At 36.3% G+C, this 70,665-nt stretch overlaps 1 protein-coding gene across 1 annotated transcript; it reads left to right on the top strand.

Annotated features, from left to right (window-relative positions):
• Positions 1-22,790: 22,790 nt before the first annotated feature.
• On the top strand, positions 22,791-70,379 carry LOC150097203 (GPI alpha-1,4-mannosyltransferase I, stabilizing subunit-like). Its single transcript, XM_090407482.1, has 5 exons — positions 22,791-23,034; positions 23,835-23,979; positions 33,498-33,723; positions 53,846-53,928; positions 69,954-70,379. Exons 1-5 carry the CDS (start codon positions 22,874-22,876, stop codon positions 70,107-70,109), a joined length of 771 nt encoding a protein of 256 aa, XP_090263608.1. The 5' UTR covers positions 22,791-22,873; the 3' UTR covers positions 70,110-70,379.
• Positions 70,380-70,665: the final 286 nt, after the last annotated feature.

Raw genomic sequence — 70,665 nt, 5'->3', positions numbered from 1 at the left:
TAAGAATATATAATACAAATTAACACTAGCTAAACACAAGTATTAGGCTAAGATCCTATATGGGAATTGTGATCATACTGCCATAACAGTTTCTATATAAACAAACATATATAGTCCTAGAACTAGTTGACCCTTTATCTAACCCCTTACTGGTCTGATCACACTATAATTCTGTACTTTCTAGGACATATATAATCAGTTATTCTAATTTTCTTACTAAGACTATATGGATTAAAGTTATCCTTTCGCTGAGCTAATACACACTTTTGACCTTTAAAACTCTCTTAAATGAAATACAATGTTCAGGCATAAATCTCTAGGCACATGAATACTTATTAATTAATAGTAACAAGCTTATTCTCATTCTAAAGTCCTAGTATAATTTTCATTAATCCCTTCAGCTGTTCTGGTATTGAACAATGATTACAGTTACATATGATTTGAATTAACACGAGATTCTTACAGTACCTTATTACTTGGGTCTTCTACACTGGTTTCTACCCTTTTCCGATTGTACCTTCCTAGAATGAACTCTATTATAATTTATCACTCCTAAGTTCCTTTCACATTAAGATGGGTTTTCACGATCTTTACTTTACATGCTTCAATCAAGGACATACATAGGATTATCAATTCTATTGCTGTAAAAATCACCACGTGGGCACTGACTTCTGTGTAGATTTCTTTACCTTGTTACTATCACTGGATAATGAAACACACTGACATTATCTTCTTTCCTTTAACTAAACGGCGTCCTCATTTCTTACAATAGGAACATGGAATCGAAATCCCGCACACTTTGCTTCCTTTGTTTTCTTTGTGTCCGATGGAGAAAACTCTTAACCCGTCACTCAGGAAATCCGTGTGAGACCTATACGAAGACTTGTGAAGAAATCTGAGAAAAAAAAAGCCTTGTGGGGGGGGGGGTCCTAACCCTTTTATACGATGACCCTAGTGGCACCTTCAATTTCTTTTCTTCCACCCTTTACTGGAGTCGATTTCACTGACCAATTAGAGTGGCATTTTTCTGCCAAAACATCCTGTGGTTCATGTGCACGCGACTGACGTGACGAAGTCTCAATTCAGGAATTATGCCCTTGAGCTTTGGTTTTTTTTGTTTAAGCTAACCTCTATGTCATCTATACTAAATTAATCCCCTTTCCAAAATTTTCTAAGAATTAACTTGAATCTGTAATCTCTTATTTCAAATGTAAAACTAGCCTCTCACATACAAAATCCTATGACTAATCTTCTTTGCTTTACTTAACCTTATTTTATCATATCACAACTGTAATAATTTCCCCTCCCCCCCCCTTTTTTTTTTTTTAACAAACAATTTCAGCTATATTTTTTACTTGGATGCAAGCATATTTTTCTTTCTTTTAATTTTATGTATTCGTTACTTCCAAAGGCTCTTAACGATATCTGCTTAGGAATTGCTTACTTAGTTATTTATACAGGGTTTTTATTTCTTCTCCTGTTACATCATGATAACTGAAATTTTCACATTCTTAAGTTATCAGGGTGTAACACTATACTATATTGATTATGTTTTTGCTGTTTGGAATAACTCATGAACAACTACAGAGGTTTCCATAAATTAAGAAACAAAGAGAAAAAATCAATAACTAAAAAACTATGATGTGTGATATAATATATGAAAGAAACACCCACAAAAATTATAAATAATTTAATTCAATAACAAATGGGTGCATGGAAACAATGGTCAAAATGAGATTGTCATCGTGCATCAATAAGGAATGTGGTCAACCCTCACAGCAGTAAGTGCTTACAATGATGTTTCATACTGTTTATAATGGTATCCAGGAACTTAGTTGGTAATAACAACAACCATTGCTCCTGCAAAGCTCTGCTAAATCTCTCAAGGTTTGGGGAAAAGGTTGATACAATACATCTACCTAAAGCATGTCAGATATGCTCAATAGGATTAAGGTCAAGAGATGACCTGACTGACCAGTCCGTACATGCAATAGTCTCTTCTTGAAGATATTGGTTCATGAGCTTCACTTGATGAGAATGAGCATTATTGTCCTGTATGATTAGTGTCTCCCCTATCTCAGCCTCATATGGGCAAATACAGGGTACCCTTGTTTCTATAAGTTGCAGCATTCAAGGTTCTGCTAGGAAGCACATACAGGTCAGTGCATCTACCCAATAAGATTCCTCCCTAAACCATCACACTACCTCCACCATAAGTGTCCATTTCACAGATATTAAAGGGATGATAATATATCCATGGTTCTCTCCAGATCAGAGCATGTCCATTATTACTTTATAGAGCAAATCTGAATTCGTCTGTAAACAGTACCAAGCCCCATTGGTATTGGGTCCAGTTGATGTGGAGCCTAGCCCATTTGAAGTGTTCTCTCCTGTGGTGTGGGGATAGTTGCATGCAGACTACCAGTCACCTAGCATAGCATACAGACAACCTTCATGAAGCCTTCTGTGCACAATGGAAACAGATACTAATGTTCCTGTAGTCAATTCAAGGTCAGATAATAGCTGATTCAGGGTAGCACTTCTGTTTCAGCAAGGTGATAATCAGAGATATCTATCACCCACTGTGGTTGTAGCCCACGGCCATCCTTCACTCTATCTTCAGGATGCTGTTTGTGACTGGAGTTGATTCCACGGAACAACTTGTGCAACCATCTAGCTGCCTCTAGTCTTATGCCTACGAGACATGAGTTAAATGTCTTGCAGCTATCCAAGAATTTTTATAATGAAAGGTTTTGTTCTCACTCCAGACATGAAATGGAAAACTACTGTAAAATACTGCTTTTATGCTGTAGCTCATTTGCATATATTTCACTCATTTGTATGATAACCAGACTGTTTCATTTTTTACATAATGTACTTGATGACTTCCATATATTTTTTTTTCTTGTGAGTTATTGCAATTTTTCTCTTTGTTCCTTAATTTATGGTAACCAGGGTGAAAGTCTCCTTACAAAAAAAGTGGTAATCTTCTTTAGACAAATTAACTATGGAACTTGAATCAAGTGGGCTATATCTTTCCTAGATGCATATAAAAAGAGAATTGGATGGTTCCTTGTCGACATGTTTTTTTTTTTTGCAAAACTTTCCTTCTCTGTTTCATATGTCCATCACACTTCTACTCACTGTCCCTTGTAGAAATATAGTATTATTAAATGTCTTCTTTCAAAAGCTGATATTATCTGTTACTGATCTGAATTGCTTTGAAAAGAAATTTTTAAAATGAAAAACAGCCATTCTCAATGCTTACAACAACCTCAAAACAATAGAGAAGATTATTAACTGTTTTTCACCAGCCTCTATCAGAAGTGATAACTCACATAGAATCACTATCCCATATATTAAAGCTCTTTTAGAATACGTTTCTCATATCTTGAAGAATTTGATATTTTTACAAATTGCAAGCCTGTTCAATCATCTCTACAATACCTGAGTGTATTCAGTCCCATGTAACTGCTAGATATTCCACTTTAGACAAATACACATATCAGTTTATTTCTATGCATATTTCTGAACATTGGTCCTACATTCTTCTTCTTCTCTTCTGCTCATGGCAGATTGAGTTCCTCAAAGGCGAATTTTTGCCATTTTTTTCTGTCCTGCCTGTTTACGAAGTTCTATTATGGAGTTTAAGTGGATGCTTTCTTTAATGTTGTCAATCCATTTCTTTCTTGGTCTTCCTTTACTGGGCTGTCCTTCAATTCTGCCATTTAATAAAATGTTTGGTAGTCTTTCTGGGGTCATTCTTAAAACATGTCCAAATCAGCTTAGTTGGCTCTTTTTTAGTGCTAATTATTGTTTCTTTAAAGTTAAGTTCTACTCTGACTTTTTCATTTGTTTTTCTTTCTGTCCAGTTTGTTCTATTGATTTTTCTTAGGCATTTCATTTCAAAAGTATTGGGTTTATCTATTTCTTTTTTTCTTAAGATCTAACATTCTGCGCCATAGAGTACTGTGGGAATTATCATTGTTTTATATATCTTTAATATGAGTTCTTTGCTTAATTTTTTATTGTTCCATATTTTTTGTAGTCTGCCCATTGTTATCCATCCATTATTGGTCTGTGTTTTATGGTTTCGAAATAGTCTAGATCTTCAGTGATCATTGACCCTAGGTAATTGAATTGCTTTACTTGTTTCATATTTTCATTTGGATTGCTTCCCTTTTTCTTCTTATTATCATTAGTTTTTTTACTAAAATTGATTTTCATATCATATTTGTTACTTGTTTGATGCAGCTTGGTCAGGATATTTTCTAATTTTTCTTGGCTGTCTGTAGTGATAACTATGTCATCAGCATACTTTAAATGTGTTGTATTTCTTCCATTTACAGTTATGCCTTCACACACTTGTAGCCCTTTGTTTACTACTTCTTTAAGATACAGATTGAATAAAAATGGTGACAACGAGCAGGAAGCCTTGCATAACTTCTTTTTTAATTGCTATTTGATCTGTTTCTATGTTTTCGTATTTCACTACTGCTTGTGTTTCTGAATAGTAATTCTTGATATAATTTAATAGCTATTTGTCGAACTCTCTGTTTTCTAGAATTTTAATGAGTTTGCTTCTGTTTATTGAGTCAAAAGCTTGTTTGAAGTCAATAAAACAGCAGTGGAGTTCTTTATTTTTGTCTTTCATAAGATCTGCTAATCTGTTTAATATGAAAATTGCATCTTGTGCTTCTCCTATTTCTAAATCCCATTTGCTCTTCTTCCATCTCTTCTTCATAGGAATGTTTAACTCTGTTTTCAAGAATACTGATGAATATTTTATAGCAGTGACTTGGAATGGTGATAGGTCTATAGATAGTGCAGGATCTGATATCTTCTGATATCTCCTTTTTTGTGGATGGGTATGATCTGGCCTGTTCTCAATTCTGTTGGTAAATGTGCTTTCTCCCCCTTTTTACAGAAATTCTTTTTGAATTTTCTCTATGCCTCTTTATCATTTTCATTTGTTTGATTGCCCTAATGTATTTATTCATTTAGGATGCCTTTTGTGTCAAAAGACATCCTAAATGCCTTCTGGATTGAAGGCATGTTTAATGTTTCTTTAAAATGATTAGTCCATATTTCTTTTATTGTTTCACTGCTACTTGTGGTTCCATCTCTTTTGCAATATTGAAACTGAGTTGGGTGAGTATGTTCTAGTTATCTCTTTAACTATTTCATAAGTGGTCTTGGAGTCATGTTTTTTGTATGCTTCACTCATTCCTGCTTTTTCTTCTAAATATGTGATTTTTGCTAATCTGCATTTTTTTTTGTCTATTTTTTTTTTTTCAGATTTTTGTATAATATTCTATTTTCTTCATTATCTTCTTTTGAGAGGTTAGTTTTTTGGATATTCTTTTTCTCTCTCCCATAAGTCCAAAATCTCTGGTGTAAGGCAATCTTTATTTACTCTTGTATGGTAGCCCAGGTTTTTGTTGCTGTTTCTTTAATATTTTCTTTACCTTTTTTTAAGACTCTGAGACTGTATCTAAAGCAAAATTATTTAATTTTTCTTTCAATGTTCTCTGATAGATCTCTTGAAGCTGTCATTGAGTTTTGAGATGTCTATCATCTTTTGTTTTTGGTAGTTTATTCTCCTTCTTTTGAAACAGATTTTTAGTTTGCTTGATAGTAGTTCATGGTCTGTATCCATGTCAATCTTTTTTTTAATGTTTTGACATGAGAGGAAGAACTGTATAGATGATTATATGGTCTATACAGTTTTTGATTTCATCATTTGATGTCCAGGTATTTGTGTTGTGGACTGTGGTAGAATAAGGTATTAACAGTTGATTTATTAGGAGCGGACTTAATTAAAAAAATTAATCGCGTCCTCTCCTCTCTCATCTCTCCATGACGAAATTTTCTTATTACTTATGCTTATCGTCAGAGTACTGACATCTTTGCATTAAAATCTCCCATAATAATCAGAATATCTCTGGTACTTATTCGCCTGATTTCTTCTTGCAGTTGTTCAAGAAGTTGACTATATTCCTCTTCATGTGATTGGTCTGGGGCATAAACTTGTATTATATATATATATTCTCGGTTTCTTTTGCTTTGAATCTTACTGAGATGATTTGAGAGTATATTGGTCTTACATCAATTATTGAGTTTAGAAGTATTTTTTAATGATTAGTGCTACACCTTCTCTGTGATGGTTATCTTTCTTCCTTAGTAAAATATGCTTGCATTTTTTTATGTCCCTTGCCTGTGCAATGGATCTCTGCAACTCCTGCTATTTTCCATTTAGACAGTTCAAGTTCTCTCTCTGTTGGTTTTAATTTGCCAGGTTTGTACAGTGTTCTGACATTGAGGGTTGAAATATTATATATGCAGTTTGCATTCCACATGGAGCCTAACTCAAGCCTACTCTATTTGGGCTTGAGTTAGGCTCGTCGGCTTTCCTGTACACGATAGAACTATTTCTGCTATTTTCTCACCGATTCATCTTTAAGGATTTTAGGCAATTAATGCAGCTGGCTTGCCATTCCTCTGCTACATACCTATTGGTCTGCAGGAGGTATTCCATTTCGAACCACCCATTTCTGGGAGGAATTCACCGATCGACCACCTGAGGGTGCGCTCTCTAGGAACTTTGTAACTATGATAGATTTTGCATGCAAAATCCATCATTTAAAAAACAAAAACAGAAATTATTGTTGAAATCAATACAGTTTAATATGTTTTTTTTTTTTTTTTTTTTTTAAATTTCAAAAGTAATACACTGATGATCAGTAGTGCACTCAGGATTTAATCTTGGGAGGAGGGGGGGGCAGAGTTCACTAGGCAATTTGAGAATACACACTACGCATCGCATATGACCTATGTCTAAGTATCTGCAATGATCGCTAATTCATAAGTAGTATAGAAATAGAAGACATGACACAACATAAATTTAAAAAAATGAAGTTTAATTAGGAAAAGATTTTTGGAAAATTTTCTAGTGTTTTTTTCCTTTTTTTTTGGGGGGGGGGGGGCTTGGGCCCCCCTCCCTGGGTGCACCACTGCTGATGATGATTCACAATACGTGAATTGAAATATCTATTTCAGTTCACATATTGTGCAGTCTCTGTTAAAACGCTTCTTGGAAGGAAAAGAATGCCTAATTTTTAAGAGGCTTAAGAAGCTATTGGCATAATGCTACCAATTTTTTTTTTTTTTTTTTGTGTGTGTGGGTTTACCCCCTGTTCCTCGACCACCCCTTAGAACTTGTTGAGCTCTCCTAATGAGGAATTAAGTATTATATCGTATGATTGTAGCCTGTGTGTTCACCTGGGCTGGTTTGCCTGCCTGCAGGATGAAAATCCCCAGATAAACTGGGAGAAAAAAAACCTGCTGCCCACGCCGAAGACCGGTTAACTTGGCTATGGCTGAGAAAGATCCTTAAGCTCGTCACGTCATCGACAGGAATTGAACCTGGGCACTCCTTCCCCAGACATATGGTTGCGAAGCGCATAGCCACTAGGCTAACCATGCGGACAATGTTACCAGTAATAAAGTTACATGTAAACAGTCTTAATTAAATTAATCAACTGTGTTTATGTTTAACTTTATTATTAATAACATCACACCATAGCTTATTCAGCCTCTTAAAAATTAGGCATTCTTTTCCACACAAGAAGCATTTTACATCCATCCAGCTACTAACCCTATGTAAATCCCTGATCCACCCATTCTCAGAATTGTTCACTTGTTTGGGACGGTGCACCTGAAACCTCCCAAAAAATTCTTGAGGCTGTTCAAAGGAGAAGAATTCAGTTATGGTGACCCTTCATTCACAGATTCACTTTAACCTCTATGTCATAAATGCATTATTTCAGCTCTGTGTCTCTTCTGCAGGTACTTCCATGGCCACTGCTCCAGTGAATGCAAACATCGTTTACATTCATTAGCTCTGAGTACAGTTGGGCTGTATAAGCAGTAGCTACTTGTTAATTCTAAGTCTCATCAAAATCTAAAGTTATGTATTTGTATGTTCCGATAAATCTACATGTTTTTTTTTTGTGTGCAAATAGTTTTTTCTGCAATGGGATTGCTTTGTGTGATATGTGTTGTTTTGTGTATCACTTTACCAATGGTGGCACGTGGCTTGAAAGCGTGGGGGTGCAGCAACTTTCAAAATAAACGTACACACTGTGTGTATACGTGTTTGGATAAAATATCAAAATTATGGTAAAAATTAAACATGAAAAAATATTGTTTATTATCGATAAAATTATACAGTTTGGTATAATTCAAAATTACTTAAAAATAAAATATATTCTTGTTTTGTTTCATGAAAAAATATTGTTCATTATCGATAAAATTATACAGTTTAGTATAATTCAAAATTACTTAAAAATAAAATCCATTATCATAACCCCAATAATGTTCTAAAATGAAAACTATAACAAATGTTATGTCTTTAATTGTAATGTCCAAATATTTAAAGAGACGAAGTAAACACGATAAGCACTACGAACACTCTACTATTGGCGCAAACTGCATATAAACAACGGTGGAACTGCGCGACGGACAGTGCCGCATTACGCTAATAGCTCTCACGCGTAGCAATATAACGCTGTGGTAAACAGAGTGGTGCTAGCGTCCTTCGCCCTCCTAAGTGCTACAAGATGGATTTGTATAGGATTGTTGATGATAAAATTAAATATTACAAGCAAATATAAATAAATTAATAAATATATTTATATACCGAGAAAAACTGGGGGTGCTGCAGCTCCGCAGTGCCTATGCACGAGTGGCCCCTTCACTTGACGAAGTGGAAAAAACATCTTTTTTCCCCCTTCTCACTGCCTGGATAATTTGATTATTATCATGCTTGGAAATTCATAACTTACCACCTGTACTTCTGGTGCCACTGTTTTTGGCTAATATAATATAATAGTAAAACTGCTTTTTGCATAATATCCTCAGTGGACAATTGCCGCATTTATTTGCAGTACCTCGCATTTCAAACAGAGTTTCAGGCATTCATTTGGAATTTGGTTTAGTTTTATGCATTTGAAACACCTGGTGTGATACAGTTTAAAGTAATCTGGACGCGCCTAGCAACAACACGATCATAAGTGGCTTGCTGACGCCACAATAGCCATGAAACTGAAGTCTGACATTCACCAAGTTAGGGGATAGCATGGCTTAACCATTTTAATGATCAACTGAATACCCATCATGTACATTTAGTGCAAATTTCATCTCACCATTCCTTGATGTTTATGGAGAAAATTGTGTCACATTGGCCTAATCCTGTCGATAAATGATCATCTGTCATTATTGATGGGTAATTTCTTTCAGTTCAAATGGAATTTTACTGAATGCTTTAAAATTTTGTTATTTCTTTTTTTTTTTTCCCCAAAATCACTCCAGCGGTAGTTTTTTGCTTTTAGACTTTTGTGATTGCAAACACTAAAGCATGCTTGCTTTAGTGTTTGAACGAGAAACGAATTGTGGAAGGAGAAAACTCGAATTAAAGAGATGAGAAAGAAATCCCACGGCAGAAAATACCAATGTAAGCTACAGCATTTGGTATTAGTAAATCCTACTAATACCAAATGCTGTATATCTGGAGTTGTGGTGGTTTCTATACTACAGGAACAAATTATTGTCATGCTTGATAACAAAATTTCGGATATAATGTTTATTTACTTTTATGTTTATAAACTATATTCTCCTAGTGTGTGTGTGTGTGTGTGTGTGTGTGTGTGTATATCAGTCGCGCATCCAGGGGGGAGGCAAAGGGGCCATGACTCCCCAAAGTAAAAGGAAAAAAACACTTGAAAAAATTCCAAAAATCTTTTCCTAATTAAAATTCTTTTTTTTTTTTATTTATGTTGTGTCGTGTCTTCTATTTCTATACTACTTACGAATTAGCGATCATTGCAGATGCTCAGTCATAGGTCGTATTACTGAGCATCTGCATACACACACACACACACATAAATATATTGGTGAAAACTAGAATACAGAAATTGGTTGATAGCAGCAGTATTCTCTGTTATCAGCATGGGTTTGTTAAAGGGACATCATGTTTTACTAATGTACTACAACAAGGTGACAAATACCTTGGACAGGGAGATGCATATACAGTGGTGTATTTAACAAAAGCTTTTCACAGACTGCCACACGACAAGCTGTTAAATAAACTGAAATAAATTTCTAAAAATCATCGTTCGTTTTTTTTTAATTTATTGCTTTTAAGGCATAAATAGAAATGTTCATTTTGCATCTGACATCGTTTCTGTATTACAGAAACAAATTATTGTCATGCGTAGTAAAAAAATTCGAATATAATATTTATTTTTACGTTTATAAACTATATTCTCCTTGTGTGTGTGTGTGTGTGTGTGTGTGTGTGTGTGTGTGTGTACACACACACACGCACAAGGAGTAAATAGGATTGAAAAATTTGAAAGATTTGATTTGTGAGGGGAAAACCGGAGTAATCCCAAAGGAAAACCTCACGACCAAGAGTGAGACCATCTAACTCAGAACCGAGCAGATTATGCTTATCTTTTATCTTCTGTGGCTAGATGGATATCAGTCCCGTGGACTTTACTCCCAACATCGCTCTGAAATTCTCTGTTTAATGGAGAAATTTTTGAGCACTTGGCTCGCCCTTATTAGGGCTGTGTTGAAAGGTTTCAATCTGTGATCAGGGCCGCCTTTGGGCGTTTATGTTTCCATCTGTCTTTTTCATCATAATTGGATGACTCACGAATGAGTAGGTTGGGATGGAGTGATGCTTGAGTAAAGTACTTGGTTGCTATCTGGAGGAGAAATGTAGGTATGTCTTGCATGTTTCCATCTTGATGGAGAATGGTGTTTCTTACAAACCATGGGGCATCAAAGATCATTCGGAGGCATTTGGTTTGGATTAATTGCAGTAGTTTGATGTTGCTAGGAGAGGTGTGACTCCACGCCGGGGAACCATAAGACAGTATAGGTCTGATGATTGTTTTGTATATTCTTAATTTGTTTTCTGGACTGACTTTGCTTCTGCGGTTGAGTAGAGGATAGAGCTGAGCTATTGTTGAATTTGCTTTATTGCAAGCATGAGAGATGTGGGAGTTGAAACTGAGACGGTTATCTAGTATGATTCCTAGGTATTTTACTTCTGTTTGCCATGGGATAACCGTGTTGAACATCGTGATTGCTCCATGATGGTCTGCTTTCTTCCTTGTAAATAGTATGGCCGTACTTTTATCTGCATTAACATCTATTCTCCATAATCGAAACCATTTTTCAAGATTTTTAGCTGCAGTCTGTAATCTTTGGGTGGCCAGGTATGGTTTGAGCGATCTGGTGAGAATTGCCATGTCGTCCGCATAAAATGCCATGATGGTTGATGTCGTACTTGGGACATCAGAGATAAAAATGTTAAAGAGTAGTGGTGATAATAGGGAGCCTTGTGGGACACCTGCTGTGATTCTTCTTGTAGTTGATCTGAGTCCACGAAGTTTCACTTGAAATTTTCGGTCTTTTAGGTAAGAGTCTATGATTTGAATGAGGTTTAGTGAGTATTTTGCAGTAATTAGTTTGTGGATGAGGCCTTTGTGCCACACTTTATCGAAGGCCTTTGCCACATCTAGGAAGATTGCACCTGTATGCTGTCTCCAGTTGTATCCAATAGTGATGTATTCTATGAGTCTGTGGATTTGTTGGGTTGTACTATGTCCAGTTTTAAATCCAAATTGTTCTTTTGGGATTACACCTAGATTCTCTGTTTCAGTTTGGAGGCGTTTAAGAATTACTTTTTCTGCTATTTTCCCCAGGCTCGACAGGAGGCTGATAGGTCTGTAATTCTGGGGGAACTGGGGCGCCTTCCCTGGTTTGTGTATAAGGATTACATCTGTTTGCTTCCATCGAGTGGGAAAATAATTGAGTCTTAGCATAGCATTAATGATTGCCACAAGATGCATTACTGTTTTATGAGGAAGTACTTTAATAATTTTGTTTGAAATCTGATCAGGACCTGGTGCTTTTCTGTTATTGAGGTTCTTGATAATTTGGTGTATTTCATTTGGTGTAGTGTAGTTTGAGTTGTCACGGGTGGCGGGACGACGAAGTGCATAGCGTACTTGCTTGTGAATTTTTTCAACGAAGCGCAAGTCCGCATGAGTATAGTTTGGTTGAAATTGCAGCTCCAATGAGTCTGCAAAAGCTTCAGCTTTTTCATCGTCTCGGTAGACTATACCTTTTTCTCCATGTATTGGTTTTATGTTGAGGTGATCGCTGCGAAGGGCTTTAGTCATCTTCCATAGCGAGTTATCTTCAATGCTTAATGGTTTTCTCTCCCATTGCTGATTTTTATGGTCTTTGATTGCATATCGGACTAGGTTTATTGCTCTGTTAAGCTCTTTTTTATCCTGGGGTGATAGTGTTGAATGGTACCGTCGCCTAATTTTGTTTTTACTTCGGATAAGTTTTAGGATCTCTTCAGGGAGCAGGTTAGTTTGGGTTGGAACGGTGACGGTGGAGGCTGTTGTAAGGCCAGATTGGATTGTTCTCTCTAGTTTATTGATCGCTATGTCTATTTCTTTGGGTGAGGAGATAGTTGGAACAGGGCCTGTGGTGTTACTGAGAATTAAGTTGAGCTTCTTGAGGTTTATGTAGGATTGTTCGGGGATGGTTACTGCTTCTCCGCCAAGGCTAAGCAGAACTGGATTGTGGTCGGAGCTAAGATCATTAATAACTTGCAACTTGAAATGATATGGGGTGTTTCTGAAAATGGCGATATCTAGCACATCAGGCCTGCCCATTGGTCCATAGTGAGTTGGTTCGACAGGACCTGCTATGGTGATGTTTCTTGACATAGCAAATTTGTGTAGGCTCTTCCCGTTGTTGTTGGTGTTTCTACTATTCCATGCAGGGTGTTTTGCGTTTAGATCTCCTGCCACTATTGTTGCTTCGTTTGTGTCAAGGAGTTGGGAGAGGTCTGAGGCTAGAAGTGATTTGCCTGGAGGGTTGTAGACTGAATATAGTTTTAAACTGCCTGTGTTTTTTGTTTGTATTTCAATTCTTGTTTCTTCCAGGTTTATGGTTGCTGATTTCTTGATCTCATTGTATCTAATGCTATTTTTAACAAATATAGCAGTTCCGCCCCCTCTGGCATTAAGTCTATCTGATCTTAGTAGTGTGTAGTACTTTATTTTGGGGTTGTCACAAGGTCTAAGGTGCGTCTCATTGACCAGAAGGATGTCTATCTTGTATCTTTCAGTAAATTCTTTTAGTTCTAGGAGGTTGTTTTTTAGCCCGTTAGCATTCCAATAAGCAATCTGTAGTGAATTATTTAAATTGACCATGTTATCCATTAATCATAGAGAAGATGACTTGTGTGCTTTTGAGGAATTTATTGGTGTCAGCCTGACTGGGATTTGTTTTGCTAAAGGTTGTCAACATCTCTCCTAGTGTGGCAGCTAGGATTGTTGCAGTGGCTTGGTTGCAAGATGCCGGTTTATTATTAGTATAGACGGCAGAAGCATATGACTTTTCAGGAGTAACAACCCGCGTTTTGCTTTCTGGTGTAATTCTCTTCTGATTGGGCATGGGTAGAACCTCTCTAGTTTTCTGCAGGTTGAGTGGATAAATTGAGCATCCCTTGTAATTTGCTGGGTGTGGGCCGCCACAGTTTGCACACTTAGCAGGTGTGGTTCGTGGATTGACGCAAGTGTGCGAAGGGTGGTTGTTGCCGCATTTGACACATTTGAATTCTGCTTTGCATAGCTTTTGTGCATGTCCATACTTTTGGCAGCGATGGCATTGACCAGCTGAAGCCTTTCCTCTGAGAGGCTCAATCTTGATGACCAAACTGCAAACTACTTTATGATCGTAAATCTCTTTATGCTCTTTACTGATCTCAACCAGGACCAGAGGCATAGGGCGCTTGTCCGATCGGTACATCCGTGAAATTTTAATCGGCTCTAGGCCTTGTGATTTCAGATCAGTAGCTATTTCTTCGGCTGGAATGGTCTCAGCCAGTCCTCTAATTACTACTTTTAAGTTCTTTTCGCTTTTAAGCTGAAATGTGTGATAAAGAGCATTGAGATCATCCAGCAATCTGGTGAGTTGGCGGTAGTCCGAAATACCTTCAGGTTGAATTCGGATTCCTTCATCTGTGCTCTTTGCTGATGTAAATTTGATGTTTACGTTCTTCATCTTGGTTGTTATTAGTGACCATTTTTCTTTGGTTCTCAAGATTATAGGTGGGATCCTCTCTTTAGGTTGTGTCCTGGATTCGGTCTCTACACTTACGACAGGTTGTGCTGTTAACTCCATTGGAGTTGTTTTTTCCAGGGATTGAAGGACTATTTCAGGCTCTGCCGCTGGTGAATCCTTCTTACGTTTTTTCCTGCTGACAACCTGATAATCTAATGAGTTATCTGAGTCCACTAGGGTCTGATCATTAATCGGTGACATGATCTCTCTAATGTTATCTTGAGAAGTGCAGGGGAGAGGGTCAGGGGATTGGCAGTCCTCTGTTTCTACCTCCTCAACCTGGTGGATTGCCACCTTACCTGGCCATTTCCTTTGTAGCAGGCCTCCTACATGTTTAAAGATAGCCAATAGCTGTTTAAAGTCAAGCGCGTCATATGGAGACTCCATAGTTGAGAGAATCTAACAGTTTCCCAGGTAATCCTGTAGACTGAGAGTCTACTAGCAAATCCCGTAGACACACTAAGGTGTCTACCAGCAATAAGATGTGGCGATATAAAATACAACAATGGCGATACTAGCGGCAGTAGGCCTAGCGTATCGCCCTTGTAAATTCAATGGACTTACCTCGGTAAACCAGTGTTGAAAATAAAGTGTCTGTTTATGGCAGCAAGTAATTAACTGATATTATTAATGTATATGAGCATAAATCTCTAAAAACATATCAGTCAAATTCACAATTCACCATCAAAAATACACGGTACAAAACACTAACACGCGAGACGCCATCTTTTTTTTCACTCCTCTCATTATGCTTATCAACACTTGAACGGAATTAAATACACGTCTTCCTACTCAGCGGTTCAGCAATGCACTAGCAAATGAACCAACCGTGGCCCCGTCAATCAACGTAAAGATGATTGGTGCTACCCATTGGCTAATTCTATCTAAACAGCTATATTTGTAATCATCTAATGTCACATTAAAAAAATCACACCTCTCACTAAAACGATTTAAATTATATTCCGTATATTTCTTTCATTCTCTCTTTAATAATATTAAATGCCTAACTTAAAACAGGAGCCTATGTAGCTCAGTGGATGCGGCGTTTACACTCCACCGCGCTTGGCCGCACGAAGGAAGACTTGGTTTCGAGTCTAGTCGGCGACTAGAGGAAATTTTTCTAAGCGTTTTTCGACCGGTTCCCGAGTTAGTCGATTTCTGGCACGGATAAGCGGGTTTTCCTCCCGGAAACTCGGGTTTTTCGTCCTGTAAACTCAAGAAAATCGACCGTAGAACCCACATTATTTCAGACATTAAATATATTGTGTTAGGGTTAGGGACCACGAGATGGCGGCACATTTGAGCCGTCTCTCTTCACTGTGTACCGCTTAATTAGTGATAGCCTTGGGCCATCTACCTCTGATTGGGTACCAGTGGAGATTGAACTGCCCATTCAGTCTCCAAAAGTTAGATAGGGCTTAATGGCCTCGCCTACTCCCGCATACGGGAATAAAGAGGCCTTAGCTGGTTTTTTTTTCCTAGCTAAAACAACTACAACTATGAAAACAATCTCCGCGTAATCCTTAAGGAGGATTATCTTCAGCCTTTCTTTGTGGTAAACATAAAGGCGGAAGTTGCTTGACGAAATCATTTCTTATGGATTGGGTGAAGTTTCAACATGCAGTGGCCTTAGTTGTCGGATTGTGAACCGCATGCATGGAATGCTTTGATTCTAAATCCGACAACTGTCTCACTTAAGTAAAACTCGCCTTGTCCATGAGAAGAGTACCTAAAGGGAAAAAAGAAGTCGTTAGTGGACCGGATACTGAGACGGAATTACCCTCACGGAAAGACACCAACACAAACGGACGGTGCACCGTTTCCTCCTCCTCCTCACGGACAATCGGCTGCCGCACTCGTGTCTCCACTCCATCGCCAATATCCAGGTGAAGTTTACAAATGTCCACAATATTTACATAAAACCCACCCACCAACCCTTTCCCTCCACCCACCCTTGCACTACGTGCTATAAACGAGCTTTTACTCGATGGACACATCATGCTTCAACTACGCAGTACACTGGGTAGGAATTGTGTTTCGTACCTCCAGCCGCCTGACGGTCAGAATTAACTACAGCAGTGTGCCGCTCAGTTAAAGAGTCTAACACATCCCTCTCTCATTTATGTAAAACCTATTGCTAACACATTCATTGAAATCAGCCTCCTTCTTCCATTCAGAATAAGAGGACTTGAGGACTTCTTCCATTCAAAATAAGAGGATTCTTCTTCTTCCATTCGGATTAAGAGGACACATTTTTCAACTGATCCGGAACAGGTCGCGTGTGCGGCATTTATTCGCTGTGGGCCCATTGTGACTTCAATAATCAGAAACTGCAATAAGTGAAATATACAAAAAAGTAGTTTACTGTTTCAACAATGAACGTTAAATGAATTGCAGTAAATCACAGTTACATAACTGAGAGAGCTAACAAAAATAGGCAAAATTAGAAGTTTGCTGAAATGAAAGTGGCATTCCATTTTTTAAAAACAGTAAGGGAAGGTAAAAGGAATAAATAGAAAGCGAATGTAATTCCCACTTAAGATTGCGTCAATTAAATTAGTTTGTTAGATGACTTTGCAGATCATTCAATTTACGACGCATGTGATTGGCTGGAATGTCTGTACATACCGACCCGAACTATATGCATTGTCCTGTGTGTCGTTTTTGAAACTTTTTTTCTTTTCACCTTCCTGAAAATAAGCATTCTTCATAAATCTCTCTCAGACTATAATAAATTTAGTTTAATCCTTTATCCAAGTGTAAGCAAACAAAGTTTGCATGCCTAAAGTAGCCAATCCAACTTCGTTTATATATTCTGATATATAGAGACCACATTCTTTTAAAGAAGGTTGCATTTCATTTTCTATTGTGCTTATTCCAATAGCTTATATCCTTGGTGAGGTATGTTGACCTGATTAACCGAGTGGATAGCGTATCCGCTTTCCAGCCAAAAGGCTGTGGATTCGAATCCCGCCGTAAGCATGGATGTTTGTCATCATCGAATCACTATTGATTTTATTTGTTTTGATGTCGTTAGTTCAGGACCGTTGTTAAGGTCTAATGCGCACCTTAGACAGCGCTGTTTTCCTGCCTCCAAATTCAAGAAAATACGTGAAATTAAAAGCAAAACAAAAAAAAAAAAAAACGGTATATTTTATGGTTGAGATACAAATTTGCAACCCTCCAAAGCCCTACTGAGTTATCAGTCTTTGGACTCCTTGGAGGTGCCACGTAATAATAATAATAATAATAATAATAATAATAATGTTTAATCACGGAGGCTTTCATGGTCTTGTTAATGAAACTTAACTCGCCATATTACACTGAAATAGTTATTTCTTTAAGTAATGTTATACTTAAAAAAAAAAAAAAAAAAAATCAGCTAACGCCTTTTTATTCCCGTATACGGGAGTTTAAAGAAATAAAATTAAAGAACGTGCAATAAAATTTGACTTTATAGCACGTTCTGATTGTTACGAAATATTTGTTTGTTCCTTTAGTTGGCTGTTTTGGATCAGCCGAAGCAACAGAGGCTATGCCGTCAGCGTATTATGTGTTTTAACCACGCTACCGGCCAAGACGTCGGTAGACGTTCACTTTATCATGGATGCGAAGTGCTTATTAAAATTGTAATACCATTGTTATAACAATGAAATATATGATGGATACGAAGCGTATGCGGATGCGTATTTGATCCATAACGGCCGGTAAGGTGGTTAATAGTGCGTGATTGCAATATCCAAGTCTCCCAGAATAAAAAATACTGTGACCTACTTATGATGAGAATGAATCACTCACATTCAGTTTTTTTTTTTAAAAAAAAAAAACGTTACATTTTTAGCGCCATAGCTCGAATTGGGAATTCCAGAAATGAGTACCCAATCAGTCTCCAAAAGCTAAAAAAATATTTTTTAAAAAGGCCTCGCCTAATCTCCATAAGGGAATAAGGCATTAGCAAGATTTATTAATTTATATTATATAAAACATTCCAGCTAAATCAGTACCGTTGTGATTCATTAAGTTACTAAAGCAACAATGCCTAAATGGCAAGTTTGGCAGCCTGCAGAATTGTATCTCAACCATAAAATATATCGTTTTTTTTGCTTTTAATTTCACATATTTTCTTGAATTTAGAGGCGGCAAAACAGCGCTTGTCTAATGTGTTCTTTAACAACGGTCCTGAACTAACGACATCAAAACAAATAAAATCAATGGTGATTCGATTGTCTTCACATAGTATCACAATCGTATTAAAAATGAAAATATTAGAAAGCAACTTGTCATTGTATCTATATTAGCTCCTAGTGACCCGTTACGTTCATATTAGGCGTGCCTTATTACGATTCGGAACCGTGACTGCCTCCAGGATAAGATGGTTAGCATTATGACTCCCGGTGTGTCCTATGTCTGTAGATGCTTGTGTTCACGGAGCTGGTTTGCCTGTTCTGAAACCCGCTAATTCACATTTAGTGGAAAGAGATGAGATAAAGGTTCCTCTCGTCTTGGACGGGAATCGAACTTGACCAAAGTTCGATTTTCTTGAGTTTACGGGATAAAAAACCTCTCGGGTTTTTTATCCCGTAAACTCAAGAAAATCGACCGCAGTACCCACATTATTTCAGACAGTAACATATATCGTTAGTGTTAACAAAGAGATGGCAGCACTTGTTTGTCAGCCTCTTCATCGGTGGCTGCTATAATTAGTGATAGACATGGGCCAGCTATCTCTCATTGGCTACCGGTAGAGATAGAACTGCCCACTCAGTTCCCAAAAGCTAGATAGGGTATAAAGGCCTCGCCTTCTCCCTTTAAGGGAATAAAAGGCGTTAGCTGATAATATTAATAAATAAATAATATTCTGTACAGCCTTTGATAGTGCATATCTGATGGCAATGATGGTAATAATAATAATAATAATAATAATAATAATAATAATAATAATAATAATAATACACTGTAAATTAGCGTTGTGTTATGGGAATTTCCCACAAAAAATCATTTTTATACATATCCAAATACAAAATATATTAACATTCTCTATATTTTGAATTAGTAGGTAGTTTCTTGAACTTGGGGTTCTAATTATTATTCCACGAAACACATAAACCGGAATGAAGATAAGCAATTAACAGACATAAACTTCTATAACTCAGTTGATTAATTCAGAACTTAGCACATTTTTATTTAGCTTCTTTTTTTAAAACTACAACTATTTATAAAGTAATTTTAATTGCGTAATTTTGATTGTCGCATTCTTCAAAAGAGAAAGTCGTCTGGAGGATTATTTTTGACTTCTTTCTAAGCAGTGTGGGTATATATCCCGTATAAGGAGTAGGCCAAGCCGTTTTAGCACTCCCTAACTTTTGGAGACTGAGTGGACAGTTTATTCTCCACTGATAGCCAAGCAGAGATAGCTGACCCAAGGCTATCACTAATTAAGTGGCACGCAGTGAAGAGAGACGGCTCAACAAGTGCTGCCATCTCATGCTTCCTAATTAGCCCTTGTTATGGCATTGTGATAAGATGCCATCTCGTGGTCACTAACCCTAACACAATATTTTTAATGTCTGAAATACTGTTGGTTCTACAGAAGATTTTCTTGAGTTAATTTTCTAGATTTTCTAGAGATAGATTACTTCGGAAACGAGGAAAGTGTTTGTAGGCAGAATAAATTGAAGGGATATGATACTTCCAAGTCAGTGCGACTGTGTCCAGGTGAATTGCCTGAGAGAAGGGAACTAACGGAGATTGAAGGAGGCATTGTGATAGGATGCCATGTTGCAGGACTATCCGTTCAGCGTACTATTGACAAATTTGGTCATCCCAGGTCAACAATCAGTGAATTGGTCGTCCAATTGCAGGGAGTCAACTGCAATTGGACGACCAATCACTCACTGAACGTGACTGTAGGATGCTACAAAGGATAATATGTCGGCAGACGTTCATTGTGGAGTTTGGAACAATGACGGGAACGCGAATCTGCACAAAAACATTCAAATTCGACGTTCATAACATTGGTTTCAATGGTATGCAAGCTCCACATTATCCCAACCAACATGCAGTATCGTCTTCAGTGGTGCAAAGGATGTGCACAGCGAGACATGGAAACTTGTCAACAATTTGCTGAACAGAAATGCCTGCAAGATGGCATCCTGTCACAATGCCTCTTTCAAACTCTGTCAGTTTTCTTCTTCCAGCCATTTCGCCTGGACAGAGTTGCACTGATTTTTAGGAGCATCATATTCCTTCAATTTATACCGACTACAAACGCGTGACTCATTACATGGCATGATGTATCTCGTCCATGGGGATGTCCGTTGACTTCTTACCAAGCAGTTTAAATAACTTATGTGATGCCTAGTATCATGCGTAGCAGTCTGTGTATCTGTACTAGATGCTATCACTTTATGGTAATCAGAGCCAGACATGTAATAGTATACTGATATACTAGTTTAACCACCTATGTAGCTCAGAGTGGCGTGTGCATCGTAAATTCAATTCTAGTCTCTGGCATGTTAAATGGGTTGTTTCTCCTAGAAACTCCAGTTTTTCGTAACGTAAACTCAAGAAAATCAACCGTAGAATCCACACTATTACGACATTAAAAATATTGTGTTAGGTTAGGGAACACGAGATGGCGGTACTTGTTAGCTGTCTCTTCATTGGATTGACTTAAAATTAGTGATAATCTTGAGCCAGCTATCTCTGATTGGCTACCAATGGAGATTGAACTGTCTCCAAAAGTTAGATAAGGCTGAAGCAGCTTCACCTACTCCCTATAAGGGAAGAAAAGGCGTAACTGATTTTTTTATAGTAATAATAATAATAATAATAATAATAATAATAATAATAATAATAATAATAATAATAATAAAGGCACATGGAATGTCAATGTCAGATTTGCAGTCCAGGAATGAAATGATGTGCACTTTCATTCCTTTTGCACCAAGGTTTGTAAATGAGCTTTCCGATAAACACAGGTTGAAGGATACAAATTTTTGCTTCAGAGATTTCCCACATTGCCTTCATTTAATGGAGTTTTTGGCGGTTTACTGCAGTACTAATTTCAAAAATGAAGTTGAGAAAGTAATTATAAAAAATGGTGATAAGCCTGCCTGATTCGGGTTAATTGACACTTAGTAGAAGTGAAAAAAATTATTGATTTTTTTTATTCTATCGATGACGGAAGATTATTACTGTAGTTGCATTCGTAAATGGTTTGTTTCATGGCGGAATAATCTCGATCTCAATATTATTTCCGGTTTAATGAGGATGATTACCTCGTCGTTTGTCATGATATTTTGAAAATATTTCTACACCATGTTTGAAGAAAGATGGATTGGTAGAAAATCAAATATAACACTTGCTGGCAAACACGTACCCCAGATCGTTTAGCCTGTAACACTGCATTATCGGGATGTCCTGCAGCAAGCAATATACGCAATGACAGAACAACTCAAATAAGCAATTTGCAGGACTTTTCAAAACATGGTACTAACATAATATGAATCACTGTACCTCACGATGCATAGAGCAGAACAAGAGGTAATCCCTGGAAGATGGGTAAAAGTGCAGTTAGCAGGGGGGGGGGCGTGCGGACTAGATTTCTTCGCATGGAGAGTGGTGAATGAATGGAACAGGTTTCCTGAGTCAGTTGTGAGTGCTTTGTCTGTTAATTATTCAAAGAGAGGTATGATAGATATTAGATATTGTGTTGGTTTGGGTCTCCCATGAATGAGTCTTAGAACTCATGGAGGTCCCCGTGCAATAATAATAATAATAATTGTATTGTATCATTCTGCGTGCGGGAACAATAGTGCTTAAACAGATGTTATTTATTGGTGTTTAATATGTTTATGCATCATATTACTGATGGCTACGATGCCTAATGTTTTATAAAACGTTTCCAGTACTTAATTTCCAATTGCTTTTCCAGTTTATAAGCGAATAAGTGTTCCTGAGCAACCGCCTACTGTTGACGAGCTTGTATAGATTATTGAATTTATAAAGCTTGTCTTGCCTTAAAATTTAGTTAACCTGTCACCTCCTCCGTTTTTTATCCACAACGTAGGCCACTGGCTGTAAAACACATGGAATTAACAGACAAAATACTACTCTTAGTTGTTTGTAATAAATTCCAATAACCCCCCGACAAGCCTTATTTACATATATATATCCTTGGTGTGAGACTTTTAAGCGCGTATTTATTATAGGTACTATAATAAATCGTAGTAAATCAAGTTACGTTTAATTATTTTATTCGCAGCTGTGTGATATTACTGCATCAAATTCCTGTTTAGCATCCTCTTTTTTTCTTTTCTTTTTTTTAATGAGCAGGTAGTGTTTAGTGTAAGGCGATCTGTATTTTTTTAATTATTTCGATATACTAATGTCCTCTAAGTGCTGTGATCACTAACAAATTACAAGACTATATTCTTTGTAATAGAAAAAGTAGTACATGTATTGTTATATTTACTTGACTTTTTTTTTTTTTTTTTAATTGAACAGCCAATCAAAAAATGAAAACATGAGCGCGATAATCAGCTGCTGTTGAATAACGTGTAGTTGGAATCAAGCTTCGTTTGAGCTATATGACGGTGGAGTAAATGTTTGTTCATTGTTTATATGTAGTCGACTTAAGATTTTAATATTTATGTTTCTTCAGATGAACTGGAATTTAGGAATTGAATATTTTATAGGCATAATTTTGCTATTAAATGCGTGTTACCAGTGCTATGATGTTCGCGAAGAATCTTGTGAAGAGCATTGTGAGGCAGCAATATCTCGGAATTCTGTAAACAGTGGGTTTCACAGGTGGGCTTATGTACCATTTTTGTAGCGTCGAATTCTTATGCTCTAAATCATTATTTATAAAATCTTGGAGTTGTAGTCAGTAATTAGTAAGATTTACGCTTCATATATGCTTTGCGTTAGTGATTCACAACAATATCAATTTTATTTATTTATTTATTTTAGCATAATTAATGTAACTCTCGTGATTGCCGTAATTTTATTGTATTCATAATAGAAAAATATCATGACAAAAAAAAATATTGTCAGTACAGTGATGGGAAAGATTTAGTGTACAAAATGTGACGCAGAGGATTATTAGTAATAGTACTAATATTGCGCATCTTCTTATAGATGTTACAAAAGTGAGTAATGAAAATGATACTAGAACTGTGGTATGTTGCCTGCGAGAATGGATTGACAGCTTTTAATCTGGAGAATTTGGTAGAAAGAAGGCATAATATGATTGAGACACTTAAGCTATTAAGTAAATTTTTTAGTGGTCACCGGCGAGATTGTTTTGAAACTTCCAAAGATGTGAAGGTTGCTAATTTTTGAAGTTTGTATGAGATTGTGAATAAGATTGAGAGAAAGCGGGAGGTGCATGAAATACATTGTCTAAGAGGATAGTGAAAGTAGAGGTGGTAAGAGTCGAATGATAGATTATCCAGTGTCTAAAGCAGATATCCTGTGACAAGATAAATTTAATATGAATGGTAATTAAAAATAAATGGAATGCTTCTATTAAACTTAGTTGTCAGTAAACAGTTAATGTGCTTGGTTTTGCACTTAAATTGATTTATGTCACTTAAATATATTTATAGGGATCTTCTTACAGACATACGCCTAGTTCACATCCCTTCCAGTCATTTAGTATCACTTGATCTTCTGATTACAGAATCTTTACCATCAAGTATTTATGTAGACCCCTATCAAGTAGCTGCTTTAAGAGATTTTGGTGGACCAGAGGTAAAACAGACGCAAAATATGTAGATTTCTAGAAATTACTGCTGTTTTCATTAATTCTGAGATCATTCTGAAAAAGCGATTCATTTTTTAATAATAAATTTTGTGCACTTTTTTTGTGCAGTACCATATTTTCAAGTACATATTTTCATACAAATACAAGTATATTTTAATACATGTACATACATATATATATATATATATATATATATATATATATATTAGGGTTACCAAGTAATTTTATAATCTTACCCCAGTCCTGAAGATACTTTCAGGTGCAAACTTTGTTTGCTCACACTTGGATAAAGGATTAAACTAAACTTATTATTACTTGGTAACCCTAATATACAATATCCCCAAGTTAAAAAAATAATTATATATATATATATATATATATATATATATATATATATATATATGAGTCTCTGACTCCATGGATGTTAATAATAATATATATATATATATATATATATATATATATATATATATATATATGAGTCTCTGACTCCATGGATGTTAATAATATATATATATATATATAATAATATGACTTATTTTAAGTAAGTCATATATACTTTAAACATAGATTAGTTTTTTGAGACGTTTGATAATGATTTTTTAATATTTTTTATGCCATTGGATTGCGATTGCATACTACTCTGTATTCTACTTCATGTATTATTATTTGACATACTTTAATGCATTTTTTGGATGCAGCATCAGGTTATCTCCACACTTTGATTCAACTTGTGCACATACATAATTTCAGAAAATTAACTTTTGTAGTGTCAACCTTCAATTAATTCTCTTGCACTCTTCTGTTTAGGTGTGGTCACTTCTTGATTAGTATTGCATGAGAGTCGCTACTTGATTAGTATTGCACATGATTAATGATACAATTTAGGATTATACTTTTTTTTTTTTTTTTTTTTGCTGCTGTACATCTACAGAAAGACTGAAAATGAGCAGAATATAAAAATAATTATGTTAAAATAATTAAAAAGAAATAGTGGTTATTTTTTTTAATTCAAGCAGAAACAAAGCAATTTTGAGAAAATATCAAATTTTTAATATACACATACATATGTTTTAAAATGCATATTAAATTTAGGTGGTAGATGAATTTTATTTCCTGTTATGAGACCACATTATAATTGGAGATCTGAAATGGCTTGATAATGTTTCTCTGGGCCAGATTATAACCCTTAACTCCCTCACACTATGAATACTAATGTACCATATGTTTAAATTTCATGAGCAGGATTCACATAAAAATGGACCTAGTGAGACAACGTTGTACTAACTGCACTAATGTTGTCTGATGGTCAGTCCAAAAATATTTGAACACATCTCACAAATACAACATGGATACTGTAATGACAATTGGTTACTATCGATGATATACATTGAGAATATTTTTACCTTTTTTTTTTTACAGTAATAAAATTAAAATATGAAATTTTATATACAAACTCGATTTTGTATCATTTCAAACTTATTTATATTAAGCAGAAGGCAAGAGCAAGAATGGAGTTGTTAGAATGCAAGATAATGATAGCATTATGAAAGAGATGAGTGTGAGAAAAGAGGTATGAAAGAAATAAGGAAAAATGAACAGTGCAACAAAACATTGAACATATTGAAGTGATATGCAATACTACATGGGAGTTATAGAAAAGTGCTCAACAAATAGCAGAAAAGGAGATGAAACAACACGTGAAGAACAAAAGGAGAGTTCAAGAAAGCAAAAACAAATAATAAAAAAAAAAGATGTGTGTGTGTGTGCGCATGTGCACATGATGATTCCATAATCAGCTGTGTACTTGATCAAGCAATGAAAGATATCACATACATCATATCTTGGATCCTTTCCAGGATCCAAGATATGATGTATCTGAAGCAATATGTAGGCAAGTAGAATCAGTGGATGACATGATTGTATTGATTGGAACAAATGATATAAAAGGAGATAAGTATGGTATATGAGAGAAGATATGAAGGAGTTATTGAGTGATGATGAAAACAAACAAATCAAGATTATAAGTTTCTAATCATGGTATGATAGGAGTGAACTTAGTAATTTCAATCACAGTGCTGTGATTGCAAATAATTCACCGAGTGGACTCTGCTGTATCATTATTATCTGACCTCCATTCAGTCAAAGGACTCATCACAGGAGGTCCATACACTCTCTCTCATGCAAAAAAAAAAAAAGAAAAAAAAAAGATCATCGAACTGTGCCTTAAACTCATTCACAGTTTCTACACTCATCACACTCCAGGCAATGCATTCAATTCATCATGCAAAGAACCTGCTTCTCACTGCCCTGCTCATACCCTCCTTATACAGGTTGCAGGGATGGCTGCTTGTTCTACCCTTGCCTCTCTCTCTCTATTACTATTATTATTATTATTCAGGCCTCCATGGAGTCAAAAGACTCATCATGGGAGGTCCTTTCTAAGAAACACAAGTCTATCAAGACTCATCGAGGGAGGTCCCTCCTAGGAAACACGGTCTATCATACCACTCCTTAAACTCATTGACCGTTCTCGATCTCACCACTCCATCAGGCAATGCATTCCATGGTTCAACCACCCTCCATGCAAAGAAACCACTCCTCACCCTCTTTCTCACAGTTTCCTTTCATAACTTCCAGGGATGGCCCCTTGTCATGACTCCTTCCCGCTGTTCAACCAAGCGAAGGAACTCCCCAGTGTCAATCCTGTAACCACCTCTCAACAGTTTAAAAGTCTATCATAATAAATTTAGTTTAATCCTTTATCCAATTGTGGGCAAACAAAGTTTGCGCCTGAAAGTATCCTCAGGACTGGGGTAAGGCGGTACAACACCAGGGCGACTCCTTGCAAAGGTGGAGCAAGCTAACATCACTCCTATCTCAGTATCTCCCATAATGCAAAACACATCTCCTTGCGGATATGTCTAATGCTATGCATTAAGGGAAGGGCCACTACCCAGACTAGTTTCGACCTGGCTCCTGGGCCTGGTTGAGGGATTAAGGGAAGGGTCACTACCCAGACTAGTTTCGACCTGGCACCTGGGCCCAGCACCCATGTGCTGCAACTTGAATATCAGCTTATCATGTGGCACCCTGTCAAATGCCTTTGCTAAGTCTAGGAAAATGGCAGTATATGCCCTTCCCTCATCTAATGATCTTGTAACTTTATCATAAAAGGCTAGCATATTGCTAAAACAAGAGCACCCCTTCACAAATCCATGTTGACTCTCACAGATAACATTACCCACATCTACCCAATGCTGTATAAGGTCCCTCACTACTTTCTCCAAGATCTTACTAACTACTGATGACACACAAACTGTTCTATAATTATACACTTCTAGTCTGCTACCGCCCTTATGCAATGGCACTATCTTACCTTCCTTCCATTCCATGGGCACCTTTCCTTCAGCTAGACTTTCATTGAAAAGACAGGTCAAAAGCACTGTCAGTTTCTTAGCACATTCTCTCAAAACTTGTGGTGAAATACCATCTAGTCCCACAGCTTTACTAACATCTAGAGTACTCAGTATGTAGAACACACTCTCCTCCTGCACCTCTAAACCTTGAACCTTCCCTATCCCTCTAGCATTAAAATTGATTCCTCTAGGATGAAATACTCCAACAAAAATTCATTGAACAATTCCACTATGTCCTCTGCATCAGTCACTCTATTCCCATTTTTATCCCGCAATGTCACTCTTCCACAGTCATTTCTCCTCCTACTGGCCACATAGCTAAAAAATTCCCTAGGATTTTCCTTGGATCTACGGGCCAATCTTTTCTCATATTCCAGTTTTGCCTTCCTTACCATACTAGTCACTCTCCTGGCCTGTCTCTTATATTCTTCATGCATCTTCTCTTCACCTGTCTCCTTATATCTCTTCCATAGCCTCTTTTTTGCATGCAATTCCTGTTTAATATTGTTTGTCATCCACTCTACTCCAAATTGTGTCCTCTTCTTCACTCGTGGAATACAGCTTACCATTGCTGCTAACAAATATTCCTTCACGATTTCCCAAGCACTAATGATATCCCGGCCTTCCAATTCCTCCCTCCACGAAAATTCACCAAGTTGACGTCTAAGACCATTATAATCACCTGCTTTATAATTCCACATACTTTCCTGTCTCTTTGACTCCTGTATGTCTATTCATTTTCCAAGTCAAAACCATATGGTCACTCTCTCCAACTGGTGAGAGAGAGATGTCATTTCAGTTATTATCAACTCTTCTGATGCTATAACCAAATCTAAAACTCTTGAACCTCTTGTTCCCTCTGTTACATGTTGCCAAAGATATTTGTCCCTCAAGAATTCTAGAAATTCCATTCCCTTATTGCTACATGCATCTTCCTCTCTCCAATTTATACTGCTATAGTTAAAATCTCCCATAACAATCATTCTTCTTGCACTTGCTACGCTCAACTGTTTCAACATCTCGTGGTCCCCATCCTCTGTGCTCCTTGGTTTGTAGCAACACCCCACTAAATATTCTGTCTTGCCCAACTCCACCTCACACCATATGCTTTCAAAATCATTAGTGTCACAGACTTCCAAAGCCTCCACTCTTAGAGGGCATAGATCATCACGTATAAGCAGTACTCCACCACCGTGCTTTCCCTTCCTATCCTGCTGAAAAATGCTATTCCCAGCTACTTCTATTCCTGTTATTATATCCTCTTCTGACCACGTCTCGGTGATCCCAATAATCTTTGGCCAGGCTGATGCTATCAGTGTCACTAATTCCTCTCCCTTATTCCGAATACTCCTGGCATTAGTATAAAGCATTAAAATGCCATTGTTTCTTTACCCAGGATTATCCCCTCTAGACTCCACTGGGCTCACCGTTACCTGATGTCTTCCCCCTTCTCCCAAGTACCCATTCCCACAAGAGGTTACCCCTGCTACCATCCAGACTGGGTCACACTGACTCATTCAGGACAGCAATCTCTCCAGATACCTAATTGGATGCTTGGTGTGCATACAATTCCTCTCTGTCCTCAAATGCACTCCAAGCATCCACATATTCCAACCCTTTCTTCTGACACATTCTCGCTATTATGCCATTCAATATCACTGCTCTTCTGCTCAGCTCTTCATTATCATACCTAGGCAACACACACACTATCTTTCCTCTCTGTGTCTTCTTTCGTACCACCTCAAGCAAGAATCTCATATCTCTCGTTGCCCTATTTGCACCACCACTCAAGTCATTTGTTCCCACCATCACAATAATGTTGTCCATGCTTTCACCTCTCTTAACTGCCAAAGCCACACTTTCTATCTTTCCTCCTGGCAAACACTCCTCACGCAGCCTATCTTGAACACCACAAATCATTGAGTCCCCATACATTACACATCTTACCACCCTATTCCTCGATTGCTCATATGCATCACTCACTCTCTCTCTCCTGTAACAGTTTCTCTCTGTTCTCCCCTACTTACCTGCCTTCCTGACATCACTCTATTCCTAGTCCCGGTGCTCCCTTACATTCCTCTCATTCCCTCTCTCTCCTGCTGTTTCCATTCTTTACTTTTCTATCATTCCTATATCTGACACTCATTCCCTCTCTCCCTTCTATGCTATGAAAAATCTCCTCCACATTAATGTGGTAACAACCCCTCACCGGCATATATGCCTCAATTACATCCCCCTCTCCTTCTATTCACAGGGCTCTGCAAACTTGCATTCTCTCACTCTCATATCTGGCATTTCATAGACCCAGCACTGACTTAGTAAACCTTCTCTGGACACTCTCCAGTACATTCCCTTGAAAACCAGGTGATCAAATTTGTGCTTAGTAGTTCATGTGGCAAAGAAGTTATGCTTCCCTTATATAAAGGAACCATCTAGTAACATCTTTACTTCTGAATGTCAATACATATCCTCTTTGTTATTGCCATAATCTGCAGTAGTGTTCTTACAATTTTATTAGTGTGACCCTTAAACTTCAAGTCTCAGCTACTATCACTAGATCCCTCATCTCTTCCACCTCCTTCAAAATTTCTCCATTAATTGTATACTCTGCCTTCCAGTTTTGCATACTAAATGTTGCACTTTTCAACATTAAACTGATAGCTTCACTCACTTGTTCACTCACATAGTCTGTTGAGATCTTCCTGAAAGAACACATCTGCTGTACTCCTGCGATTAATGTATCACAATTTCTTCAGATTCTCACTTCTACAAACACATCTGTCACATTCACATATACATACATATTACACTCCTGATAATGAACCATCTTAGTAAAATCCACACCTCAATACACTTGATTTTTGTGCTGTGCATCTGGTTGTTTTTACTGCATTTGTTAACTGTTATACATAAAATTCTCTACCAAACCTACTAATAACCTTAATAATTAATGCACATTCAGTCCCTCAATTTAGTCACTAATTAAAGAAATTTTTGGTGAAATGCATATAATTCTTCAAAAATATTCCAAAAAATAACTTACTTTGCTCCAACAATTCTACAAATTGTCATTGTTAAATGACAGTACCCTATGTTAATGTATAGGATTATTTGGTGTTCTTAAAGAGTTGTGCTCACAGAATAGATTACATTTGAATTCCCTTTGCTGTCAGGGGCTTGGAAAAATTATTGTTCATTGAAAGAGTGGAGATGAATAGTTAGGGCAATTAGATGTATCTAGGTAACTGTAAAAAAAAAAAGCATGGATCTGTACTAAATTAAGAGGTTGATGAGTATAATGATATGGAGAGTGAGAGAAAAAAATGAAATTATGTTAGAGATGTCCGCTGGACTAGTTTTGTAAAGAAAGTGATAACTGTGGAAATATGGTGGTGGATTTTGTTTGGTATTCAGCTTTACCATCCTGCTTGTACAAGTTTTATTTTCAGAGTTCCCCTGAAATCAGTCCAGTAGTTGGCTGTCATATATGTATGCTATGGCAGAAGCATCAGGAATAAAGACAAGATGTTCTTGATAGATGTAACATAACAAACAATAAATTATAGACATTAGTGTGACCCGCTTGACAGAAAAGGCAAGGGGACTATTGCTAATGACTTGAAGAGGAATTAAATCCAACCAGAGTAGAAATCTCAAAAAGTAATATAGAAAATAAGTTCAAGCTTGTTTGATGCAAGAAAGAGGTTAACAGGACACATTACACAGTTATATGCTGCTACTGATTGGGATCATCTGGTTGTTCTTACTCCAGGATTGGCATTTGAATCCGACATGAGGTATTAGTCAGAAATTACTACTTCCTAACTGGGAGCTCAATGCAGCTACCATCAATCCCCAGTGTTTTATGCCTGTAATTGTGTATGGTCATAGACTGGTTTGCCTGTTTTAAGGGATGAAACACTTGAGTTTCCAGGAGAAAAAATCCTTCACCTCTGTATGAGACCAGATAACTCACCTTTGGTCTGAAAGACATGACAAAGGTTCTTGCATCATAGATGGGAATCAAATCCAGGTCTTTTCCAACCAAAGGTCTTCAACTAAACCTGCTGAGTCATTGAGGCTAAAAGAGGACCATGAACTACATAAGTAGATAACTCTTGTGGATACAAAGAGTATTATTAATGGTGATGACAACTATAGGGATAAGACAAGTGGAAGGAGAAAGCATGCAAGATGTGAGAAAGTGAATTAAAAGAATTAATCAAGAATAACTACCTTAAATAGTATGTGATTGAACTTATAATATAAGAATGTTGAATCGAGTAATAATATCTGAGAATCTGTGTCACAAGAAATTTCAGAACTTATAGCATTATTATTCTATGTAAGCATCGATTAAGAGAGAGGAAATCTTTTCCGAATAATGCTCAATATTCAAAAAAGAATATTAAGAACTGCAGGAGATTTTCCTTTTAGAACACTTCATGAGGAAGGCTAAGACTATTCCAACTGTGAAAGTTTTATTTTATTATATTTTTTTAAATAATCCAGAAACTTTGTTCTAGAGACTAAACATGGAACTTTCAGGCCTCCAATAATCAGGGCAGTGATCTTGCATCAGGATATAAAATTCATCTTTTTCCTAAAGACATTGACAAACATCTGTACTCGTGATGGGGGTTGAACCCTCAATCTGTTGCTTAGAGAGCGAGTATACTAACCATTTGCCAACCAGACCAACAAAGGTTCAGTGGTTTAAAAGTTGAACTATAAACAGGTGTGCTAATCAAATTGTAATCTTATAGCATGCATTTCTATAAAAATTGGTAAATCACAATGTTTTGAATTTGTAATCAAAATCCATGGAGTGATTTGCACTAGATCTATGTTAAAAGTATCCAATTATAGCTGACAGTTATCCATACCTGTTTGGGATTACGTTTCTTATGGATGTTTATTGTAGATTTGCAGCAAGGATTTGTTGGTCAAGTAGATGGCACATTTACTCTCTAACCAGTAGATAATAGGTTGAAATCTCACTATCAACAGAGATGCTTTTTTAAATGCCGTTTAGGTGATAAATGAATTTCATCATTCAGTGAGGCCACTAACCTGCTTACTAGAGTACTGAAATGGCTTCCATGTTTGACTTCTAGAGTATGGATTCTGGATTATCTAACCATTATCCTACAGCGCACTAATCTGATGTGCTATAGAGTTTATATCCTTTGGTGGGTGAAAGTCACATAAAAATGCCTAATCACAAGACATCAAAATATTGATGGATTGTTATTTTTTGTTCTTGAGCCAATATTTTCTGTTTGCAGTAGAAAAATCACTGCATCCTTCATCTGAGATTTATACATTTTCACTTCAAAAGACCCAGAAAAAACTCTGCATTTTTGAAGGAATTTTCTGGGCTTCATAATATCGCAAAATTGTTAGTGTATACATCTAATATTATAGATGCTCATTAAAGTGGTCACATGAATAAATAAATAAACATTCATTATTTATTGATTTCACTACTGCTGAAATAAGATAAAAAGTCATTAAGCTGCCGTAAACGGTATCCAAGTAGAATGTTGTGTTCATTTTCTGGGCTTCATAATATCGCAAAATTGTTAGTGTATACATCTAATATTATAGATGCTCATTAAAGTGGTCACATGAATAAATAAATAAACATTCATTATTTATTGATTTCACTACTGCTGAAATAAGATAAAAAGTCATTAAGCTGCCGTAAACGGTATCCAAGTAGAATGTTGTGTTCATTTTCTGGGCTTCATAATATCGCAAAATTGTTAGTGTATACATCTAATATTATAGATGCTCATTAAAGTGGTCACATGAATAAATAAATAAACATTCATTATTTATTGATTTCACTACTGCTGAAATAAGATAAAAAGTCATTAAGCTGCCGTAAACGGTATCCAAGTAGAATGTTGTGTTCATATACAATGTTTACGAGAAAAAATGAATATTCTTATGGAGAACTACATGATGATTTATTATTAGATTAGCAGACTGATCAAATTAAATGTTGTTATTCTTGCCATAATTCATTTGACAATTATTTTTAAATTATGTGTTTAATGAAATTTCTTATCTTTATTTAGGTGTTAGTTCCAGAATTTGTTAATCTAGAAGCTCCTGCATATAGGTCCTTGGGTTCTACAATATATATTTATGTTATGGACATTACCGAAGAAACTCAGATAAATCTACCTATTCATGTGAGATATCAGTATCCTCAGAAGTGCTATAATTCATATTCTACTAACAGTCTATATGCACAAATACATATACCGAATCCATCTGTCGCTGTGAGATGGCATGGTTCAAGTATGTTTCTTCTTTATTATTAAAATTAATAACCTTTAGTTTTCTGCTTACTTTGAATTTTTATTCAGTGCGATAGTATTATTATTATTATGCAAGAACCTCCATTAAGTCCCAGGACTTGTTGCAGGAAATATTCCCCACTATCACACATTGGCTATCATGTTTTTCCTAAAGACTACTGAGAGGGACTGTACCCATCATTCTTTCAGGCAACCCATTCCATTTATTTACCACTTGGTATGCAAAAAATTTAGTATTAAAATTTAATATAAAAACCTCAGTATTCAGCCATTTTATAACCCAGAAATTTGGATAAATCCTATCACTGTCCTGTATAACTATTTCTTTTGTTTCTATTCTCTCCTACCATCAGCATTGATTAAATTTATCATTCCATAATCATTCTTTCTTTTGCCCACCATATAGTAAAATAGCTTCATTGAATTTCTATTAGCCTGCTTGAAAAATTTCTGTTTTCTCTTGTAATTTGATTTTGACTTTCTTTCTATGATAATCATTCTTCTTGCCTGTGCTTTGTGTTGCTCATGAGCCTGCTAATTGTCTTATTCCTTATGTACTCTCAGTAACATTTTCTTCTTTTTCAACTCTAAATATAAAACATAAATGATGATACTCATCTATTTAACTACCACCTGATTTATCCTCCTAACCTTATGCATGCTTTTTGTAAATACCCCTTGACCATTTCCCATGCATTACTTAACAAGGTTTCATTCCTGTTCTCAAACTCTTTCATTTTTTTTTCAATAATCTTTGTGTATTTTAGTCTACAGTTCACATCTGAGAGCTGCTCAACTTTTATTCGCTTTAAAACTTTCTTACATGTTATTCTTTTCAATATGAAATTCAATTTTATCCTGCTCAAGACTAAATAATGATCACTTCCAATTTCAAATCCTCTGTACACTCTGGTGTCCTGCACAAGGGAGAAAACATCACTATCAACAATAACATAGTCAATGAGACTTTTCTTATTCCTTGCCTCTTCTCTCCATGTGAATTTGTGCACATTTTTATGTTGGAACATGGTGTTAGTAATAACCAGTCCATGTCCTGAGAAGAAATCCAACAGATATTTGCCATTATTATTAGCTTTGCTCTTTTCTCCAAATTTTCCCACAATATTTTTGTATGTCTCACAATCATTTCCTACTCTGCTATTTAGATCCAACAAGGACCAACTTTTCCTTTTTCATTGTGTCAGTTGTTTTTTCTAAAGCCTCAAAAAATTCCTCCACTTCTACCTTAGTAGAACCTTCTGTGGGACCATAGGCACAAATAAGTCTCATTGTCCAGTTCCCCATTCTCATATTTGCCCACATTACTCTACTCGAGACTGACTGCCATTCAAGAAGATTAGCCTCGTATTTTGTGTTGAATACTATGGCTACTCCTTCTTTTCCTTGATTGTCATTGCCTGAATATAACATTTTGTATTTATTGATCAGAAAGATCTCACCAGTTTTGGTCTTTTTTGTTTTAGTCACCCCTATTATGTAGATCTGGTACTTATCTAATTCCTCAGCTAGCTCCTTTCTTTGCCATTCAGGCTTCTTATGTCGATGGGGTTTGTTTTCAGATTTGTTTTGGTAGCTGACTTTTCGCTGTTCGCCCTGGTTCCCTGGCGAAAACAACGGGGACCTTAATTAACTGGGCGACGCCCCAGCCGGCATGAAATTTTGTCATATCGTACCATCATTTTTTATTTTGGTTTAACCAATAAGCATACAATTTGGTCGGCTAAATCCCAAATTGCCAGCCCATCCTCGTTCGTTCAGTATCCAAGTAGATACCCAACAGGGTGCACCACGAGAAGGTGAGAATTGGACATTAGGTCAGAAGCCCTGGTCGGTTCTCTGCATTCCTTTAAAGGCTATGTGGAGGTCTCCTCTCAGTTATACAGCTTTGACCCTTAAGCACCCCCACTTTCATGTCTTACATGTAATAAAAAAAAAAAAAAATGTATGCAATTTTATTCAGAAATTTCAGTATATTTCATCCAAAGTTACGTGGACATCATTTGGAAGACAGACTGCTAACTACAGATGATGTCCACGATGTTCATGTAACTAAATAAAATTAAAAACAATCTGAATTCAAACCACGAATCCTAGGAACGAGTCCAAGTTTGTACATAGAGCTCATATGATCTGCTCTTCTGATTCCCTTTTGTATCTAAAAAAAGGTTGCTTTTAATTCAGATCGCTTTCAATTTTATTGAGTTATATAGATGAACTCAATAAAATTGAAAGCGATCTGAATTAAAAGCAACCTTTTTTTAGATACAAAAGGGAATCAGAAGAGCAGATCATATGAGCTCTATGTACAAACTTGGACTCATTCCTAGGATTCGTGGTTTGAATTCAGATTGTTTTTAATTTAGTTTGCATAACTTTTTCACTATTTATACCAATCTCTAAGTTTTGGGAAGTTCATTTTTAAAATAATTTTTTACAGTTGTTCATTTGAACTGTAATGATGTAATCATATACTTCAGCTGCAATGTGACATGAGCTAGTTTGCACATGCTCTATGACTCATTCTTATAATTCATATTTTGAATCAGTGTTTCTTAACCAGGGGTGCGAGCTGGAAAATATTCCAGCATATATTGACTAATTATCTAAATCACATTCTCTTTTTCCAAGAGAGAAAAAAGTTATGCAAACTAAATTATATTTAAGATATATAATAATAAATTTAGTTTAATCCTTTATCCAAGTGTAAGCAAACAAAGTTTGCGCCTGAAGTATCTTCAGGACTGAGGCAACTCGTGGTAAAGGTGGACCAAGCTCTCACCACTCCTTGTCTTAGTCTCTCCCATAATGCAAAGAACATCTCCTTGCAGACATGTATCATGCTATGCATTAACCTCTCTACTGGCCAAGGTGGATGAAATAGTGAGACCAACTTGCACTTCTTATCCATGTTATTCAATAGGTGTTACAGAATCGTATCTAGATTTATCAACATATATATATATATATATATACGTCCTGGCTGGTTGGGGGTTAAGGGAAGGGCCACTACCCAGACCAGTTTTGACCTTCATTGAGGTCTTGTCAGTGGGAGCCAGACACAGAGGTGGTGATACTAAGGTGGAAGCAATGGAGAAGTCATATTTACCTATATGAGTTACCAAAAGGTGTCTCACCTTATTATTAAATTACTCTGTATTTTTTTTTTTTCCACTTGGTTAGACTATAATAAATTTAGTTTAATCCTTTATCCAAGTGTAAGTGTTGCGCCTGAAGTATTTTCAGAATACTTCAGGCGCAAACACCTGAGGCAACTCGCGGTAAAGGTGGACCAAGCTCTCATCACTCCTTGTCTTAGTATCTCCCATAATGCAAAGCACATCTCCTTGCAGACATGTATAATGCTATGCATTAAGGGAAGGGCCCCCCAGACCGGTTTTGACTTTTATTGAGGTCTTGTCAGTGGGAGCCAGAACCAGAAGTGGTGATACTAAGGTGGAAACAATGGAGAAGTCATATTTACCTATACGAGTTGCCAAAAGGTGTCTCACCTTATTATTAAATTACTCTGGATTTAGAGAAAGATGTTGGAGGTTTTTTTTTTTTTCACTTGGTTAGACTGCATTATGGGAGATACTAAGACAAGGAGTGATGAGAGCTTGGTCCACCTTTACCACGAGTTGCCTCAGTCCTTAAGATACTTCGGGTGCAAACTTTGTTTGCTTAACCGGGATAAAGGATTAAACTAAATTTATTATAGTCTAACCAAGTGGGGGGGGGGGGAAACTCCAACATCTTTCTCTAAATCCAGAGTAATTTAATAATAAGGTGAGACACCTTTTGGCAACTCGTATAGGTAAATATGACTTCTCCATTGCTTCCACCTTAGTATCCATCTCTGGGTCTGGCTCCCACTGACGAGACCTCAACAAAGGTCGAAACCGGTTGGAAGCTTGGGTGATGAATGGCAATGCTGTAGCCCATGAAGTTTTAACTGATGCACAGCTATTGCTGTTACCCCTTAGATGACATATGAGCAAATGAGTGGCTCTTCTCTGTGGTGGGGTGAGCCTGCCATTGGGTAGAGAGCCAACGCTGAGTTTTTGGAGTTTGACCTGCACTTGAACATTTAGTAAAGGTCAAAACCATTCTGGGTGGTGGCCCTTCCCTTAATGCATAGCATTATACATGTCCACAAGGAGATGTGCTTTGCATTATGGGAGATGCTAAGACAAGGAGTGATGAAAGCTTGGTCCACCTTTACCACGAGTTGCCTCAGTGCTGAAGATACTTTAGGCATGCAAACTTTGTTTGCTTACACTTGGATAAAGGATTAAACTAAATTTATTATAGTCTAACTAAGTGGGAAAAAAAACTTCCAACAATAAGATATATAATCTTTCAACCCATACAATATTATTCTATTTCACCAAGAACCATTAAATATAAGTTATACATATTTTTTATTTGTTACATTTTCTTCTTCTTCTTATTGTGCTATCTTCTATCGAAGGTCAGCGACCATCTTGGCGAACAAACTGCGCTCTTGTGCTAATCTGAGCAGTTGTGCACTGCTCTTTCCTGTCCACGTCTTGATGTTGTCAAACCATGATATTCTTTTTCTTCCTCTAGTTCCTTTGCCATCAATTCTTCCTACCAAAATAGTTTGTAGAAGTTGGTATTTGCTGTTTCTCATGATGTGTCCAAGATATGATGTTTTTCGTTTCTTGATTATTTGTACAAGATGTTTAGCTTTGCCAATGGATTTTAAGACATCTTCATTGGTAATTTTTTCTGTCCATGATATCTTTAGCATTCTTCTGTATAGCCACATCTCAAAGGCTTCGATTTTCTTGATGGTTGTCGCCTTCAATGTCCATGTTTCAACTCCATAGAGCAGAATAGACCACACGTAACATTTCAGCATTCGGCATCTGACTTCCATGTTTAGGTCTTTATTGCAGAATAGTGTTCTCATTTTCATGAAGGACTGCCGTGCAACTTCAATCCTTGTCTTTATATTTATTTCTGGATCCCACCGTTCATTAAGCCAGCAACCAAGATATTTATATCTTGACACTTGATCAATATTTTTCCCATTGAGTGTCAGTTTCATTGATGAGGCTGGATGTTTGCTGATGATCATGTATTTTGTCTTGCTGATGTTTATATTTATTCCCATTCTTTGGCTTTCTATGTATACTCTGTCAACGAGTTTTTGGAGATCCATAATGTTATCTGCAATTAGCACGGTGTCGTCTGCATATCGTAGGTTGTTAACAATCTTTCCATTTATTGTGATTCCCTCTGGACATTCTTCCAATGCTTTTTTAAAGATTACCTCTGCATATATGTTGAACAAGAGTGGTGAGAGCACACATCCTTGTCTCACTCCTCTTTTGATGTTAATGTCACTGGTGGTAATGTTGTCTAATTGAACGGTAGCTGACTGATTCCAATACAGATTTGTTATTAGTGTTATGTCTTGTTCGTCTAGCCTTATTTGTTGAAGGATTTCTATTAAGTTGGTGTGTCTGACTTTGTCGAATGCTTTTTCAAAATCTATGAAATACATAAAGACAGATTTCTGTTTTTCTATGCATTTTTGTATCAATATTTGGGTACAGAAAAGGGCCTCTCTAGTACCAAAGCCATTCCGAAAGCCGAATTGTGTTTCACTTAGAGTTTCTTCACTTTTTCTATAAATGCGATTCTGAATTACTTTCAAAAATATTTTTAATGTTTGGCTCATTAGACTAATAAGTCTGAAGTCACCACAGGAATTCGCTTTGGGTTTCTTTGGGATAGTGATAAACGTAGATTTGAGCCAATCTGATGGAAATTCATCACTTTCATATATTTTATTAAATAGTTTTTCAAGAAGTTTGATGTTATCTGGTTCGATTAATTTTAAAAATTCTGTTTGCACACCATCTGGTCCACTGGCTTTTCCTGTTTTACTTGTTTGTATAGCATTCTCTATTTCGCATTTCATGATTGCTGGTCCTTGAATGTTATCTTTTATATTTATAGGCTTCTGTCTAGTATCATTGAAAAGTTCTGTTACATATTTTATCCAAATCTGTGCTTTATTCTCTTCTTCTAGAACTATTTTTCCATTTTCGTCTCTTAGAGACACTATTTGCTTTTTCCTCAGTTTTCCGGAAATTTCATTGATTTTCTTATACAGATTGAAATTATCATGTTGTTTCTGAAGCAATTCAATTTCAGTACATAAATTTTTCATCCAATTTTCCTTGGCTTCTTTTATTTTTTTCTTGATGATGTTATGTGTTTCTGTATACCTGGCTAGGTCTTTGTTTTTATACATTCTTCTTGTATCAATAAGAGAAAGAATCTCATCTGTCATCCATTCCTGTTGTTTTATATTATTCACATAACCTACTTCTTCAATACTTGTTGTTACGATGGCATTCTTTAAGCTATTCCAAAGAGATTCCACACTTTTATTTTCTTCTATGTTAATCTGTTGTAATCGCAGGTTAAGCTGTGTCTTGGCACTTTTATTTATGTTTGGGTCTTTCAGTTTTTCTACATCAATTTTCTTTTTCTTCTTTTGTGATTTTTTAGCTGATTTTAATCTAAGACGTACTTCTGCAACTATGGGATTGTGGTCTGATGAGATATCTGCTCCAGGATAAGTCTTTGCACTCTTTATACTACTGTGGAATCTTTTATTTATCAGTATATAATCAATTTGATTTCTGACAATATTATGTTGGTTATCTTGAGGTGATTTCCAAGTGTACAGTCTTCTTGGTGGAAGTTTAAACCAGGTATTTGCTATTGTTAGATCTTCTTCCTGACAGAATTGGACTAGGCGATCTCCTCTGTCATTTCTGGTGCCTAAGCCATGTTCACCAACAATTTCTCCATCACCCCCTCTTCCCACTTTTGCATTGTTACATTTTAAGAAATTAAAAACTACTATATCCAAAAAATATCCCCAAATGTACTGCCATTCACGCATGCACCCGAGCCAAATGCACGGATACCTGCTGCGTATACGCTTGATATTGTCATGCGAAATATTCATTTCTTTGTGTACAAACATCAACAAAGTGGATCAAGTTACAAACGAATGCTATTTTTTTGTTTTACCGGCAGTCAATCATTAAGTAAAGAACAGTTGATTAAATTTTTTCTCTCGAATTTTGAAAAGTTTAGTAAGAACTAAAATTAATTTTTGTTTACATGTTATTTTATAATTTTCTTAAGGAACCATGGCCAAATGCATAGTTAAATAATATGCAAATATTAATTTATTATTTGTAGTAATCCTTGCTATGTCAAAAAGACACCAATGGAAAGACGATTATGTTGCTTACGGATTTACTTGTGCAATAGAGAAAGATGGTACTCAAAGACCACAATGCATTTTATGTTGCAAAATATTTTCAAACTCCAATCTTAAACCGTCATAGTTGTTAGACTTAGAACATTTCAACAATCAGCATGGTGGTAAAGCTGCAGGACAAACACTTAACATCTTGAAGTCTAAGAGGGCATGATTCGATAGCAGCGGTACCATTACAAAATTTGACTCTGCTGTAGTTCAGAAGCCTTAGCTAGAAGCTTCTTATCAGGTGACATATCTGTACGTAAAGAAAAAAAGCCTCATACAATAGCTGAAGAATTGGTGAAACCATGTACATTGGAAATTGAAAAAATCGTATTAGGTTCTGAAGCACATAAGAAAATTCAGCAGATTCCATTATGAAACGATGTGATTCAGTCAGGATATTTTATTGCAAGTAGTACAAGATATTAAAACCAGCCCTCTGAAAGTGTGTATTCAATTGGATGAGTCAAATGATGTTGATAATTGCAGTGAGTTATTAGTATATGTGTGATACATAAAGGAAAAGGAAATTTTGGAAGAATTTTTATTTTGTGATCAACTGGAACTGATGGCAAAAGAATTGATGTTTTTAATCAGATTAAAAACTTTTTCTTGAAACATCAAATACCAATGGATGTGATTAGTTCAATATGTACTGCTGGTGCACCCTACGATGTTAGGCAATAATTCCGTTTTTTTTTTGCCTATATCAGAAATGAAATGCTGCAAGTTACAATAACACATTGCATGTTGCACTGCCATGCACTTGCGTCAAAACCTTTTCCAGAGAACTTAAAAAAATATTTAGCTACAGTGGTAAACATAGTAAATTATATTCGAGGACGGGCGCTTAATCATCATATCTTTCGTGCTTTTTGCGAAGAAATATGTTCCAGGGATGTATGTTTAACAGGGTTTTTTAAACGTGTGAGGAGATTATTCAGTTTCTTACCAACCAGAATTGTAATTTAGTTCAACACTTTGAAAGAAGAGATGCAGTAATTCAATTGGCCTACTTAGCAGATATTTTTGCTCGCCTAAATGAATTAAATATATCAATGCAAGGGTATGGTAAGAACATAATAACATCTAGTGAAAAATTATTTGTTTTTATTGAAAAACTAAAAATTGGGATACGTCGAGTTGAAAATGGTAATTTTACAAACTTTCCCTTGCTTGATGAAATTGTTCTGGAAAACAAAAAAAAATCACAATTTTATCTGAAATTTTTTTTTGTAATACATTTGCAACAATTGATTCTTTTCATGGAAATTTTTCCACGGGAGATATTGGCAAAGAGGTGAATACTGTATCCATTGCTTTTTGATCTTAATTCTATAAATGATGGTAATTTAATAAAAGACGATCATATTGAAATGGGAGCCAGTGCATGTATTCAAATGGAATTTAATAAATAGGATTTAGAATAATTCTGGTGTACTCAGAACCATTTCCACAACTGGCGAAGGCTGCTTTGCAGACACTTCTACCATTTGCTACCACCTATCTTTGCGAAATGGGATTTTCATCACTTTTGCACATAAAAACAAAAACCCGAAATCGCTTAAATGCAAGTGATGATATGTGCGCGTAGCCCTTTTGAAAAAGGAACCTCGCTTTCAAAATATTATTATGAAAAAGCATAAATTAGTCGCTAAAAATTGATATGTTATTTTGATTTTATGTTGATACATATATGTATTGTTTTGCGATAAATTTTATTTTCTAACAAATAAAAAACACATTTTTTAAGGGGTTGCGAGAATGTAAATTTAAGTTCACTGGGGTGCGGGCCAATAAAAAGGTTAAGAATTACTGTTTTGAATGTAGTTACTGGTCTGTCTTCCCTGATGATGTTCACATAACATTGGAAGTTTTGAATAAAATTCTGTGTGTGTGTGTGTACATGTGTGAGCCATGAAAGTTTTTAAATAAGAATTGATTTTATCATGAACTAAGATGGAACAAGTATTACTGATCATGTAAAGATGTTGCAAAATAGTATGAATATACAAGAAAATTATTAAAAAAAAAAAAAAATCTTAGAGCAGCAAAAGTTGGAGAGACTCATTCTGCTGACAACACAATGAGATTATCCTGTCTTAGTGAAAAAGCTGTTCAAAGGTCAAAAACAGAAAAAGTATATCCACAACTAGTTGGATCCATGATATTCCTTCACCATTACTAAAGCAAGGTAGGTAATCTGTTATTGGTGCATGCTGCAGAATTGCTGGTAAGTGTATGTAGTGCAGTGCTGTTCTTATCTCCATTTCAAAAGCATCAGTAGTTTTAATGACAAAAAATAAATTAACTTGTCTATCATCTAAGTGAAATTTTTCTGTCGTTATCATAATTTCTTTATTGGATATGCAGAATACTATGATAGTTCTACACATTACATAAAGCAAAGTAATAAGTTTACATTATTACTATCTTTCTGTCAACTATTTACTTCAAAATTTATTTTTTGTCAGATCTTGCATATCAGTCCTTTTTCAAGGTCTAAAGTGGCAGAGTTACTCAAACAAGTGTTTGATGCCAGAATAGGAAATTTATTTAGGTGTCATACTGTGCTTTATACTGTATATAAAGTATAGAACTGAGTTTAACCATTTCTGATATCTAGTTTAATGTCACTTTTCTTAGTGGCATTAAACTAGATATCAGAAATGGTTAAACTCAGTTCTATACTTTATTATTAAACACATTCAAATTGTCTGCAGACATCATGCTGTCAGGCAATGCATCCCAATCATTCACAACGTTCCATGCAAAAAACCTGCTATGGCATATACTCTTGCTTTATGCCTAAATTTATATAAAATTATGAACATTTCTTTCAGTTCTACTACTGACCTTCAGTGCAAGACATATGTTCCGTTTACATTATTTACTTGTAGTACAAAGAACAGCTCTTTTCTTGGCACCATGTATGTCAAACTGTTCATCAGTAAAATAAAAATCTGTCCTTGTTGAAAATTTTTCTGAGCTTATTCTCATGTATGCTTGCATAAATCTTACGTGGAATATTCAAGTAAGGAGAGTCTTCTGTGAGTCTCATGTTGTTTTATGTTTCTTTTTATAGGTAGGTACTATGAGAGTTAGTTCTGCTCAATCTAAAGTTCATCCTTCTGACCAGGAAGGACATTTCGAATTATACAAGAAAGCCATAGAACTTTTTTACTTCTATATTGGGGGGCGCTAGTGGGCCAAGTACTGCGGACGTGTTTTGAAGAGCTCCTGATTCAGATAAGTTTTCATCATCATCATCATCAAATTCCTGCCATGTACCCTCAAGGGGTGTACAGGATATGACAGTACTACATGAAAAAAATTACATCATTACTAACTTCCTATCTACAATTTTCCTCCAAATCAGTCTGTTACTTGTCAAGACTCCAACATTATCAGATCTTATATTTCTATCGTCTAAGGCACTTTGTACCGTATCAATCCACCTATATCTTGGTCTTCCTCTGGGTCGTTTTCCTGCCAACCTGGCAGAGAACACTTGTTTTGCTAATCTTTCCTCTCCCATTCTATTTAAGTGACCATACCATCTGAGATTAGCTCTGCTAACGCATTCCTGGATGCTGACAATGTCAAGTTCTTTCCTAATATCCTCATTTTTAATATGATATTGCCATTGATGCCATCTGTTCACGCCTCTAATCTTTCTCAGGACTCTCATATCTGCGGTCTCTAGCCTTTGGTCAAGTGTTTTACTTCTGACCCAGCTCTCAGATCCATAAGTTAAAATTGGTTTGAACACAGTCTTGTATACAGCTAATTTAGTGTTCCGACTAATTTCTTTCTTATTCCATATGAATTTATTCAATTGACATCCCACGATACCAGCTTTGCTGATTCTGTTGTCTATTTCTATATTTAGTTTACCATCTTCAGTAAAAATTGTGCCTAAGTAGCTGAAATGTTTTACTTGTTCCACAGGTTCTCCATTCACAACACAGTTGACATTTTCAATGATTCTGCCTATTTTCATTGTCTTTGTCTTTTTATTGCTGACCTTCATACCATATCTATTACAACAGCTATTCAATTTAGTCAGAGAATCCTGCAGACTTGTAGTGGATTTATTTAGAAGTATAACATCATCCGCATAAAGCAAAGAGCTGACATTAACATCTCCAATTTTGATATCAGGTTTAATACCACATTCCTTCATAATGTGATCCATATAGATAATGAATAACAGAGGGGATAATGTACATCCTTGTCTCACACCAGATTTAACATTAAACCATCTTCCTGTACTTCCTTCAATTCTAACTGCTGACTCACAACTCAAATAAAGACTAAGTATTGCTTGATATAATGCCCCATTGACACCATATAACTGCAGCGTATTGAATAGCTTCTCTCTTGGCACCTTGTCATATGCCTTTTCCAAATCAACAAAACTTAAATACAGATCTTTGTTATATTCCCATGCTTTCTCGACTATTTGTCGTAAAGTGAAGATCTGATCCTGACAGCCTCTATTTGGCCTGAATCCAGCTTGTTCTTCACCAAGTTTTTCTTCCACAATTCTTCTCAACCGTTTCTCAAGTATACTTGCATAGATCTTGCCAGGAACACTCAGTAGGGAAATACCTCTGTAATTCTCACATTCAGTTTTATTTCCCTTTTTATATATGGGTACTATGAGAGCTCTACTCCAATCATCGGGAATTCGTCCCTCTGTCCAGGCTTTCTGAACTATGCAGTGCAGCCACTGTAAGACTCTTATACCACCATACTTCAGCATTTCTGGTCGAATATCATCTACTCCTGCTGCCTTTCCACATTTCAAGCCTTTGATGGCTTTTTCTACTTCAAGTATGGATATGTATTCCTGACTGCATGCCTGGTCAGTGTTTTTTATCACTGTGCTGTCATCACTGCTTGTTTCATTTAGCAGTTTTTCAAAGTAATTACTCCATACTTCAAGGATATCTTTTTCTCCTGTTTTCATTTCACCTTTATCATCTCTAATTCCTTTTACAGCACTCTTTCCTCCATTCCTAAGCTTCTTCAACAACCTCCAGAATATTTTGCCACCTTCTTGATATTTATTTTCTATATTCTTGCCAAAGTCCTCCCATGACTTTTGTTTAGCTAGTTTTACACACTGTTTCGCTTTCTTACATTTGTCTCTGTATTCTGTAAGAGTAAAAGCTGACTTATTTGCCAGGAACTTTTGATATGCTTTCTTCTTTTCCTTCACTGCCTCTTTAACTTCCTGTGTCCACCAGGGAGTTCTGATTTTTCTATCCTTGCACACAACCTCACCACATGCCTCTCTGGCAGAATCAATCAATGTTTCCTTCAGAGTTTGCCACTGAATCTCCAAGGTTTGATTCCTGTTCTCAAACTCTTTCATTTTCTTTTCAATAATATTTCTGTATTTTAGTCTACAGTTCACATCTGAGAGCTGCTCAACTTTTATTCGCTTTAAAACTTTCTTACATGTTATTCTTTTCAATATGAAATTCAATTTTATCCTGCTCAAGACTAAATAGTGATCACTTCCAATTTCAAATCCTCTGTACACTCTGGTGTCCTGCACCAGGGAGAAAACATCACTATCAACAATAACATAGTCAATGAGACTTTTCTTATTCCTAGCCTCTTCTCTCCATGTGAATTTGTGCACATTTTTATGCTGGAACATGGTGTTAGTAATAACCAGTCCATGTCCTGAGCAGAAATCCAACAGATATTTGCCATTATTATTAGCTTTGCTCTTTTCTCCAAATTTTCCCAAAATATTTTTGTATGTCTCACAATCATTTCCTACTCTACTATTTAGATCCCCAACAAGGACCAACTTTTCCTTTTTCATTGTGTCAGTTGCTTTTTCTAAAGCCTCAAAAAATTCCTCCACTTCTACCTTAGTAGAATCTTCTGTGGGACCATAGGCACAAATAAGTCTCATTGTCCAGTTCCCCATTCTCATATTTGCCCACATTACTCTACTTGAGACTGACTGCCATTCAAGAAGATTAGCCTCGTATTTTGTGTTGAATACTATGGCTACTCCTTCTTTTCCTTGATTGTCATTGCCTGAATATAACCTTTTGTATTTATTGCTCAGAAAGATCTCACCAGTTTTGGTCTTTTTTGTTTCAGTCACCCCTATTATGTCGATCTGGTACTTATCTAATTCCTCAGCTAGCTCCATTTCTTTGCCATTCAGGCTTCTTACATTGATAGTACCGATCTTTAACTCTGGTGATGTTGAGTTGGGGTTTGTTTTCAGATTTGTTCCAGTAGCTGACTTTTCGCTGTTCGCCCTGGTTCACTGGCGAAAACAACGGGGGCCTTGTTTAACCGGGCGACGCCCCAGCCGGCATGAAATTTTGTCATGTTGTACCATCATTTTTTATTTTGGTTTAACCAATAAGAATACAATTTGGTCGGCTAAATCCCAAATTGCCAGCCCATCCTCGTTCGTTCAGTATCAAAGTAGATACCCAACAGGGTGCACCACGAGAAGGTGAGGATTGGACATTAGGTCAGAAGCCCTGGTCGGTTCTCCTCATTCCTTTAAAGGCTATGTGGAGGTCTCCTCTCAGTTATATAGCTTTGACCCTTAAGCACCCCTCAGATAAGTTTTTACTAGGAATAATTAAGTATATATGCGTAATTGTTTGAGTAAGAGTGGCTGTAAATGTTGTACGCTACCGGTAATATTAGTGTGGGTTTTTTTTTCTTGTCTAAACTAAATTACGAAATCGTTATTATTAGACCTAGTAACCGGCAGAGAGGAAAAAAAAAAAAAAAAAAAAAAATGGCGGCGGCATTGTCATTCCATGATTTGAATGTAGATTTCAGTCGTTTCGTTAAGTGTGAGGTCTGTTATATGTATTCCTTCGATTACATAAATGATTTGTGGATGTTTAGTGCGGATGGAAGAAGGGTGTGTGCGAAGTGTGACCTGAACGAAGAACTAATGAATGCGAATATGAAATTGATGACAGAAAGTGCTAGTACTGATTGTGTCGCGATTGCACGTTTGAAAGAAATGGATGGTGAGCAAGAGAAGCGAAAAAATGTTAAAAAATCAGGAAAAAAGAAAAAGAGCGATTTGACAACCGTAACGGATGTTAAAAGGGACGAAAGTGAGGTGGAAAGAAACGAAATTGAGAGAACGAATGAAAGTAGAACTTGCGTAATGCAGAAATCGCAAGTAAAAAAAATCGAAAGAATAAATGATGGCGAAAGTTCGACGCATGTTGGACCGAAAGTACTGAAACAAAGAAAGATGAATGACAGTAAAAGTGAGAAGAATGATAGCGAAAGTTGGACGCATGTTAGTCCGAAAGTACGGAAACAAAGAAAGATAAATGAGAGTGAAAGTGAGAAGAATGATAGTGAAAGTTGGACGTATGTTGGACCGAAAGTATGGAAACAAAGAAGGATGAATGAGAGGGAATGTGAGAAGAGGGGGTCGAGGGTTAGAAAGTTAGAAAGATTTAATGATAGAGAGAATGTGTCGCGAGGTTCGGAAAGTGAATTAGATTGGATGAGGCAAGAAATGAAATGGATGCGGAATGAAATTAAGAGAATTCAGGTCAAAACTATTAAAATAAATCATGATGGCATGAAAGAGTTAACGAAAGATGAGCGAGTGGATAAAATGAGGATAAAATGCACAAGGTATGTTTTCCAGGCGGTAAAATAAGTAGAGTGATTGAGGCATTGGATATGAGGCGGGAGCGAGCAAAAGAGTTAATTGTATTAATTGGTACAAATGATTTGAGAGAGAACAAAGAGCATGTCAAAATGAATGTCAAGAGACTGCTTGGAAAGATAAAAGAGAATAGTGTGACAGGAAGGGTGGTCAGTGTGTTGCCTAGGTATGATTGTGGTGAAATGAGGCGGAGAGCAAGGATTATGAATGGTATTCTGGCTGAAATGTGTGAGGAGATGGGTGTACAGTTTGTTAATGTGTGGAATGAGTTTGAGGGACGAAGTGAGCTGTATGGGAGCGATGGACTGCATTTGAGTGGTTATGGTGTGAGTCGCTTGGAGAAACTGCTGCTGGAAGGTAGAGAAGTGAATAGAGAAAATGAATCAGATCGAGAGGGGAGTGATGTGGAAGAGCAGGAGAGATTGAAGAAGTGGAAATGAATGGAGAGGTGAGTGGTATGAGTATAGAAAATGAGAGAATGGGTGTGCAAGAGGAGCAGGGAAACGGGGAGGCCCAGGGTGGACAGGGATACACAGCGTGAGAAAGGTGGATGCTCCAAGAGGAGGTGAGAGCATGTGTAGGCAGGAAAGTAATGGGATGACCAGGGATCAAGAGGAAAGAGATGTTGTTGCAAAGGGTTCTAAAATGAAGAAGCAGAAAGAGAAATGGCCCCAGTCCAGCATGGAGAGAGCACATCGAGTGAATGGTATCAGTGGAACTAGCTGTAGATCCAGAAATGAGTTGTTGTGTTTGTATACCAATGCTAGAAGCATAAGAAACAAGGCGGATGAAATGGTTGCACTAATTGTGTCTGTGTACCCAGAGATTGTTGGAATAAGTGAGACATGGTTAGATGAGGACGACATCCTGACAGGAATAGAGATGGAAAGGTATGATGTGTTTCGTGAGGATAGAAGGGATAAAAAGGGAGGGGGAGTGCTATTGATGATAGAGAAAGAGTTATGTCCATACAAGGTAGAGATGCAAGAGGGAAATAGAGCCAGTGGTTTTGAGGCAGTATGGTGTGAGATAGAGGTGAATAGAATCAAATACTTGGTGGGATGTTGTTATAGACCTGGTAATGTGGATGGTGGTGATAGTGAAATGTATAGTCAAATAAGCCAAGCAAATAAGAAAAGGGTGATCATTATGGGTGATTTTAATTATGGCAATATAGACTGGATTGAAGAGATAGCGACTGGAAGTAAAGAAAATGAGTTTCTTGAGTTTTTGAGGGATAACTACCTCAGACAGTATGTAACAGAGGGCACACGAGGATTAAGGGTCTTGGATTTGGTCATCTCATCGGAGGATGTAATTATAAATGAGGTGTCAAATCATCCACCAATTAGTGAAAGTGACCATGAGGTGATTACCTGGGTGGTTGCCAGCAGTGCAAGGACCCCTGTGAAAAAAGGGTATATGTGGAACTACAAGGGGGGTGATTATGAAGAGCTCAGGAGACAGCTTGCAGATGTAGCATGGAATGAGGAGTTAGCTGGAAAAGAGATCAATGCAGCTTGGGGGATTTTCAAAAACTATTTAGTAGATGCAATGTCTAAATGTATACCACGGGTGAGAAGGTTAAATAAGGTAGGTGTGAGATGGATGAATAAAGAGATTAAGCATGCAATACAGAAAAAAAAGGCATTGTGGAGACAGCATAAGAGAAGTAGAAGTAACCAATTTCATGAGGTCTACAAAGACCAGACAAGGAGGGTGACTTGGTTGGTGAGAGTAGCTAAAGAGAGGTATGAACAGCAGTTAGCTAATGAAGCCAAAAAGAATCCTAGGGAGTTCTTTCGATATGTAGCCAGCAAAAGAAAGAATGATTATGGAAGGATGACATTGATTGGAGGAAATGGTATAAAGACAGCTGTTGCAGAATGTGTTGTGGAGATACTTAATGAGCAATTCATAAAGATCTTTCAATCTTGTGAATGTGACTTCATGGAGAGATTAAGAGCAGTTGATGATGGGGAGGAGAGACTGACTGTAAGTGAGCAAGAGGTGTTTGGGGAGTTGAGTAAACTAGATGTAAATAAGGCTGTGGGACTTGATAATATATCACCACGTATTCTGAAGGAGTGTGCCAGAGAGTTGACACCTGCCTTGACATATTTTTTTAATACGAGTCTTGCACTTGGTCAAGTTCCTAAGGAGCGGAAGGAGGGCAAGATTGTGCCACTTCATAAAGGAGGTGATCGAACTCAAGCATCAAACTATAGGCCTATCTGTGTGTCAGGTGTTGTGGTTAAGTTGTTGGAGAAGCTTGTGAGAACTAGGATCCAGAGTTGGGTTGACAACAATGGTATAATCTTTGATGGACAGCATGGATTTGCTAAAGGGAGGTCATGTTTTAGTAATCTACTTACTTATTACAATAAAGTGACTGCTTCCTTGGACAGAGGAGAAGGATACACAGTAATATACTTGGATTTCGCAAAGGCTTTTGATAGAGTACCTCATGATAAGTTGACAGTCAAACTAGAGCAGATGGGGTTGGATATTAGATTAGTGCATTGGATTGGAGACTGGCTATCTGATAGGTATCAACAAGTTGTGTATGGGGGTGCAATATCCAGGAAAAGGAAAGTCACTAGTGGAGTGCCTCAGGGGTCTGTTTTAGGGCCATTACTATTTAACTTATATATTAATGATATTGGTGAAGATTTGGATGGAGATATTCAGTTGTTTGCAGATGATGCAAAGTTGGGACGAACCATAAAGAGTAGTGAAGATGTTGTGACCTTGCAAGAAGACTTGAATAAATTGAGTGATTGGGCAAGCAAATGGGGATGTGAGTTCAATGTTGCAAAATGTAAAGTTTTAAAATTTGGAAAACAAAGATGGGATGCAGAATTTATGCTTGGTGAGAATATATTGTTGGAAGTAGAGGAAATAAGAGATCTGGGGGTGATAGTGGATAAGGATCTAAAATTTAGGGGACACATCGCCAAAATTGTGAAGACAACACAAAGACTTCTGGGAATGATGCGGAGGACACTGACATGTAGAAGTAGGGAGATACTTGTTCCAATGTATAAGGCTTTGATTAGGCCACACTTGGACTATTGTGCCCAGATTTGGTTACCGGGTTTTCAGAAGGATGAAGAGATGTTGGAAAGGGTTCAAAGGCGACTGACTAAGGTAGTTTCTGACCTCTGGAATGTTGAGTATGAGGAAAGATTGAAAAGATGTAATTTGCAGAGTCTCGTGGAGAGAAGGAAGAGGGGAGATATGATAGAGACCTACAAGTTGGTAAGGGGTTGTTATAGGATCAATGGTGGAGAAGTTCTACAGAGAATAGTGGGAGATCAGGGGAGAACCAGAGGTCATCCCTGGAAACTGTATAAGGAGGGTGTGAGTAAGGGAGTGAGAGGCAGGTTTTTTTTGTGCAGAGTTGTGAGTGATTGGAATGCCTTGCCTGAGAGCGTGGTGTCTGCAAGTAGTTTGAATGTGTTTAAGACACGGTATGATGAGATGTGTGTGTAAGATAAAAGGACCTCCTAGATGAGTCTTTGACTCCATGAGGTCTTGTTTAATAATAATAATAATAATAATATTTCAGCATTTCTAGTCAAATATCATTTTTAGCTGTTTTTCCACATTTAAATTTGAAAAAGCTAAGGTGAATTAATTACCTGTGTAAGGTGAGCATCTCAAGTTTTTTTTTTTTTTTTTTTCCTGAAACAGGCAAAGTGGCCAGAGAAAAATACATGCAGTTACGAACAAAGAATACTGGGATAGCTGGTAGCAGATGATGCGGTGCAGATTGCTTAGTTTTGTAGCAAATGATAGCAGGCTAGATAGTATTGTATAGGTTAGAATGGACTCCTGTGATGAGTTGCGGTATTATAGTGGTGTCATGTATAATAAATAATGCTCAATACTATGTAGACACTGTGATCCTACAAAACAGTAAATAATATATAAATTAAAATATTTTTAAAAAGAATTAAAAACCAAATATGTCATGATGAGAATTGAACTCTTTTCCAGTTGAAGGGCACATATTTCGTTATTCATTTATCTGTGCTATGAAGTTGCCATCATATTTGGATCATTATCATCTTTTGGATCCTTGAGATATCTGTTGAAAATGTGGAATTGATACATTTAAATAACCAGATCAGATAATATTACATGTTTGCTTAGTTGCTTTTCTGAAAAACATATTTCCAACATGTTTTTTATTTAAACCATCACTGAAAGTTGTGTGACCATTTTTGCTGGTAATATAAAATTAATGGAGTTGTAACATTTCTTAATTACATTGAGATTGCCACCTCCTGAATTGTAGAAAAGTGCATATCACCATTTCCTTAAGCCAGAAGGGGTGTCCCAATCCCAAGAGGAGCCCATATATTTTGTAATTTGCTCTGCATATCAGCTGTTATTATGTCATCTTTATTAAGTTATTTTTTCTCTTGTGTGAGTGGGATGTAATCTGTTTCTTCGTTATGTTCTTTTTACTCAGGTACTTTTTAATACCTATCTAATGTTAAGGCATTTGATATTTTACCTCCTTTAAAATATATGGCGATCATTTTGTATGTGTGTGCGTGCAAATGTGTTTGCGTTCATTGGCCTGTTTTCAGGAAGGAAAACCTCTCCAGTCTCCATTTGTGACACCTGAAAAAAATAGTTTAATAAATTGTCTTCTATTAGAAGTATTTGAGCTAAATAAGTAGCTCAAGTTTATTCCTCAACCAAATTTTCCTCCCACTGCTGTAGTCACCACATCTCTTGGAAAAAAAAAAAAAAAACTAGTCCTACTGTTCATGGTGCTTTCTATAACTCAATCACTCACCTTAATACTAGAGTCCAAGCTCTCATGGAACTGCTCCAACATGTCTGGTTTTCATGATACTGATTATTGAACTTTTTAAATATTTTTAGTAATTGTCATCAGTTATGTTCACCAAAAAACAATATTGTATATTAAAGATTTTAATTAATATTAATGAACTTCTCTACTGCTTTCATTGTTTACTTTTTAATTCTGTTTAAAAGAGCTGTCTATGATTTGCTAATTTAAAACTAATTCATATTAAATTGCAGAGGAATGTCATCAAGTATTTCGAGCACCTTGTAATAGTAGCACATTTTCTAATTGCAGTTGGTTCCCTGTACATCTTCGCACTGTAAGTGTCATTATGTTATTTAATTTTGTTTTTGTACATATGAATCAGTGCATAGGTTGTGTTGAAAGAATGGTGTAAAGTTTTTCAAGTTTTTCGAAGGACAAAAGGATATGCATATGCATGATGGACTGCATTTGAATGTATTTGGAGTTAGGTGTCTGGAGAAAATTTTGTTCATTGAGAGGATGGATGTACAAAATCAGGAAAACTAAAGGAGAATGTGAAGTATGTGTGCTGTGACTCCCTTGAGGTGAGTGAGAGTGTAAATTGAGAAAGATCATGGAATGTTGAATGCAGTTTCTCGGGTCTCAAATCTGAATGAAATGTTCAGTAAAAGATTCAAAGACTCCTTTGGACTTTATGGGATATTGTAATTTATGTATTTACCAGAATTATGAAGAATAAAGATTAGTATTTGGCATTGTTGTATTTGGTTGGATATTAGACTAGTGCATTGGATCAGAGATTGGCTATCTGATAAATATCAGCAAGTTATGGGGCAGCAATATCTCGAAAGAGGAAAGTCACCTAGTAGTATGCTTCAGGGATCTGTTTTAGGGCCATTGCTGTTTAACTTCTATATTAAACAGCAATGGCCCTTGTAAGATATTGGGAAAGATTTGGATGGGGATATTCAGTTGTTTGCAGATGATGCAAAGTTGGGACAAACTATGAGGAGTAGAGTAGATGTTGTAGCCTTACAAGAAGACTTGAATAGATTGAGTGTATGGGCATGGGAGTGGAGATGCCAGTTTAGTGTTGCAAAATGTAAGGTTTTAAAATTTGGGAAACAAAGATGAGAAGTAGAATTTATGCTTGGGGATATACTGTTGCAGGTGGAGGAAATAAGATATCTTGGGGTGATGGTTGATAAGGATCTAAAATTTAGAGGACAGATTGCCAAAATTGTGAGGACAACACAACGAATTCTGAGAATGATGCAGAGGACACTGACTTGTGGAAGTAAGGAGATTCTTGTTCCATTGTATAAGGCTCTGATTAGGTCACACATGGACTACTGTGAACAGATTTGGTCACCTGGTTTTTTACAAGGAAGAAGAGAAGTTGGAAGTCCAGAGGTGGCTGACTAAGGTAATTTCTTATCTCTGGAATGTTGAATATAAGGAAAGGTTGAGAAGATGCAATTTATAGTCTAGTGGATAGGAGAAAGAGGGGTGATATGATAGAAATGTACAATTTGGTAATGGGTTGTTATAGGATCATTGTTGAAGAGATTTTTCATAAAATGGTGGGAGATCAGGGGGAGAACAAGAGATCATCCCTGAAAGCTGCATAAGGGGGGGGGGGGTGAAAAGGGAGTAAGAAGTAGGTTTCTTTGCATGCAGAGTTGTGAGAGAATTTGATGGTATGATGAGCTGTGTGTATATGACAATGGGACCGCCTAGATGAGTCTGACTCCAAGGGATCTTAGGGTAATAATAATAAGTTGTATAAGATTATGATTGCCAAAAGAAAAAGTACTAATTTTTTTTTTCTTGGAGAATGTGGTAAATGAGTGGAATAGGTTTGAAGCAATAGTTGTATTTTATTGGTACGACATCATGAAGAGATAGGATATTAGTTGTATTGATGTGTGTATTAATAAGAACTTTCATTGTTATGTATGGATTATGGTTTGTCCTGATATTGTGCTAATTTTTATTTTTAAATATAGGAAAATTAATATCCTTAAAATGCATTTTTTACTTGAAAAATTCATGATGTATATATAAAAATAGAGTAGATATGGACTTGAAGAAATATGAACAAGAAAAACATTGTTTAAAACTGCTAAAAAGAAATTAAGAATCAACAGCTTTCAGATATGAATTATAAACCTAAATATACAAATAGTATTTGATAACAAATGAAAGAAATTGTTACTACACAACAGGAAAGAGCATGCTTATATTTTCAAGTTCTGAAAAGTTATTGACCAACTAATTTCATTAGCTTCGAAGTAAATAACTGGCCACTGTATAATAAAACTCATAACCTGAAAATTATCACCACATATAATTATATTCTGACAGAGCTTTTGTCCAAATGCTAACATTCATCATATGGAAAAATTATATGGTATGTCTGTTCAAGGTCAGCAGACTGCAGAAACATGTCCCTCATCAAATTCCTCTGGGTAGTAGTGGTAGTGTACAGGATACTAGGTAGTATTACATGAAAAGTTGACATTACTATTTCTATTACTATTACATCTATTTACATTAATATATTTCTAACATTGTCAGATTTATACTTCAGTCTTCTAAGATACTTCTATCTTCATCACTCTACATGAATCTTGCTCTTTATCTGGATTTGCATGGATTTTTCCTATCCATGCTGGCATCTAACAGCTAATTTACTAATCTTTCTTCTTCCATTCTGTTAAAGTGATCCTACTACCGTAGATTAGTCTGCTCACACATTCTTAAATGCTAATGGTGTCAAGTTCTTTTCTAATTGATACATTTTTAATATGATTCTCTCATTGGTGTCAACTATATACTCGCCTATTTTTCTTAGAAGTTTTGTATCTGTTGTCATCTTTGATTAGGTGTTTTATTTCTAACTCATTTTCAGATCCATAAGTTAACATTGATTTGAAAACTGTCCTTATATAGCTAGTTAGGCTATAAATGGGGACTGAGAACTCTTGACTCCAATCATCTAGAATTTGGCTTTCTTACCAGTACTTCTGAATTGTGCATTTAGTCACTATAAAATTTCCGATATCATCTACTCCTGCTGCCTTGCCACATTTCAGATTTTTGGACGTCTTTCTACTTGTTGTTTTGCTTTGTACTCCTGATTGTATTTCTCTCATATTTTCTATGACTATTTTCTGTCTATCTTATTTAACTGTTTTTTCAAGTAATTACTTCAGCAGGCATCCAGAATATCTTTATCTCTGCTTGCTATTGTTGTCTCATCTCTGATTCCTTTTCCATGACTTATTCTTCCATTTTTATGCTTTTTCACTGGCCCCAGAAGGATTTTAGTCACCATCATTGGTATTCATCTTGCACATTCCTTCCCAAGTGTTTTCATGACTTTTGTTCGGCTTACTTTTACATCTTGCTTTGTTTTCTATGTTTTTCTCTGTACTCCATCAGAACATGCTGACTTGCTAGAAACTTTAGATAGATATATATAGGAAATTAGATTTACTAAGGGGGGGTAGATATGCAGACTTCAGGGAGGCAGTTGAGTGTATGAATGAGTATAATATACCCGAGCATGTTATTGATGAGTATGAAGGACAACAAATCAGAATGGGATAGTTAGTATAAGGCATCAAAGTAGGGATGGGACTAACGGGCTTCTACAATTCATGTACACTAATGCCAGGAGTATTAGGAACAAGAAGGAGGAGTTTTTGGCCTTGGTTGGCACTTCCAGGCCACAGGTTGTTGGTATTAGTGAAACATGGCTGACAGAAGATGATAAAGCTAGTGGGATTGAATGTGACAGATATAGCGTGTTCAGGAGTGACAGGGAGAATAAAAAGGGGGGAGGAGTGTTATTGATGATAGCCGATGAGTTGCAGCCAAGGAGTATAGAAGATGAACTGCAGGATAGAGAAAAGAGCACATTTGAGGCTATTTGGTGTGAGATAGAGGCTAGCAGAACAAAATATACATTTGGGTGCTGCTATAGACTAGGTGATGGAATAGCTGGTGGGGATAGTATGCATAGGCAAATAGAAGAAATGAGTGGAAGGAGGGTAATTATTATGGGGGATTTCAATTATGGTAATATTGACTGGAAGGAGGAGAAAGCACATGGGAGGAAGGAATTGGATTTTATGCGGTTATTAAGGGACAACTATCTGCGACAGCATGTAAGGGAAAATACTAGGGGCTAAAGAGTGCTTGACCTAGTAATCGCATCTGAGAATGTGGCTGTAACGAACATGACCATGTTGCCACCAATTGGTGAGAGTGATCATAAGGTCATGACTTGGGAGGTGACTAAAGGAGTGGAATTTACAATTAAGACGGTACATGTGGAATTACCGGGCTGGTAAGTATGACAAGCTTAGGAGTGTGCTTGGCTCAGTGCCATGGCATGTAAAACTGCAAGGGCTGGATGTTGATAGTGCATGGGAGGTGGTTAAGAAGGGTTTGCAGGAGGCAATGGTTGACTGTATACCAACAGTCCGAATAATAAATCAAGTAGGGGTTAAATGGATGAATAACACCATTAAGCGTGAGCTGCAAAAAAAGAAACAATTGTGGAGGGAACTTAAGGAGAAAGGTGACCTGCAGGTGCAGGAACAGTATAAAGCTCAGGCCAGAAAGGTAACAAAGGTGGTAAGAAAAGCAAAAGTGGATTATGAAAGAATATTGGCCATACAGGCTAAAGAGAATCCCAAACAGTTTTTTCAGTATGTTGCAAGTAAAAGGAAAAATGTTCATGGCAGAATGATTTTAAAAAATGCTGAGGGTAGGGAGGTAACCGAATCAGTTGATATAGTGGAATTACTGAGCGAGCACTTTGCAAGAGTATATCATCCAGGTGGTGACATTGCAGGAATGGAAGAACCAACAGCTTATACTGGAATTGTAATGAATGAAGTAGAGGTAAATACTCTATCACAGAACCTCAATGTCAATACATCTGTGGGATTGGATGGTATACCAGCTCGTGTCGTACGTGAAGTGGCTAAAGAATCAGTATCCTTCACCATTTTGTTTAATTTGAGTCTCGGGTCTGGGTCAGTCCCGATGGGGTGGAAAAAGGGGAAAATAGTTCCGCTGCATAAAGGTGGTTCCAAGGCTGCTGTTGAAAATTACCGGCCAATCAGCATAACAGAAATTGTTATCGAGGTCTTAGAAAAAATATTCAAGAGGAAAATACAAGATTGGATAGATGAAAATGGGATACTGTATTGGGGACAGCATGGTTTTGTGAAGGGTAGGTCATGCCTCAGTAACTTGCTCATGTATTATAACACAGTGACGGCTGAACTGGATAAGGGTAATGGGCTTACAGTGATTCTACTGGACCTTGCTAAGGCCTTTGACAGGATACCACATGGAATTCTAATCAGTAAAATGCAGCATATGGGGATGGATATAGGATTGGTGAGATGGATAGGAGAGTGGTTGACTGAGGGATATCAGAGAGTGGTTTATTCAGGAGTAGAGTCCAAAAGATGGCCTATGACTAGTGGTGTGTCACAAGGATCTGTTCTTGGTCCACTGCTGTTTAATTTGTTTATTAATGATATGGGAAAGGATCTGAGAGGAACTGTTCATTTGTTTGCTGATGATGCAAAGTTGGGTAGAGCAATAGTGAGTGCACAGGATGTCAAAATTTTGCAGGATGATTTGGATAGATTGGCGGTCTGGGCTAAGGAGAATGGATGTCAATTTAATGTGGCAAAATGTAAGGTTATACATTTTGGGGTGAAAAGATTAGCAGCAGTTTACTACATTGGTGGAACTGTACTCCAGGAAATTGATGAAGCGAGAGATTTAGGAGTGTTGGTGGATAAGGAGTTGAAATTTAGGGGGCACATTGCAGAAGTGGCCAAATCAGCTCATCAAATCACTTGGTTGCTGAAGAATACTTTGACGAGCAGAGACAAGCATGTTATTGTTCCTCTGTATCGAGCCTTGATATGACCCCATCTCGACTACTGTGCCCAGATTTGGTAACCTAGGTTTCTTCTTGATGGGGAGGAGGTTGAGAGGATCCAGAGGCAAGTGACCAAGATGATAGCAGGTCTGTGGAATGAACCTTATGAGAACAGGTTGGGGATTTTGGGTTGCAGAAATTGGTTGATAGGTGGAGGAGGGGAGAAATGATTGAGACATTCAAATTACTGAAGGGTTTCTATAAGATTAATTCAGAAGATATTTTTGAGAACAAGGCTGGCGGTGGGAGGACTAGGGGACATCCATGGAAGCTGGGCAAGAGTGTGGTTAGTAAGGGTGTTAGAGCTGGGTTCTTTACTTTTAGAGTGCTGAATGAGTGGAATAAGCTGCCAGAGTCTGTAGTGGGTGCTGTGACAGTGAATGAGTTTAAGGCAAGTATGATAGATACTGTGTGAATGTCGAACATGATTTGAGGCCTCCCTCGTTGAGTCTAAGGACTCCCTGGAGTTGCCCGTAATAATAATAATATACTTTAAAAAGGTACATCTAAAGTATATCCATGCCTGACTGCCTCTTTAACTTCCTAAATCCACCATGAAGTTCTGATTTTTCCTTGCAGACAGCTTTACCATATGTCTTTCTGACTGAACCAATCATGTTTTTGTCTGCCACTGAGTTTCTAAAGCTTGATTCTGATTTTCAAACTTTAATTTTTTTTTATTGAATAATGTTTGTATATATGAATCTACAATTTATCTCAGGAAAGCTTCTTTTTGAAACCTTTGTACACATTTTTCTTTTTAATATGAAATTCATTTTTATCCTATCCTGTTTGAAACTAAATGTTGGTCACTTTCTGTATCATATATTCTGTATATTATTGTGTTCCAACCAGCATGAAGATATTATTGTCATCATCATCATTATCAATTTCCTGACATGTACCCTCAAGGGGTGTACAGGATATGATAGTATTATATGAAAAATTTACATCATTACTAACTTCCTATCTACAATTTTCCTCCAAATCAGTCTGTTACTTGTCAAGAATCCAACATTACCAGATCTTATATTTCTATCGTCTAAGGAACTTTGTACCGTATCAATACACCTATATCTTGGTCTTCCTCTGGGTTGTTTTCCTGCCAACTTGGCAGAGAGCACTTGTTTTGCTAATCTTTCCTCGCCGATTCTGTTTAAGTGACCATACTACCTGAGATTAGCTCTGCTAATACATTTCTGGATGGTGACAATGTCAAGTTCTCTCCTAATATCCTCGTTTTTAATATGATATTGCCATTGATGCCATCTGTTCATGCCTCTAATCTTTCTCAGTACTCTCATATCTGTAGTCTCTAGTCTTTGGTCAAGTGTTTTACTTCTGACCCAGCTCTCAGATCCATAGGTTAAAACTGATTTGAACACTGTCTTGTATACAGCTAATTTAGTGTTCTGACTAATTTCTCTCTTATTCCATATGAATTTATTCAATTGACTTCCTACCATACCAGCTTTGCTGATTCTGTTGTCTATTTCTATATTTAATTTACTATCTTAAGTAAAAATCGTGCCTAAGTAGCTGAAATGTTTTACTTGTTTTCCACAGGTTCCCCGTTCACAACACAATTGACATTATCAACATTTCTACCTATTTTCATTGTCTTTGTCTTTTTAATGCTGACCTTCATACCATATCTATTATAACAGTTATTCAATTTAGTCAGGGAATCCTGCAAACTTGTAGTGGATTTATTTAGAAGTATAGCATCGTCCGCATAAAGCAAAGACTTGACATTAACATCTTCAATTCTGATATCATGTTTAATACCACTTTCCTTCATAATGTGATCCATATAGATAATGAATAACAGCAGGGATAATGTACTTCCTTCAATTCTAACTGCCGACTTACAACTCAAATAAAGACTAAGTATTGCTTGATATAATGCCCCATTGACACCATATAATTGTAGGGTATTGAATAGCTTCTCTCTTGGCACTTTGTCATATGCCTGTTCCAGATCGACAAAACTTAAATACAGATCTTTGTTATATTCCCATGCTTTCTCAACTATTTGTAAAGTGAAGATCTGACCCTGACAGCCTCTATTTGGCCTGAATCCAGCTTGTTCTTCACCAAGCTTTTCTTCCACAATTCTTCTCATCCATTTTTCAAGTATACTTGCATAGGTCTTGCCAGGAACACTCAGTAGGGAAATACCTCTTTAATTCTCGAATTCAGTTTTATTTCCCTTTTTATATGTGGGTACTATCTGCAAGGAGTTGCCCGGTGTTGAACCACCTTACCCCAGTCCGGAAGATACTTTCAGGCTCAAACTTTGTTTGCACACATTTGGATAAAGGATTGAACTAAATTTATTATAGTCCGATTGAGTGAAAAATAAACTTTCAACATCTTTCTCTAAATCCAGAGTAATTTAAAAAAAAGTGGCACACCGTTTGACAGCTCCTATAGGAGGAGATGACCTTGCTAAATGCTTCTGTCTTGGTATCTCCACTTGGGCCTGGCTCCCACTTGAAGAGACCTCAATAAAGGTCGAAACTAGTCTGGGTAGTGGCCTTTCCCTTAATGCATAACATTATACATATCCACAAGGAGATGTGTTTTGTATTATGGGAGATACTGAGATAGGAGTGTTGGTAGCATGCTCCACCTTTGCAAGGAGTCACCTGGTGTTGTACCACCTTACCCCAGTCTTGAAGATACTTTCAGGTCCAAACTTTGTTTGCACACACTTGGATAATGGATTAAATTAAATTTATTATATTAGAGCTCTACTCCAATCGTCAGGAATCTGTCCCTCTGTCCAAACTCTCTGAACTATGCAGTGCAGCCACTGTAAGACTTTTTTACCACCATACTTCAGCATTTCTGGTCGAATATCATCTACTCCTGCTGCCTTTCCACATTTCAAGGCTTTGATGGCTTTTTCTACTTCAAGTATGGATATGTATTCCTGACTGTATGCCTGTTGAGTGTTTTTTACTACTGTGCTATCACTGCTTGTTTCATTTAGCAGTTTTTCAAAGTAATTACTCTCTACTTCAAGGATATCTATTTCTCCTGTTTTCGTGTCACCTTTATCATCTCTAACTCCTTTTACAGCACTCTTTCCTCCATTTCTAAGCTTCTTCAACAACCTCCAGCATATCTTACCACCTTCTTGATATTTATTTTCTATGTTCTTGCCAAAGTCCTCCCATGACTTTGACTTTTGTTTAGCTAGTTTTACACAGTGTTCAGCTTTCTTACATTTGTCTCTGGTTTTTTTTTTTTTTTTTTTTTTTTTTTTTTTTTTTTTTTTTTTTTTTCCAGTTTAAGGAATTAGCTTTTTCTTTTTATATCACTCCCGCACATGGCAGACTGCTAGACCCATAGCCAATAACTACCATGTGTGGACTGCGGTCAAGAACAAAGTAATCAGGTCATATAAGAATTTTATATAGTTATGTCCCAGTATCTGTTAGTGATGATATACTTTTACATGAAAAAGTTGCATCATTCTTAACTCATTATCAACAATTTTCCTCTGAAGTAATCTGTTATCTCAAAACTCCAATGTTATCAGATCTTATATTTCCATCTCCTAAGGAACTTCTTAAGTACAATATCAAACACTTCCTTAACATCCTTGGTTTTAATATGATATGGTCATAGATGCCATCTGTTCACTCCTGTACTCTTTCTTAGAACTATCTGTGATCAAGTGTTTTATTTCTAACCCAGCTCTCAGATCCATAAATTAAAATTGGTTTGACATGTACATCTTGTTTACTGGCATTTGACTGATTTCTCTCTTATTCCATATAAATTTTTTCAGTTGACTTCCTAGCATACCATCTTTGCTAATTCTTTTCTCTATTTAGTTTGCCAGCTTCACCAAAAATTGTGCTTAATAGCACAATTTTTGGTGAAGGTAGTATCCTCAGTAGGATCTCCATTGAGGATATTATTATTATTATTACTTGACACCTCTGGGGAGTCCAACAACTCATTGAGGGAGGGCACCTACTCTACAGCTCTGTCTTCAGCACTAAATCCACCACCCACAACAAACGGCAGCTACATCAACGCCATTTACTGCCCACCACCACTACTAGTATTTTCACAGACCATCACAAACATCCATGCCCACAGCAGGATTTGAACCTGCAGCCTTTTGGCTGGAGAGTGGATACATAATCACTCAGCCAACCAGGCCGGCAAAATAAAATTCCTCTAGTCTGCAACTAGAATAGAACTTACGATGTAATTTCTTCGGGTGGTCTAGTGTCATGAATGGCACACACCACTTCCACTAAGCTACACAGGCTCGTGATATACGAGGGTGGTCTGAAAAGTTCTTGGCCTTGACCATAAATGGCAACACTTTCAACACGATTTTTTTTTCTAAGTTGGTACAGCTGTCATCAGCATCCATGTGAAATTCCAAGTCATTCTGTCAAGTAGTTTGTTTTATACAGCTACCTGAAGCAAAAGTGTTGTCTGTATCCCATGAAATGGATAAAATTGAGTATTGTGCAGTTATAAAATTCTTTGTAAAAGAAGGTTTAATTCATTCGAAGTTCATAAAAGTTTATGGGCACTCTTCTCCTTTGTTTTTGACAACTAAGAAATGGGCTGCCAAGTTTAAACCTGGCTGTTACAGCCTTGAAGATGATCCATGTGAAGGATGTCCAAAAAAGTGTAACAATACCAGAAATCATTGATCAAATGCACGATATGGTATTGGATGACCAGCGAGTCAAAGTGCATGAAATTGCTGAGACTATAGGCATTTCAAAAGAATGTGTAGGATATGTTTTGCATGAAGAATTGCAAATGAAAAAGCTTTGCGCAAGATGGGTGCTGCGCTTGCTCACTGCAGATTAAAAACGCACTCGCATGAAACTCTCTGAACAGTGCTTGGAGTGTTTTAACAAGAATAAAACTGATTTTGTGCATTGATTTATTACTATGGACGAGATTTGGATTCACCATTACACACCAGAATCCAAACAGCAGACAGAAGCTGATTGTTCAGTGCCAAAGAAGACAAAGATGGTTTCATCAGCAGGAAAAGTTATGGCATCAGTGTTTTGGGATGCTAAAGGCATTTTGTTTATTAATTATCTTGAAAAGGGTAAAACAATAACTCGGAAATATTATTCCAATCTTTTAACCAGACTAGACGAAAAAATTCATGAGAAAAAACCGGTTTGCAGAAGAAAAAAATCATCTTTCATCAGGACAATGCACCTGCCTTGGCAGTGGTTTTGGCAATGGGAAAATTATTGAATTGTTGGAACATCCACCCTATTTCCCAGATTTGGCTCCCTCTGACTTCGCTTTCTTCCCAAAACTAAAACTCTTCATCACTGCTCAGCGTTTTTCTTTCAATCAAGAAATGATTGCAGCTGTAGAGGGATATTTTGCAGATCTTACTGAGAACCACTACAGGGACTGGAATAAATGTATTAGTCTTAAAGGAGATTATGTTGAAAAATAAAAATAATTTTGAAATTATAAATTTGTTTTTTCATTGTTAGGCTGAGAACTTTTCAGACCACCCTTGTAGTTGATGTTTTTAATGTTTCTGATTATTTTCATTCTTTGTATTTTTATAGCTGACTGAATACTGAATTTATGACAGTAGTTAATTCAATTTAGTTGGGGAATTCTGACAGTATGACACCATCTGCATAAAGTAATGATTCAGTTTAACATCTTCAATTTTGATATCAGGTTTAATGCCACTTACCTGCATAGGTACTGAATAACAGTGGAGATAATATTTACCCTTGGCTCACACCTGATTTCACATCAAACCATCTTCTGTACTTCCTTCAATTCTGTCTACTGAATTACAATTTAAATATAGACTAAGTATTGCTCAATATAATGTCCCATTTATGCTTACTAACTGAAGTGTTTTCAGCAGTTTTTCTCTTTGCATTTTATCATAGGCCTTTTCCAGATCTACAAAACAAATACAGATCCTCGCTATATTCCCATGATTTCTCAATTATTTGTCTTAAAGTGAAAATTATTTATATATTTGAAGTATATAAATCTTACACTTCAGTAGAGAAATTCCTCTGTAATTCTTGCATTCAGATTTATTTATATGTTTATAGTTGGTGCTATGAGAGCTCGACTCTACTCTAATTGGAATTTGAACAATTTAACACAAATTGTTCAGTAATCCATCATCATTCCAGATTATCCTCATCATTTTCCCAATACCTTGGACCTTTTCTTAACCAGCTCTCCCTCCTGAAACTCTGACCAGTGAATTTATGCAGCATAGCCCCTTTAAAATGTTTATACTTCCATATTTCAGTTTCTGGTTGAATATCATATACTCGAGCTGCCTTTCCACAATTCAGGTTTTTGATGGCTTTTTTCTGCTTCAAGTATGGATATGTGTTCCTGATTGCATTCCTCTTGAGTGTTTTCTACCACTATGCTGACACTGCTTGTTTCATTTAGCAGTAATTACTACTAAATTAAATTAAATAAAATTAAAGTAATTACTCCAGACATCTGAAATATCTTTATCATCAGTTATCATGTCACTTTTACAGTTCTGTTTCCTTCATTTCTAAGTTTTTTTCAATAGCCTCAAGAAGATTTTGCCACCTTTCTGATAGTTATTTTTATGTTCTTACCAAAGTCTTTCTATGACTTTTGTTTAGCTAATTTTACACATTGCTTTGCTTTATGACATTTTGTTCTGAATTCTTTCAACAGTTCTTCACAAATAAGTTGACTTATTTGTGAAGAACTTTTGATACACTTTCTTCTTTTCCTCAACTGCCTATTTAACTTCCTGAGTCCTTCATGGAGTTCTGATTTTTCTATCTTTGCAGACAATTTCGCTACATGCCTCTCTGTCTGAATCAATCAGTGCTTTCTTCAGGGTCTGCAACTGAATCTCCAAGATTTGGTTCTTGTTTTCAAACTCTTTCCTTTTTTTTAAATAATATTTGTATATTTTAATCTACAGGTCACCTCTGAAATATATATATATATATATATATATATATATATATATGAGAGAGAGAGAGAGACTTTAGTCCTTGGCAATTTCAGTATCCAGAATCATTCCAACAAGCTGAACTGTTACTCTCAGTAATTATTTAACACAAATTGTTCAGTAATCCATCAGCATTCCAGGTTATTCTCATCATTTTCCCAACACCTTGGACCTTTTCTTAACCAGCTCTCCCTCCAAATATACCACTAATGTTAGCTATTTTCTTGGCAAGTCTATATGTCTCCTTTTCTACAAATCATCTTTCTCTCAGTCATTTTTGGTCTTATATCCTGTGGCACTACATGCCAATTGGAATGACCCTTGAGACTTCTATGTTTCACTTCCAGTCTCTGATTATTGCTTTCATGCCTCTGATCTGAGCACTACATTCCACCAAGAAATTATTCTTGCTTGGATGATTGCTTTTAATTTTCCTATTTCATTCAAAATCTTCGCTCCTTATCTTCCACAGTATCAGTGGCAGCCGGTGAAAATTTTAAGTGGGGGTGCTGCATATACAATATAAAATTTAAAAAAAATTATTTTTTTCCTAATCAGTAACCAATTTATTAATAAATCCCTCATCACATTACATGTTAAAAAATTGCTTTATTAAAAATATTTCACCCTTACCACTTACAAACACCAATAATAAAAGTTTCATATCTCACAGAAATAACGTGCATCGATACACTGCCCAAACGAGCAGTGTCAAGCATAAACGAATATCGGCTAGTCTAGCTGCAATTGGCACGATAATTCTCACACTAACATTTGTTTCATGTAATGATAATTGAAAAAATATAATTCTTTTCATATTTTCAACAGTGACACTCGTCATAATTCAGCCCTGTATCTATAATAAATAAATAATATGTTATTTTAACTGAATAAAATGAGATTTGCAAAAAATAGTTCTCCCTCATCACGAACACGCACCAATAAAGAATAACGCACACAAGCATAGACTTAACAGATTCACTAGTTACGTGCAATGAGAAGCGCAAACGAATATCGGCGCGTCTGGCTTCGATTGGTCGAACGTGATAATTCTGACACTGCGTTAGATCGCAGTGTATCTGTTTCGTAATCTAAAGCGTTAATCGAACAATTCCAATTATTAACTATTCAATCATTGTCAAAACATAAGCTGTAGACTTTAACATGTTGTATTGCATTTATATAATGTTGTAAGCATTGTTATTATTTATAAACACAAACAAATTTTAATTTTTTCATTTTTTCCTTGGGGATGCTGCAGTGTCGCAGTGCTCATGTATGTGCCGCCACTGCACAGTATACTTCTGACATTTTTCCAGAGGGAAATCAGAAAAATTCTCAGTAGCCTTGATAACAATGTCTCCTGTCCCTGATGATATCCTTCCAGTTGTACTAAAAGCTTGAGTACTCGTTCTCTGACATCTAGCCATCTTGGAAGCAAGCTTTTATCCAGCCTGTTCCAAAAAAAAGAAAGATAAAAGTCAATCATCAATATTTTCAAAAATAATGGGAAAGTCATACTTTTATAATGGATTGTATTAAGTTATCCTTTGTATCATAATTTAATTTTCCAAGTCTTTTTCAATATGGTTCACAAATTTTCTACCTGGCCACTGAAGCAATTGGATGCTGTGATTTTTGAGGAACTCTTTCGCTTCTTTTGAAGTGTGGCATGGAGTGAGATCCTGTTGGAAGATGAGTTCTTTGTCTTTCTGGATCTGTGGAACCACTCTTTTCTCAAGTATTTTTATATATTGATCGCTTTTCATCATATCGTCAACAAGCACAAGTGATCCTGGATGGTCATGTGTAAAACAACCTCTAGAGTATCCTTTTAGCTGGGTGTTACAGAGCTTGTTGACAGTGGGCAGGAGAAGTCTTCTCAGCCACTGATTTCTGAACATAGGGTACTCGTTCTCTTTGGACAAAGAAATGGCTCTCATCAGGAATATGATTTTCAACTTTTCAACAGTCCAATCTTTGTACACTTCTGGATAAGTGTACAAAGTGTACACTTATCCAGAAGTGTACACTGGAACTTCTTTTTCTGCATAGCTTTCTTCAACAGTTTTTTTTTTGGTCTGTGGGCAGTCCTCCCTACTTCCAACAATCTTAGACAGACTGTCATGTCAGAAACATTAATTCCACTAGTTGCTAAGTTTCTATTTAAGTCTACAGCAGGCAATCTTGAATTCGTTTTGCTTTTCCTAACTAGAAAATTATCTTGAATAAAGTGTAGTTTTCCTTTTTTGCCCCCATTTTTCTTTTCTGTCAGAAGAAAAGGCATCTGTCTCCCTAAATCTCTTTAAAATCACATTAACAGTACCCAAACCAACACCACACTCATTGCCAATTTGTGCTTGAGTCATTGATGTGTGCTGAGAAAGAGTACATATCTTTGAACACTTTCTTGGAGATGTATCCATTTTATAGCTACACACAATGAATAAAACCCTACGAATGTCAACTTGTTTACACTATTAAAATCACAAATCACACGTTGAGTGTCTATGATGTAAACATTGTAGACACTCAACCAGAACAGTGAACTAAAACCAAAATTATTTTGAACTGAAGCAAACACCAAAAACGTGATGAAAATTTGGTTTGTTTGGATTCATTTATTTGCTATTGTATGTATATATATTTTTATTTCAGAGATAGTGTTTCAGTTTCAATTATCTTTTTCTTTATTCACTGTTTTTTTTTATAAACTAAATCAAATGTAGACAACATATTATTAGCATTAGCCAAAGCTTAAGTTCAAGTTATGTGTGTCAAAGTTGATTTGTACATGTATCAAAGAAATTGGGCAAGCTTCGACAAACCGTATGACAAAACCTGAAAATTTAGTTCTCTTGAACTTTGTATTAATGAGATTCCATTGCATGTAATAGTTTATATGTAAGGTTTATTCAAGCTAAGTGAATAAATAAGATAATTTTATTAACTTATTCAGTTGTTAATTGAATTAATTCTTATCTCAAGTCACATTTTAATAATGTGGGTAAAGCTACATTAAGAAATCAATTTGATGGTCTTGGGTTCTTGTTTTGTGTGAAACCCAGTTACCAAACATAAAGATTAAAAAAATTATTTGAACTTATTTTTTTTTCATGTCTTAACCAATAAGACAAAACCACATTTCTTTCTTATATTTTGAAATTCCTCATTAATGATATCAGGAGCAGACTGTTTCTGAAAATAATTAAATTACATTACCCAATAATTTTTTCAAAATATAAGCATTCTTGTTATCTTATGAATGTGTGGTTATTTTTGCAAGCATATAGCAGAAAGGTGTAGATATGACATTGTAGAATAAATACAGTAATAGAATATATGATGTATTTTTAAAAGTTTATTTTATTATTTTTTATAGGAATATCAGCATATAACTCTTATAGTTCCTGTGGGATGTGTCGAACATCTCTTTCTTGTGATAATGGTTACCATTGTTGTTATAATTGGAGGATTTACTGTGATATTTTGCACTACCTTGAAAAGACCATATGTAATGGAGTTAAAAGAAGATTAATAAAGGCAAAATTTCAGTCCATAAATCACTTTGGAGAGACTTGTGGAAACATTTTGCACATAACAGTTGAAAGTTATTTAAGGGGTGGGAGCACCATGCTAGTAAAATTTCATGATACTTGAACATTCTGCAATAGAATTTTGATTGGTGTAAATATGTCAGTTTATAGTCTAAAATAGCTAGTTATCAGAAATATGTATTCAATTTAAAATAAGTAAAATTTTATTCAAAATCATTATAGTTCTAAATAAAACTGTTTTTACCACTTGTTTTCCATAAAACGTTTTTTGTGTCTGAAATTTTTATTATTTAAAGTCTTCCATGCAGTCATTACTCACTGTAGCACGTTGAAGCTAAAATCTTGGATTCTGCTAACTTGATCAATATTGCAAAATTTTCTTCCATACTTATTTTTTTTGGCATTTTTAAATTAACATAACAGCCTTCTACCTCAAGACGTATATGCTAAACAGCTATTTTATCTCTACTTATTCCATTATTAGCCATCCAACTCGAATTCTCTGCCTTTTTCTCATATCATTAATGTTTGTACTAA

The sequence above is a fragment of the Typopeltis vanoorti genome, chromosome 17, assembly GCF_054136105.1.
Source record: "Typopeltis vanoorti isolate ZY-2024b chromosome 17, IOZ_Tvanoo_1.0, whole genome shotgun sequence".
NCBI classification, from domain to species: domain Eukaryota; kingdom Metazoa; phylum Arthropoda; class Arachnida; order Uropygi; family Thelyphonidae; genus Typopeltis; species Typopeltis vanoorti.
Note: the sequence above shows the minus strand (reverse complement) of the source record. Positions and strands in the feature narration are given on the sequence as shown.

What these genes read in the sequence shown, in the direction of transcription:
- LOC150097203 (XM_090407482.1), top strand. Translation starts at nt 22,874, where the DNA reads ATGTTTCTTCAGATGAACTGGAATTTAGGAATTGAATATTTTATAGGC. An exon ending in GAGATTTTGGTGGACCAGAG is followed by an intron (nt 23,980 to 33,497) that starts GTAAAACAGACG and finishes ATCTTTATTTAG; the next exon opens with GTGTTAGTTCCAGAATTTGT. An exon ending in TGTGAGATGGCATGGTTCAA is followed by an intron (nt 33,724 to 53,845) that starts GTATGTTTCTTC and finishes ATTAAATTGCAG; the next exon opens with AGGAATGTCATCAAGTATTT.